Source organism: Pan paniscus, chromosome 3, assembly GCF_029289425.2.
Source record: "Pan paniscus chromosome 3, NHGRI_mPanPan1-v2.0_pri, whole genome shotgun sequence".
NCBI classification, from domain to species: domain Eukaryota; kingdom Metazoa; phylum Chordata; class Mammalia; order Primates; family Hominidae; genus Pan; species Pan paniscus.
The window spans coordinates 60746921-60819009 of record NC_073252.2 but is presented as its reverse complement, the minus strand read 5'-3'; the positions used below and the strand labels follow the sequence as shown (position 1 = coordinate 60819009).

Genomic DNA, 72089 nt, shown 5'->3' with positions numbered 1-72089 from the left:
GATATTGTAAGAAAAATTGAGTGTTGGTGTAATATTGTAAAACATGTATTTGGCCTTCCACCCACTTTTCCAGCATAAAACTACTAAAATCAGTAGAATCTCCAAAATGATGTGTTTTTGTAAGCTAACTAATTGACTGATGGCTGGCAATTCCTATGTAACTTCGAAATGAAGGACAGTCATTGGAAAGACCCAAGCAGGAGTAGAGAGTTGCGACTTTCATCTCCATCCCCCAACCTCCAGGGAGGATAGAGAAATTAAAAGTTTAGGTTGATCGCCAATGGCCAATGTTTTAATCAATCATGCGTACATAATGAAGGCTTAAAAAAAAAAAAAACAACCTCAAAAGGACAGCATTCATAGAGTTTCCAGATACCTAAACCCACGGAGGTTCCTGGAGAAAGACACATCTCAGGAGAGCACACAAGCTACACACCCCTTCCACTGTACCTGTATCACATGTAATAATTTTTATAATAAACTGATAAATGTATTTCATTGAATTCTGTGAAATGCAATAGCAAATTGATCAAAACCAAGGAAGGAGTTGGGGGAATGCTGATTTGTAGCTAGTTGGTCAAAGCATAGGTAAAACATACTGGGGCTACTAATTGGCATTGAGGAGTGTCTTGTTTGTCTGAACCCCTAACCTGTGGAATCTGATGCTATCTCCCGAGCATTGTCAGAATTGAGTTGGAGGACACCCAGTTGCTGTCTACTGGAGAACTGATTCCTTATTTGATGTGTGGGGAACACCCTTTATACATTAACACTTGGTCACAGAAGTCTTCTGTATTGATCATTGTTTAGTAAGTGAATAGAAACACTTTGAGATTAGCTTTTTGCACACAGTACAGACACACTGTACAGCCATCATGTTCAGGAGTTGGCAGAGATATTACCTCAATTAAAATACCATGTTGCATATCATTCTCAGAGTAATGGTTTAGTACATAATTTAAAGTTAAAACATTTGCTTTCTATTATGGTTGGAATGTGTGCTTGCCCTCCAAAATTTATGCTGAAGTGTAAGCTGCAACACAAGAGTATTAAGAGATGGAGCCCTTAGGAGATAATTAGGTCATGGAGGTTTTACACTCATAAATAGAGTAGTGTTTTATATAAAAGCTTGAAGGTGAGTTTGTCCCATAAGTCTCTCCTACCATCTGAGGACAAAGGGACAAGGCCCTATCTTGGAAGCGAGAGGAGCCCTCACTAGACACTGGACCTGCTTGGTCCTTGATCTTAGACCCCTAACCTCTACAACTGTGAAAAAAAAATTCATCCTTTATTAATTACCCAGCTTCAGGTATTTTGTAAAGCAGCATAAATGATATAAGATACTATCTAAATCAGAAGGATATACAGACATGAAGGATGGGCCTACATGCCTTCATAAGTGTGTGCTCAATTCAACATGAAGGGGGATTCCTACTAACAAAGGATGTCTACTCCATACATACCCCTACTTTTCTGGAGTCTCTGGGAAAGAGGGAATGAGGAGGATTCTGGTGCAACTATACATTTCTCCCTCAGATGATCTCAACTTTTTTTTCCTGCACTTCTCACAGTGGTCGCAAGACCAGGGATGCAAGTGTTCATGCCACAAGCAAGGATAATCCCTAAGCCAGAATTTGCAACTATAACTTTAAACCTTTGCGTCAGAATTTTTAAGGACCTTATAAAGTTGACTGTGCATTCACCGTATCTGGCAAGGTTGGAACTAACAGTAAATACTACTATGTTGAATTGTGGTCAGGATAGCCCATTAGTTCTGTATTTATATAACCATATACTATATAAATGGTAGACTGGAAGGAAAGAACTTTCTAGACTAAGATTGCTGCCAGCAATCAGGGCTAGCCCAGTGGGTGGACCTCACAACACTTCTGGTGGTAGAAAATTTGGGGTAAAAATAAGTTACAGATGGAGGGAAAGAGAAATCATCGCTGAAGTTAAAGGAATGAATAAGTGTGTTATGCAATGAAGGTAATCCAACAATATATTATTATCTCCAGAAAGGCTCAGAGCAAGAGCATAATATGATCTCTTAGCACAATTATACTAGATGTCTGGAATTGTGAAGCTATATGTTTGCCAAGATCAGCTGCACTTTTGGAACCTGACAAAGTCAAACAGCAGCCTGTAAAATTGCATGACATTAATCTGGGAGACACTCTGGTTGTACCATATGTTAATGAACTGGATCAACTGTTAATAACTAAAAGGAACTCTAATAAATAGCCAGTTTTTTGACTCCTATTTTTCAGGCTCTCTCTGCTAAAGAAGATATCATTTTTTTTTTGTTTATTTCCTGGAAGAAAATGTAGGGACTTGCTGTCTACTAGAATTTTAAATGGTGTTTTTTTATGACTCTCGGAAGACAGTTCACTGCGTAAGTGTACATTTTGATCACAAAATGCTTAGAAGCTTTATAATGGACAGTGACAGCCCACACAGCAAGGCACAGTGCACTAATCACAAACACATCACCTTTGATTTATGGGTAGAAAGTTATCCACAAATGTGAGTTTAAAAACCAATGGGTTTCTGGCAGAATTAAGCAGTGGACATTTTATGCTGAATCTGAGTTCCCCTGGGAAACAGCTCCACCCTAAAATAAGGAAGGATATGGGAGGCCTTTTGGCATACAAATGAAATTACATTTTTCTATGACTACCCCTTATCTATACTTACTATGGGGCATCTAACATTTTGGGGTGCAAAACATGTATTCTAACTTTACTCAGGTTATTAATATACAGAGGAAACAATGTGCTTGGTGGATTGACCAATACTGGTTCATGAAATGGAAAAGTGTCTTAGGAGAGACGAGTGCCATCTTATCTATCCTGGGAATGCCTGAATTTGTTTTTAGTGAGGAGCAGCATTCAGGGAAAATATAATTATAGGAAATTTTCTTCCAGGAAATAAACCAAAAATGAGAGTCAGTCTGGAAAGATAGTGAGGCTTTAGCGAACTGTGTCAGGCAGTCTAAGCAATATTGGATAATGCTAGAGCCCAGCCCCTGGAAAGATCCTGTGGGTCACTCTAGTAAATTATTCACCCTGAGAATGGGGTCATAATTTGTAGCCAAGCCAGTCAGTAGTTAATGGATAGCCTGGAGACTCACTACTTGCAACTGGCGTCTGGATTGAAGACCAGTGAGATTAAGCCCTTTACTTGTGGCATCTCACGCTATTGTCATGTATCTAGCGCCTTACTTGAATTACATTGTGGGAAAAACAGTTGTTGTCAGCTGAGAATTAAATTGAACCATTGTGAAGGTAAAACATCCACATATTGGTGGCTGGAAGTTCTGTGTTGTGAGTGAATATATAGAAAATCAGTTTTTTTCCCCTAATCATTTTCTAATGTAGGGGTTTATAGGTATAAGTTTTCCTCTGAGCATTGCTTTCACTGCATCTCCAAAGTTTTGACATGTTGTGTTTTTATTGATTTTAAAGTATTTTATAATTACCTTTGTGATTTCTTTTCTGACTTATTGGTTGTTAACATTAACAGAATAAAAACTCGACTGCTATATACTTCCATCACTCTTCTTTTTCTGTTACTGAGGTGACAAATTATATCTCTATATATTGTGTGCTTAATAACATGGATTACTAATTGTCTTTTAAGCAATTGTCTTCTAAATTATAAAAAAAATAAAAAGTAGAATCACAACCAAAATTACAAAAATATTATATTTTATAATTGTTATGAATTTACCTTCACTACACATCTTTATTCCTTTACATGTGTTCACATTGCTGCCCAGCAGCCTTCTATTTAGAACTAAAATATTTTCTTTAGCATATTTTGCATGGCAGGTATGGTAATAGTAAATTTTCTCTGCATTTTAAAAATCTGAAAATGTCCTAATTTCTATCTAATTTTTGAAGGACAGTTTTTCAGGATGTACAATTAACATTTTTTTTCAGTACTTCAATTATGTCAATCCACTGCTTTTTGGCTCCAATGTTTCAGATAAGAAATTGGCTGATAATCTTACCAAGAATGACGTATTTATGATGAGTCACTTCTCTGTTTTCAAGTTTCTCTTACTGTTTTGACTATGAGCGTCTTGATTATAATGTGTCTTAGTGTGGGTTTTTTTGAGGTAATCCTACTTGGGGTTTGTTGAGCTTCTTGAATTTCTAGATTTATGTACTTTATTACATTTTTGTTATTCTCTGTAAGTAGTTTTTCAAATATTCTTTGCATCTTTTCTTTCCTTCTTCTCATTCTCAGACTTCCACAGTGTATATTTTGGTTTATTTGATAATACCCTACAATTTTCTTAGGTTCTGTTTATTTCTTTTCCTTTTTTTTTTAACTGACTCAATAATTTCAATGACTCTTTCTTCAGGTTTGCCAATTCTTTCTTCTATCTGCTAATATCTGCTTTTGAAACCTTCCAGTAAATTTTTCACTTCCATTATTGTACTTTTCAGCTCCAGAGTTTCCTTTTGGTTTCCTCTTTAATTTCTCTTTCTTGATTGATATCATTTTGTTCATTCATTGTTTTCTTGTCTTGGTCTATTGATTCCTTTAGTTATTTAGACACATTTAAGACAGTTATTTTAAAATCATTTGTGTAGCAATTTCAGTGTCTATGCTTTCTCAGAAATTGTTTTTGTAAGTTTATTTTGTTACTTTGAATGGGCAATACTTTCATGTTTCTTTATATACTTCATAATTTCTTTTGAAAACCAGACATTGATTTTTTAATGGACTATGAAATCAGATTATCTTTCTTGTTTAGGGTATTTTTAAAAATTTTTTAATGATTTCTCCAGCCTCTATACAAAAGACATGTTGTCTCTCAGTCCTGATGTGCTGCCAGATACATATGAAGAAGGATTAGGAAGCCCAGCATTGACTATCATGAATAACACTGCACACAACATGGGTGTGTCAATATATTTTCAAGATCCTAATTTTAATTATTTTTGGAAAAATACCCCGAAGTGACACTGTTGGACAATATGCTAATTCTGTTTTAATTTATTTCAAGAAGCTTCATACTCTTCTCCATAGAGACTTCACCATTTTTTATTCCTATAGATAAGGCACAAGGCTTACTATTTGTCTATATTCTCTTTAACATTCATTATTTTCTGTTTTATGGAAGTTACCTTTCTTATGCTCACTTTAGACTTAGTTTTCCTTTTCTTAGTTCCTTGATGTGTAAAGGTAGGTTGCTTATTTGAGATGTTTCATCATTTGTAATATGGTTATTTTTTGCTATAACATTTTCTCATACTACAAGTTTTTGCTGTATGCATAATTTTTGATTCCTTCTTCACATCCTTTTTTGTATCTTTTATGTGTATTCTTTGTGTTTAGAATGAGGATTACATGAACCATTTTAAAATTATAACAAACTATTTTAAATGAAATGAAAAAAACTTTAAAATTTTACTTCAATCACATGTAAAACTTTGTCCCTTTACATCACCCATCCCCACTTAATATTCTTAATATCACTGAAGATATCTTCTTATATTGTTATTAATTTATATACACTTATAGCTATTTTATGCTTTTGTTTTTTAAGTTGCATATCAGAACTAAAAGTAATTTATGCACCAACATTAACTACAGAACTCCATATTTGATAATATATTTTACTTTCCTAGTGAAATATTTATTTTTGTGTGCTTTTGCTTAGCATACTTTTTTTTTTTGATATAGAATTTCACTCTTTTTGCCCAGGCTAGGGTGCAATGGTGCAATCTTGGCTCACTGTAACCTCCACCTCCCAGGTTGAAGTGATTCCCCTGCCTCAGCATCCCAGGTAGCTGGGATTAAAGGTGCTTGCCACCATGCCCAGCTAATTTTGTATTTTTAGTAGAGACAGGGTTTCACCATGTTGGCCAGGATTGTCTCGAACTCCTGACCTCAGGTGATCTGCCCACCTCAGCCTTTAAAAGTGCTGGGATTACACGCATGAGACACGGCGCCTGACCTGCCCAGCATACTTTCATTTCAATCTGAAGGACTCCTTTTAATATTTCTTCTAAGTCTAGCGTTGATTATATCCCTCGTCATTTTTTTTTTCTAAATCTGGGAAAGTTTCACTCCTCTATGATTTTTGAAGGACAAGTTTGCCAGATGTTATTCTCATTTGAAAAACTTTTTTTAAAATTTCCTTGCAGCACTTTGAATATATTATCTCACTTACTTTTGGTTTGCATGATTTTTGCTGAGAATCTTATTGATAATCTTATGGGAGTTTCTTTACATGTGGTAAGTCCCTTTTTTCTTGCTGCTTTCAAGATTTTCTTTTTGCTTATGACTTCTGAAACATTACCTTGTGCATTGTTGCAGACTTCTTTGGATTATTCCCATTTGAACTTCACTGAGTTGTTCTTGAATTTGTATGTCTATTATGCTCTGCAAAATTGGTAATTCTTTGTTCACAATTTCTCTCAAATATAATCTCTGCCCCAATATTTTACTCTTTTTTTTACTAGGACTCTTATAATGCTTTATTGGTTAGCTTGATGGTGTATTTTAAGTTGCTTAGGCTGACTTCACTTTTTTATTGTGAATTTTTTCTTTAAATTTTTGCTCCCCTTCCTGAATAATTTCAAACAACCTATGTTCTTAAGTGTGTATTTTTTTTTATCTGTTTGATAAAGTCTTCTTGTGTTCTCCTCTAGTGAATGCTAAAAGTTCAGTTATTGTATTCTTCAGCTCCAGAATTTTTGCTTGGTTCTTTTTTTATAGAGTTTCACCTTTTCGTTAATGTTTTCATTTTTATAGGCACTATTTTTATTATTTTATATAGTTGTGTTCTCTCTTTGCTAATTGAGTATTTTAAAATGATAATTATGAATAATTTGACAAATAATTCATATATCTTCATTTCCTTGAGGTTATTTTCTAGAAGTTTATTTTGTTCCCTTCATTGGGCCATGGTTTAGTGGTGTGTGTGTTTGTGTGTGTGTGTGTGTGTGGGTGTGGGTGTGTATGTATGCCTTGCTGCCTTGTGTTCTTTTGCTGCAATTTGGATATTTGAAAAAATAGCTGCATCTCCCATTATTTACTACTTAGCTTGATACAAAAGACTGTCTTCACCAGTCAGCCCAGCTAGAGATTCTGCAGGTCTCTCAAACCTTTTCTGGGACTGTGTCTTCTCTCAGCTTCTGTATGTAATTACCCAGATAAACTTTTTTTTTAATTTTATCGTTAGGAGTTTGTAGTCTTTTGCTCCCTCTGCTGTCATTCTGTGGTAGGGCAGCCTTTTTAACACTGCCACTCGTGGTTTTGTTCTCAGTAGATCACAGGCATCCGAATTCTGCTAGTTCCTGTGATTTCTTTGAGTTAGGTGTTAGAAAATAGCTCCTTGTGCAGCCCCTCCAAAAACTAGACCATTAAAACACACTTTACTCTTCTCTTTCTTTCCTGTGGGAGAAGGTATGGCTAGGGAATTTTCTCCTAAGTGTGCCATGCTGTACTGGCTGTACTCTACAGTGAGCCAATTCTGTGAAATTTCTTAGCAATTTTAATGAAGTTCTTCTTGGCTTTGCTCTTGCCTGGGGTGCTGAAATCTTTGAAATTGTTTCTGGAGTATTTTCATAAAGGCAATTTGGTCTATATATATATATATATATATATATATATATATATATATATATATAATTTGTTAAGTCCATTTCTCTGTGAAGAGGAAAGGAACATGGCTTTCCTATTGTGCCAACATCAGTCTCCCTCCACCTACACACCACATATCACTTTCAAAGGATATGTACTGACAACAAGGCAATACACTCTTATGTTCTATATTAGGTAATGAGACTGTAGGCACTTATTTAAGTACTTTATACGATTTTGTCAGTTTGTAATATTTCATGTAATTTAAAAAGACTAGAAGATATCCCAAGAAATTCTTGCAATTAGAAAAAATAAAAATGGCATAGTTTTGGTGATGATATAATAATCCATTTGGCCGTTATTTGATTTTAATTATAATAATTTATATAGAAATTTATATTTGTATTAATAAATGGGGCTATAATTTGATTTACATGTCTTCAGACCATGCTCAACCTAATGTGAACATGCTCCAAAGGTTTACTTATAGCTGAGTAGTCTGGAATTTAAAATTTCTCTTTTTTTTATAGAAACATCTTATATAAATGTATGGCTAACTGGCAAGATTCCAAAATACTAATATGTAAGTACTGACTAACTATAAAAACAACAGAGCTGAAATATTAGTAGATAAAATGTATACATAAAATCATTAAATATATAGTAGTCTTTAAAATCCTTTAGAGGAAATCAGATGAGAAATTGATGAAGAAGTAGCAATAAGTAATATGGAAAATCTGCTTGTGGTGTTCAGGTCTATGATCGCAACCATTCCTGTGTAATTTATTTTGTTTCTTACATTGAGAAGTTGACTAAAGGCCTATAATGGCATGTGTCAAAGAGAGTTGAGCCCATTAATATACAGTTCAATAATAATACTTGTCCCATGAATCTATTAAGTATTAAATTAATGTATGAAAGTCATATAACATGATTTCTGGTAAATTCACTGTAAGAAATCATATATAATAGTACACTAATGTAGCCTTATTAGAACATTTGTACATAAAAAAACAAATAATAACGATAATTTAAAACTTATTTCCCTTTGAGGAAAGCAAAACTTGAAGATAAAGCAAAATAGATTTTAAGGAGATAATAGCTGCTTATAAATAGAATGGATAGAACACACAGAACAAAATATGAAGTGGAAGAAAAGAGCAAGACACTCATAATGCAAAAATACTTCCCTCCACAAGTTGTTTATGAAAAGAGATACCACGTATACTCATTCGCAGATGGTGAATAGGTGACACTGTTGAGATAGATTAAAATAATATGAAAAGAGATTGTGACTAAATTCATGTACACCTGTCATGGAAACAAGAAGTGTCACCATTTTGTAAAGTATTAACACATTGGAATAACTCTATTTTTTTTTTTTTTTTAGTTTTCCACTACTTTGATGGAAACTGTATGTAGATTTGATATACACAGACAGCTTGTATTTAATTTAGATAATAACTAATGGAATGACTGATAATTAATTAAATATCAATGAAAATAATAACTGTGTTCACTCTTTATCTAGACCTTAACCTAGTGTTTCCAATGTACTGCACATTGGAATCTGCTGGAGATCTTTATAAAACATAAAATCTGGCTCTTAATTCCAAAATCTGTTTTCATTGGTATGCAAAATGGGCAACATTCTTGTCAAAAGCTCCCAAGACTGTTTCAATACACAGCAAAATTTGGAACAGCTGCCTTTATTTGATATGCAAAAAACACATATTGTCTATATATATAGGAGAAATGCAAGTTTTTCTGCCTTCCCTTCTGATAACATATGGAAACATGACCCTTTCATTAAAAATATTCTTTCTCTCGCCTCCTTTCAATGATTCCCATGGGTTTTAGAACTCTATCCTTTGAGTTCCCTATTAAAAAAACAGCGTATCCCTGGACAATGTTGTTAGGGCAGCATAGGTGGTCAGGAGAAAACATACCAAAGGCCAATGAGATTCTGATTCCAGTTATCTCAAAAGACAATGCCAAATTGAAGGCCAAGGAAAGTCTTATGAGAAACCATTACTGAGTAGCCTAAAGTCTTCTATGCTACAGGTGGTCAGCTTCAGAGACCAAAGGGAGCCTCACAGTGTATGCAGGCTCAGCTCTCTGGATGGCCTCCCACCTTCACAACATCTTAGCCAATCACTGCATTTAATTAAAGAGAATAGACAGCCTTAGAACAAATACAAACAGTTCTCTCTAGATTACAATAAAATGACAAGAATCATAGTACAAATCAGTATTAATTATTAAAAAAATTTTAAAGACATACCAAATAAATTATTGTGCATTCTAAATATATACACATAATGGGGCCAGGTACGGTGGCTCATGCCTGTAATCCCAGCACTTTGGGAGGCCAAGGCGGGCGAATCACGAGGTCAGGAGTTCGAGACCAGCCTGACTAACGTGATGAAACCCTGTCTCTACTGAAAAAATTAGCCAGGCATGGTGGCATGCACCTGTAATCTCAGCTACTCAGAAGGCTGAGGCGGGAGAATCGCTTGAACCTGGAAGATAGAGGTTGCCATGAGCCGAGATCTCATCACTGCACTCCAGCCTGGATGACAGAGCGGGACTCTGACTTAAAAAAAAAAAAAAAAAAAAAAATTATATACACATAATGGCAATAATACTTAATTTTTCCTTTATATACTTGTTTTAAAACTGCAATTAATTTATAAATATACCCTTTTAAAATTTGTAAGGATTTCAAAAATTTTAGTCAGGCAATTGAGATCATTAATATCTTTAACAAATCAAGCACAAAAATTAAAACTTCAACTAGATATGCCACTAAGAATGTAAGAGATTGAACAGAATAAAAAATGTAATAGAGAGGCATACCTCATTTTACTGTTCTTTGCTTTTTTTGAGCTTTGCAGTTATTGTTTTTAAAAAAATTTGAAGGTTTCTGACAACCCTGCATCCAGCAAGATTTTTAGTGTTATTTTTTCAGTATGTGCTTTCTTTGTGTTTTTGTGTCATATTTGGGTAATTTTCACAACATTTTAACTTTATTTATTATTATTATATCTCTGATGACAATCTGCAATCAATGATTTCTGATGTTACTATTATAATTTGGCAGAGGGCTGGGGGGTACCACAATCCACGCCCATATAAGACTGCAAACATAATTGGTAAGTGTGTATATTCTGACTGTTCCACCAAATGGCCATTCTCATCTTTTTTCCCTCTCCTTGAGCCTTCCTATTTTTTGAGACATAACAATACGATATTAGACCAATTAATAACTCTGCAATGGCCTTTACTTTTCCAAGTGAAAGGAAGAGTTGCACATCACTCACGTAAAATCAAAAGCTAGAAATGAAACTTAGTAAGGAGGGCAGGTCAAAACCTGTATAGGCAGAAAGCTAGACTGCTTGCCAGTTAGCCAAGTTAAAAACGCAAAAGAAAAAAAATTTAAAGCAATTAACAGTGCTATTCCAGTGAACACATAAAAGATAAGAAAGGGAAATTGCCATATTGCTGATACGGAGAAAATTTTAGTGGTCTGGATAGAAGATCAAATTAATCTCAACATTCCCTGAAACTAAAGCCTAATCCAAAGCAAGGCCCTAACTCTCTTTAATTCTATGAAGACTGAGAGATGAGGATTCTGCAGATCAAAGTTTGACACTAGTAGAGGTTGATTCGTGAGTTTAAGAAGCCACCTTCATAAAATAAACGTGTAAGGTGAAGCAGCAAGTATTGATAAATAAATTGCAAGTTATTAGAACAAAGGGGCTACAGGCCCCAGGCAACTCCAAAACCCAGCAGGACACTCATTAAATCTTAAAGCTTCAAAGTAGTTTCCTTTGACTCCATGTCTCCCATCCAGGGCACATGGATGTAATGGGAGGGCTCTCAAGGCTTTGGGCAGCTCTGGCCCTGTGGATCTGCCTGTCTTTTTCTCATCTTCCTGTCTTTTTCTGAGCCCTCCAAACTGTTCCAACCTCTGCCCATTACCCAGCTCCAAAGTTGCTTCCACATTTTCAGGTATCTTAATAGCAACGCCCCACCTCTCTAGTTTCCTGTATTCCTTTGTTCTCACATTGTCCTCACATCTTCTGTATTACTTTGTTCTCACATTTGTTCCATATTGCTGTAAAGAACTACCTGAGACTGGGTAATTTATGAAGAAAAGAGGTTTAAATTACTCACAGTTTCCCAGGTTTTATAGGTACCGTGGCTGAGGAGGCCTCAGAAAACTTATAATTCTGAGAAGGTGAATGGGAAGCCAATATGTCCTACCTGACCAGAGTAGGAGGAAGGTGGAAGGGAGCTGCTACACACTTTTAAACAACCAGATCTTCTGAAAACTCCATGACAAGACAGCACTTGGGGGGTTGTCCTAAACCATTAGACGTGGAATGCCCTCAAACTTCTCCATTTTACACAAACACTTGCAAATGGAAGCCCCATGAAACCAAAAAATTGCCCCAATAGAGTTTTTCTCCTTGTCTTTCCTCATTCTTAAATTTTTTCCCACTTACTTTCTTAAAAGGAGGAACCAAGCTGTGGCCTAGGGTTTTTTGTGTGGTGCATCAATGTGTGATGATTGTAAGTGAGACCCCACATGTTTTAATGTTGAGTTGTTTCTGCCTTCTTACATGTATTAGTGAATCTTTGAAATGCTTGTTCTTCAGTGCCATAAAGAAATAGCACTTGAAAATAAATTTAATTTCTTCAGCAAGGCCATTTTTTTTTAACTTTCTGCAGAAAGAGTAAACGCACCAGCAGTTTTGCCACAAGATTACACCAAACAAAGGAGACAGGGTCATTTATAACTTGATGCGTCCATCTTACTGCTGTGTCCAGTTTCTATTGGCAGGAATAGGACCTCACATTCTGTATTTGTCCTGATTGGCTAACAACTTAGAACTTTATAAAAGAGCAAAGTCAAAGGAGAACAAAGGAAGAAGGATGTAACTTGTTGAATGTTGAGAAAGGTTAAAAATATCTTCAAATAACTCTCAACAAACCAGGTATTGATGAGATGTATCTCAAAATAAGAGCTATTTATGACAAACCCACAGCCAATATCGTACTGAATGGGAGAAAACTGGAAGCATTCCCTTTGAAAACTGGCACAAGACAGGGATGCCCTCTCTCACCACTCCTGTTCAACGTTGTGTTGGAAGTTCTGGCCAGGGCAATCAGGCAGGAGGAAGAAATAAAGGGTATTCTATTAAGAAAAGGGAAAGTCAGATTGTCCCTTTTGCAGATGACATGATTGCAAAGTTAGAAAACCACATCATTTCAGCCCAAAATCTCCTTAAGCTGATAAACAACTTCAGCAAAGTCTCAGGATACAAAATCAATGGCAAAAATCACAAGCATTCATATACACAAAGAACAGACAAACAGAGAGTCAAATCATGAGTGAACTCCCATTCACAATTGCTTCAAAGAAAATAAAATACCTAGGAATCCAACTTACAAGGGATGTGAAGGACCTCTTCAAGGAGAACTACAAACCACTGCTCAACGAAATAACAGAGGACACAAATGGAAGAACATTCCGTGCTCATGAATACGAAGAATCAATATTGTGAAAATGGCCATACTGTCCAAAGTAATTTATAGATTCAATGCCATCCCCATCAAGCTACCAATTACTTTCTTCACAGAATTGGAAAAAACTACTTTAAAGTTCACATGGAAGCAAAAAAGAGCCGGCATTGCCAAGACAATCCTAAGCCAAAAGAACAAAGCTGGAGGCATCACACTACCTGACTTCAAACTATACTACAAGGCTACAGTAACCAAAACAACATGGTACTGGTACCAAAACAGAGATAAAGACCAGTGGAACAGAACAAAACCCCAGAAGTAATACCACACATCTACAACCATGTGATCTTCAGCAAGCCTGACAAAAATAAGAAATGGGGAAATGATTCCCTATTTAATAAATGGTGCTGGGAAAACTGGCTAGCCATACGTAGAAAGCTGAAACTGGATCCCTTCCTTACATCTTATACAAAAATTAACTCAAGGTGGATTAAAGACTTAAATGTTAGAACTAAAACCATAAAAACCCTAGAAGAAAACCTAGGCAATACCAATCAGGACATAGGCATGGGCAAGGACTTCATGACTAAAACACCAAAGCAATGGCAACAAAAGCCAAAATTGACAAATGGGATCTAATTAAACTAAAGAGCTTCTGCACAGCAAAAGAAACTACCATCAGAGTGAACAGGCAACTGAAAGAATGGGAGAAAATTTTTACAATCTACCCAACTGCCAAAGGGCTAATATCCAGAATCTACAAAGAACTTAAACAAATTTACAAGAAGAAATCAAACCACCCCATCAAAAAGTGGGCAGAGGACACTTGAACAGACACTTCTCAAAAGAAGACATTTATGCAGCCAAAAGACACATGAAAAAATGTTCATCATCACTGGCCATCAGAGAAATGCAAATCAAAAACCACAATGAGATACCATCTCACAACAGTTAGAAAGGCAATCATTAAAGTCAGGAAACAACAGGTGCTGGAGAGGATGTGGAGAAATAGGAAAGCTTTCACACTATTGGTGGGACTGTAAACTGGTTCAACCATTGTGGAAGACAGTGTGGCAATTCCTTAAGGATCTACAACTAGAAATACCATTTGACCCAGCCATCCCATTACTGGGTATATACCCAAACGATTATAAATCACGCTGCTTTAAAGACACATGCAAACTTATGTTTATTGTGGCACTATTCACAATAGCAAAGACTTGGAACCAACTCAAATGTTCATCAACGATAGAGTGGGTTAAGAAAATGTGGCACATATACACCAGGGAATACTATGCAGCCATAAAAAAATGAGTTCATGTCATTTGCAGGGACATGGATGAAGCTGGAAAACACCATTCTGAGCAAACTATCGCAAGAACAGAAAACCGAACAATGCATGTTCTCACACATAGGTGGGAATTGAACAAGGAGAACACTTGGAAACAGGGAACATCACACACTGGAGCCTGTAGTTAGTGGAGTGGGGGGAGGTGGGAGTGGTAGCATTAGGAGATATACCTAATGTAAATGTGGAGTTAACGGGTGCAGCTAACAGGTGCAGCACACCAACATGGCACATATATACATATGTAACAAACCTGCACGTTGTGCACATGTACCCTAGAACTTAAAGTATAATAAAAAAATTAAAAAACAAAATAAAAATATAAAAATATAAAAGAAAAAAGTAAATGACCTATCCCTCACCCCCCCAAAAAAATACCTTCAAATAAGGAAGAGGAACAGACTATATCCTAATGCTTGCTTTGACCAGTATAAGCATGCCAGAGTAAATATTTGGGCTACATTGTAGGAGCTAAGAACATAAAGTACATAGATTTCTTTATTATGGCTAGCAGATACTTAAAAATGTCAGCACTGGTCTTTGAATAAATTTTGCTTCTAAGAGAACTTACTATTTATTCTTAATTAGATGGGGAGGAAAGTCTTTGAAGAGGAACTTCTACTTTAGTTTTTACAGTGAAGCAGCCTAGGGTCACTGGAGCAGTCTTGTTGTTTGAAGTATCACCAGGAGTTCTTTGTCTCAAGACCCAAAAAATTAAGGATCATGAACACCAACGGTAATGTTGGAAGAGAAGTTTAATAAGCAAAAGAGAAAAGCTGTCTACTATGAAGAGGAAGCCCGAGAGGGTTTTCATTTCACAGTTGAATGTAGACTTTTATATACAAAAATAAAAGCTAATGAGGCAGAGTGTTTCGTGTGCACAAGGCATGAAAAACCGGTTAGGAATGGATGTCTTATTTGCATACATACCAATTCTTGTTAGCTCCACCTCTTCCCTCTAGTGTGCATGCAGGTCCTTAGCCTGAGTTACTGCATGTTGTTTTATTTTGCTTATTGACTCTGTGTCACTGCGGACGTGTCTGGTTCTGTGTAACTTTCCTTATCTATACAGCTACAGGTCTGTCTTAGGAAAGCACCCTGTGCAAGTTCCTTTATCTGAGTATGTCCGAAAAGAAAAGGAATGTGCTCACTGAAGACCATCGTGAATAGACAGAGCTCACTGGTTGCACAGAAGACAAAGGCTTTGGACTTTTCTTCCTTACCTGCGCTTGCAGCTTGATTTCCTCCAGACTGTTATTTTTGGGGGAGGGCTTCTACCAAGAACCTTGTCCTAACTATTTGCCTAACTGGTTCCTTATTTTCTATTCTCATTAGTTCTCTCTCCAGACGTCTATCACCTCCATGAGGTCTCAAAACACTGAGTGATCAGCTCTTACATACATTTGCTAGATGAGCTTTTTAAACTCATTGTGTTGGGCGGGTTCTCTGTTTGGCCACTATACATCGTGAAGGTTTAACACCCCAGACATTCCAAATAGGCCCCTTTCGCTTGGAGAAGCAAAATGTCCTTTCTCCTCAGTGCTGAGGAGCTCAGTCTCTCATCTCTCACTGATCTACAAAAATAATAGTTCGGCTCCTGATGCAAATGTGCAGACAAGCCATTTGAGCTTATCTTTGGGAGAAAAGGCAATGGAGAGGACCCTTTAGAATGTACTCCTGAACTATAATTAGGATTCTAAAAGACAACCTCCAAGGAGAAAAAAAAAATTCAGAAAAAAACAAGGACTATCAACCAAAGGGAGGTCCAGGGCTCAAGAAGACTTACCAGTCCCACCGGAGAAGAAGCTCAAAATTGGAGAGGCTTTCAGTGGGCCTCTGTTGCTACCTTAGCTTCAAGTTCAGGCATGTTTTACGGAGTCCTGAGTTTTCCCTGAGGCTCCATATATTCAAATGTCAAGTTGTTATTGATGAAAAGAGTCAAACATTTTAAAATATTTAAAGAGTTTTATTCTGAGCCAAATATGAGTCAATGATGGCCTGTGACATAACACTCAGGAGATCCTAAGAACATTTCCACGTAGCGCTCAGGCTACAGCTTAGTTTTATGCAATTTAGAGAGACATTAGTCATCAATCAATACATGTAACTTATACATTGACATGGTCTGAATAGGCAGGACAACTGGGAGCAGGGGCTTCCAGGTCATAGGCTAATTCAAGGATTTTCTATTGGCAATTGGTTGAGTTATATTGTTGTCTAAAGATATAGAATTAATAGACAAGAATGTCTAGGTTAAGATAAGGGGCTATGAATACCAAGGTTTTATCATGCAGATAAAGCGGTCAGGCAACAGGCTTGAGAGAATATAGATTGTAAATGTTTCTTATCAAATGTAATGAGTCTGTTCTATTGTCTTTAAGGTCTGTGTTGATGGTAGTGCTTTTAAGATTTTCCTGAATTCAAAAAGGGAGAAGGGTATAATGAGGCATGTCCTATCCCACCACCCCACTTCCCATCATTGTCTGAACCAGTTTTTCAGATTAAGTTTGAAATGCTCTTTGCTGAGAGTAAGGGTCCATTTAGGTGGTTGGGGATGCTTAAAATTTTATTTTTGGTTTACATCTACATAGAGTTGTTGAATAATTATAACATAACGATAATATTTTACCTAATGTCATTATTAGCCTTCTGCTTATTAACACAGAAACCAAAACCATGTCTTTTCTCCTATACATTTTTTCCTGTCTCAGATATTATCAGTAAATGCAAATTTCAAATTAATTTCTCACATTTACTATTAACAATTTATGTTTTATTCCATTAGGTTGACATGTCTCAGTAACTAATATACAATTTTTATCATTTTCCCTGTTTCTAAACTCTTATCTTTACATATCACTCTATGTTGAGATGCAAGAATTTCTTGCTAAGGAAAAGCTCGATCTTGTGACTGTCCTTTAAAACTTGGGTAAGTAATTATTTGCCTATAAATTATCATTCAAACTAATAATTGTTTATTTAAAACTAATTTCTCCTGTTTCAAACTAACTTTGTTCTGTAACGTCCTGCCCTGAACTTTCTCTGTGGTCATTACTCACTGGAATGACTTTTAAATATCCTATACTTTCGTCATGCTTCTATTGATTGTGAAATGCTTCCTTTGGCAACAATAAATCCTAATGAAGCTTTCATCTCACCTCCTAAGTCAAATGTCTTACTAAAGCTTTTATTAATTATCAGATATTAAAGCAATTGTGCATTTTTCTCCTCTGAAATACTGAACACTTTGCACTTATTATATAGAATTAATAAAAATAGTTACCCAAAGTCTCCAAGTGCATTCCCAGTAATTCTTTGTATTGTCCTTGTGAGCAAAGGATGTGAAACATGAGTTCTTCTAAACCATCTGGCACCTTGGATTTAGTGTGGAATGAATGTAAATGTGGTTGTGTGCATATGTTTCTGCACATGAATTATTAAATCTAAAGAATTTTAAAAAATTTCTTTATCATCAATCCAGATAATAAAAGTATCTTTATGTGTTTTATTTCTAAGCTCTAGAAGGTTGGAACAAATTTTCCCTGATACATTGCAACATTGCATTTCTTTTTGATATCTTCAATAAACGTGAAGCTGGCAACCAACCAATGAACTTTATTTACTCTTAAAATATTAATTTTTAACTTCTGTGCTTACATTGTCATTTCAATTTCATGCTTAGTAACTACAAAACTATTGCAGATCAGTGTGAGGGAAATGTCATCATGAGGCCCGAGAAGTCAGCTTTGGTATTTCTGCTCCTACAACTCTTCTGTGCTAGTTGTGGATTCTGTGAGAAGGTCCTGGTGTGGCCCTGTGACATGAGCCATTGGCTTAATGTCAAGGTCATTCTAGAGGAGATCATAGTGAGGGGCCATGAGGTAACAATATTGACTCACTCAAAGTCTTTGTTAATTGGCTACAGGAAGCCTTCTGCACTGAAATTTGAGGTGGTCCATATGCCACAGGTTAAAACAGAAGAAAATGAAATATTTGTTGACCTAGCTCTGAATGTCTTGCCAGGCTTACCAACCTGGCAATCAGTCATAAAATTAAATTTTTTTTGTTGAAATAAGAGGAACTTTAAAAATAATGTGTCAGAGCATTATCTACAATCAAACACTTATGAAGAAGCTACAGGAAACCAACTACGATGTAACGCTTATAGACCCTGTGATTCCCCGTGGAGACCTGATGGCTGAGTTGCTTCCAGTCCCTTTTGTGCTCACACCTAGAACTTCTCTAAGAGGCAATATGGAGCGAAGCTGTGGGAAACTTCCAGCTCCACTTTCCTATGTACCTGTGCCTATGACAGGACTAACAGACAGAATGACCTTTCAGGAAAGATTAAAAATCCAATGCTTTCAGTTTTCTTCCACTTCTGGATTCAGGATTATGACCATCATTTTTGGGAAGAGTGTTAGAGTAAGGCATTAGGTAAGAGATTCTTATTTTATTTTTAATTTAATTATCAAAATAAATATTTTTAAAAATTGCCATACATCGTCTATGACACATATATGCAAGTTAATGAGTTTTTATTATAGAAAATGTTATAGCTGTTCTTCATAAAGAAGGTAGATTTGTTTTAAGTGTAAGGTAACCTACTTCCTTAATACCAGTAATAAACTTACAAATGATCATCATTAACAAGGAGATTATATTTTGTATTTCCTCCAAATAGCCCAAATCTACATCGCATATTTTTGAGAATCATTGATTGTTATTTTGACTGTTATACAATTTCTATTGAAACAAGATGCTAATCATTCTTTTCTCTCTCATCAAAAATTTCAAAAAAAAATCTTCAGAAAGTCCTCTTTGATTTATTTTCACAGAGGTGGTTAAATTGAAACATTTTCTAGAATTCTCTAATTTCTTAGTTGATTACTTCACAAAAACTTGAAAAAATATTACAAAAAGTTAAATGACTTATGGTCTTGTGGCGCATGAGATACAATTTTTACTTTACTGATATATATCTATTTGACTTATTTTTATTTATTTGCTTTACTGATAAAAATTGTTTTACTTTGCAGTTTTCATACACAGTTGTGATCAGAGCTGGTAAATGCAAGACATGATTTTAATCCAAATATGTTTGAGAAATATGTAGAAACATGAACAAAGGAACAGTCATAATAGACACTAAATTATTGTTTAAAGTATTCCACTGAATTCTAATACATAGATTGTTTCACAGAACTAATATTCAGAGGATCCCACTTCAAATGTCCTTAGCCTTAGACATGTTTTGAAATTACATGTATTGATTTCCTCTAATTAATTTTGTATTCAGTAAGCTCTGCCTAGCTTAACATTTTATTTCCATAACTTCTTATGCATTGGCATATTTCATTTTATTACCCTTTGCTTTATTGTGCATCACAGAAATTGCAATTTACAAATTAAAGTTTTTTTATTATACTTTAAGTTTTAGGGTACATGTGCAAAACGTGCAGGTTAGTTACATATGTATACATGTGCCATGTTGGTGTGCTGCACCCATTAACTTGTCATTTAACATTAGGTATATCTCCTAATGCTATCTCACCCCTCTCCCCCACCCCACAACAGGCACCGCTGTGTGATGTTCCCCTTCCTGTTTCCATGTGTTTTCACTGTTCATTTCCCACCTGTGAGTGAGAACATGCGGTGTTTGGTTTTTTGTCCTTGCAATAGTTTGCTGAGAATGATGGTTTCCAGGTTTATCCATGTCCCTACAAAGGACATGAACTCATCATTTTTTATGGCTGCGTAGTATTCCATGGTGTATATGTGCCTCATTTTCTTAATCCAGTCTATCATTGTTGGACATTTGGTTTGGTTCCAAGTCTTTGCTATTGTGAATAGTGCTGCAATAAACATACGTGTGCATGTGTCTTTATAGCAGCATGATGTATAATCCTTTGGGTATATACCCAGTAATGGGATTGCTGGGTCAAATGGTATCTCTAGTTCTAGATCCCTGAGGAATCACCACACTGACTTCCACAATGGTTGAACTAGTTTACAGTCCCACCAACAGTGTAAAAGTGTTCCTGTTTCTCCACATCCTCTCCAGCACCTGTTGTTTCCTGACTTTTTAATGAACGCCATTCTAACTGGTGTGAGATGGTATCTCATTGTGGTTTTGATTTGCATTCTCTGATGGCCAGTGATGATGAGCATTTTTTCATGTGTCTTTTGGCTGCATAAAAGTCTTCTTTTGAGAAGTGTCTGTTCAGATCCTTTGCCCACTTTTTGATGAGGTTTTTGTTTTTTTCTTGTAAATTTGTTTGACTTCATTGTAGATTCTGGATATTAGCCCTTTGTCAGATGAGTAGATTGCAAAAACTTTCTCCCATTCTGTAGGTTGCCTGTTTACTCTGATGTTAGCTTCTTTTGCTGTGCAGAAGCTGTTTAGTTTAATTAGATCCCATTTGTCAATTTTGGCTTTTGTTGCCATTGCTTTTGGTGTTTTAGACATGAAGTCCTTGCCCATGCCTATGTCCTGAATGGTATTGCCCAGTTTTCTTCTAGGGTTTTGATGGTTTTAGTTCTAACATTTAAGTCTTTAATCCATCTTGAATTAATTTTTGTATAAGGTGTAAGGAAGGGATCCAGTTTCAGCTTTCTACATATGGCTAGCCAGTTTTCCCAGCACCATTTGTTAAATAGGGAATCATTTCCCCATTTCTTGTTTTTGTCAGGTTTGTCAAAGATTAGATGGTTGTAGATGTGTGGTATTACTTCTGAGGGTTCTGTTCTGTTCCTTTGGTCTATATCTCTGTTTTGGTACCAGTACCATGCTATTTTGGTTACTGTAGCCTTGTAGTATAGTTTGAAGTCAGGTAGCATGATGCCTCCAGCTTTGTTCTTTTGGCTTAGGATTGACTTTGCAATGCGGGCTCTTTTCTGGTTCCATATGAACTTTAAAGTAGTTTTTTCCAATTCTGTGAAGAAAGTCATTAGTAGCTTGATGGGGATGGCATTGAATCTATAAATAATCTTGGGCAGTATGGCCATTTTCACAATATTGATTCTTCCTATCCATGAGCATGGAATGTTCTTCCATTTGTTGGTATCCTCTTTTATTTCATTGAGCAGTGCTGTGTAGCTCTCCTTGAAAAGGTCCTTCACAGCTCTTGTAAGTTGGATTCCTAGGTATTTTATTCTCTTTGAAGCAATTGTGAATCAGAGTTCACTCAAGATTTGGCTCTCTGTTTGTCTGTTATTGGTGTATAAAAATTCTTGTGATTTTTGCACATGGATTTTGTATCCTGAGACTTTGCTGAAGTTGCCTATCAGCTTAAGGAGATTTGGGGCTGAGATGATGGGGTTTTCTAGACATACAATCATGTCATCTGCAAACAGGGACAATTTGACTTCCTCTTTTCCTCATTGAATACCCTTTATTTCCTTCTCCTGCCTCATTGCCCTGGCCAGGGCTTCCAACACTATGTTGAGTAGGAGTGGAGATAGAGGGCCTCCCTGTCTTGTGCCGGTTTTGAAAGGGAATGCTTCCAGTTTTTGCCCATTCAGTATGATATTGGCTGTGGGTTTGTCATAGTTAGCTCTTATTATTTTGAGATACATCCCATCAATACCTGATTTATTGAGACTTTTTTAGCATGAAGCATTGTTGAATTTTGTCCAAGACCTTTTCTGCATCTATTGAGATAATCATATAGTTTTTGTCATTGGTTCTGTTTATATGCTGTATTATGTTTATTGATTTGAGTATGTTGAACCAGCCTTGCATCCCAGGAATGAAACCCATTTGATCATGGTGGATAAGCTTTTTGATGTGCTCCTGGATTCGGTTTGCCAGTATTTTATTGAGGATTTTTGCATCGATGTTCATCAGGGATATTGGTCTAAAATTCTCTTTCCTTGTTGTGTCTCTGTCAGGCTTTGGTATCAGGATTATGATGACCTCATAAAATGAGTTAGGGATGATTCCCTTTTTCTATTGATTGGAATAGTTTCAGAAGGAATGCTATCAGCTCCTCCTTGTACCTCTGGTAGAATTTGGCTGTGAATCCATCTGGTCCTGGATTTTTTTGGTTGGTAAGCTATTGATTATTGCCTCAATTTCAGAGCCTGTTATTGATCTATTCAGAGATTCAGCTTCTTGCTGGTTTAGTCTTGGGAGATGTATGTGTCGAGGAATTTATCCATTTCTTCTAGATTTTCTAGTTTATTTGCGTAGAGGTGTTTATAGTATTCTCTGATGGTACTTTGTATTTCTGTGGGATCAGTGGTGATATCCCCTTTATCATTTTTTATTGTGTCTATTTGATTCTTCTCTCTTTTCTTATTTATTAGTCTTGCTATCAATTTTGTTGATCTTTTCAAAAAACCAACTTCTGGATTCATTGATTTTTTTGAAGGGTTTTTTTGTGTCTCTATATTCTTCAGTTCTGCTCTGATCTTAGTTATTTCTTGCCTTCTGCTAGCTTTTCAATGTGTTTGCTCTTGCTTCTCTAGTTCTTTTAATTGTGGGGTTAGTGTGTCAATTTTAGATCTTTCCTGCTTTCTGTTGTGGGCATTTAGTGCTATAAATTTCCTTCTACAAACTGCTTTGAATGTGTCCCAGAGATTCTGGTATGTTGTGTCTTGGTTCTCGTTGGTTTCAAAGAACATCTTTATTTCTGCTTTCATTTCGTTATGTACCCAGTAGTCATTCAGGAGCAGGTTGTTCAGTTTCCATGTAGTCGAGCGGTTTTGAGTGAGTTTCTTAATCCTGAGTTCTGCTTTGATTGCACTATGTTCTGAGAGACAGTGCAATTTGTTATAATTTCTGTTCTTTTACATTTGCTGAGGAGTGCTTTACTTCCAACTATGTGGTCAATTTTGGAATAGGTGTGGTATGGTGCTGAGAAGAATGTATATTCTGTTGATTTGAGGTGGAGAGGTCTGTAGATGTCTATTAGGTCTGCTTGGTGCAGAGCTGAGTACAATTCCTGGATATCCTTGTTAACTTTCTGTCTCGTTGATCAGTCTAATGTTGACAGTGGGGTGTTAAAGTCTCCCATTATTATTGTGTGGGAGTCTAAGTCTCTTTCTAGGTCTCTAAGGACTTGCTTTATGAATCTGGGTACTCCTGTATGGCGTGCATATATATTTAGAATAGTTAGCTCTTCATGTTGAATTGATCCCTTTACCATTATGGCCTTCTTTGTCTGTTTTAATCTTTGTTGGTTTAAAGTCTCTTTTCATCAGAGACTAGGATTGCAACCGCTGCATTAAAAAAAAATATTACCCAATAGGCTGTACAACGATGCCAATACATAATGTCAAGTTGCAAGGCATGGATAATGGGAGAATGTGAGATGATGCTCTAATGGGTATAAAGCTTCCTTTTGAAGTGAAAAAAATTAATTTGGATCTAGATAGTGGTGGTAGTGGCACAACATTTCAAATGTGTTACATGCCAATGAATCATACAGATTAAATGCTTAAAGTGTATAATTTTGTGGTGTGAAATTCGTATATCAGTTATTTTTTTTTAAAAACAATTAGCTGACCAGATGTGATCGACCAAGAGGCCATAGTTTGTCAGCCCTTGGTTTATGCTCCAAGTTTAATTCCCACATGCTTGAAATAGTAAATGTGGGCATTTTTATCATTTGCATTAGAAACATAGCATGTTTTGAAACTATAATGTATTATGCAATTATGTGAACACTAAAATTATTATTGTGGAAATTTTTTGACTTGTTTAATGATAGTACAAATTTTATTTTGCTGTACACACAATTGTTAGTGCTTTGCAATATTAATGAATTTGTTCTTTAAATAACACATGATATTGATAATGTGATGACAACTATTTCCATTCCATTAGTGAGGTAGCTGAGGCAAATAAAGTTCAAGTAACTTATCCAGTCCCACATCATTATATAGTCGTTCCCAAGACTTGAATCAAGGCCATCTGGATCCAGAGCGCCAGCTCTTAACCACCATGTTATATTGACTCTCCTATTTGGGGTACAGATATTTTCCAAGTGTAGTATCACAGTTTCCCACTATGTAGATATATATTAATTGTAATTTTATTACAAATGTATAATTTAAAATATGTAGAATTATTATTCCAGGTGTGTATCACTGCATAACAAATAGTTTTCAAATGTAGGGCCTTTAAACAACTGTAGTCATTTTATTATCATGTCTCAGAATCTGTGTGTTAGGTGGGCTCAGTTATGTGTTCCTTCACAGAGTTTCTTAGGTAGCTACATTTCTGTGGTGCCCGGGTCAATAATTATCTGAAGATCATTCACTTAAATACTTAGAGATTCATGTTGAAAGGCTCCAAGTGCTAGTGGGCTACCAGGATTCCTTAGGCATATATTAGTGTCTCTCTACAAATTGTCATTTATTATGGGGACTATAGGTTGAGTTATTTAGTAATAGTGAGCGAAAAAAAAAAGACATGAAAAGAAGAAACAGAAAGAGTGAAAGAGAAACAGAGAGAGAATATGCTGTGTTTCCAGCAGTGCTTTGAAAGTTTAGCTGCATTATTTTCATTACATTCTTTTTGTTGAGATAGTTACAAAGTTTGCCAAACTTCAAAGGGAGGGGATATTAATTGATAGGAAAATTGTCAGTGTATTTATAGTCATGTCTCAAAATAACAACAATTATAACCCTTTGAACAAGTCAGCAGAAGTTATTAAACTATTGTAAAATTCATAAAATATTAAAAATTGTACAAGAAAAAATATTAAAATTACATGAATTTAGGTTTCTACAATTATTGCCATTTTTAAACATTGTGTTATATTTATTCATACATATTTTCAAAAATAGAACAAATGTCCTAAAAACAAGCTGCAAGTGGATAAAATAATATATGAGAAACATTGTCAAGTTTTTTGAATGACACTAGCGAATTAATAATGTGATGCCACATTTTGAAACTTCCTGTCTTAAATGGATGTGTTTATTTCACAAATTAAACTTTAAATATCATAATTAACACATGAAAACTTTCTGGAAAGTTAAACATTGCAGAATTATATAGAATAAAAATTTAAATTCTCATCCTTGTAATTACATGTGTTTTTCGAGATTCTTTCTTCTTTCTACCAGTTTGCATATATTTTATTTCATTCCAAAAAATACTTTTTTGTTTTTCTGGAAACTACTTTTTCTGTTTAGCAATGTGATAGTCAGCCTGTTTTCTGCAATGGCTCCACTCATGCATTTGTTGGAGGTACATGTGTTCAGTGGCTGAAAGCCATTTAAGTGCTGGAGGAATCATTCTGTTCATACATGTGCTGATGTGCATGGATTTTTCATGACAGATTCCTAAATGTAGAACTTCAGTTTCAAACGGCATATTTACATTTTATTATAAGGGTTATTTCAAATTATACTCCCTCAAAATAGATTTCTCAGGTTTTTATAGGGTGCAAATCTTCTCTATGACATCAATTTGTTGGCATTACTTCTATTTTACTGAGCATCAGTAACTTTTTAATCTTTTATATCTTATGGGCCATTTTTACTTTGAATTGCTTCTTCATATTTTAATCACTTTTTAATTAGATTGTCTGTCAGTTTTGGTTAGTGATTTGTAGTTCTCACTGAACAATGGATACCAATCTTTTGTTATGTGTGTTATAGGATAGGTTTTATGTGAATTAATTCAGATTTATAAGCATGATAAAACAACATTATTAATCTTTGGCACTATATAAGTTCTGTGTCTCTTTATATCTGTATTAATTCCTAGATGATTTGTATAAAATTTTCTATAATCTCTCTATCTCATCAATGTTTTCAAGTGTGTGTGTATATGTATATTACATGATTTATCTATGTCTATATAATTATAAAAATACATATATGTATATATATATGTTTTTAATCAGACCTTATGCTGTAGAATATTTTTGTGAGAAGTGATTAATGGCAAGACTTTTTAGTGACAAAGACAACTAGGTTTCTGTTAATCTGGACTAGTTTGATCATAAAGCGCTTCCCTGATGTGTAGATTAAAGGATATTTATGGCTTGATTTAGCTATTTTCCATGAAATTTATAAACTTTTTGTATCCTTTGTATATATTTTTTGACTCACTAAAAATTTATGTTTCCATATTACATTTTTAGGAGGGATGAATCAAAAATCTCTGTGGAAAATAAAAAAATAGATATGATCATTTAAAGTACAGTTATGTATAATAATAATAATTATTTCAAGCTGTCTTCAAAATACACATTGAATTTCACCACACATCTATTAGCTAGTTAATTCATGCTGTGTCTTGTTTTAAAAGAAATGGACATATATGTGTACCTGTGTATTTAGCAAGATTGGAAAGTCACTAAGTCCCTTTAGAGTATAATTTCTATATTATCACAACCTAAAATAAAGGACTTACATTTGTTATTAAAAGTCAAATATGATAATAAAACCCATATGAAATTTAGGATTGTTTTTTCTAGTTCTCTTAAGCATGATGATGGTGTTTTGATGAGAATTGGATTGGATTTATAGATTTCTTTTGGCAATATGCTCATTTTCACAAAATTGATTCTACCCATCCATGAGCATGGGATGTATTTCCATTTGTTTGTGTCATCTATGACTTTTTTCAGCAGTGTTTAGCAGTTTTCTTTGTAGAGGTCTTTCACCTTCTTGGTTAGGTATATTCCTTAGTAATTTGTTTTTTCTTTTTTTTTTGCAACTATTTTCAAAATGGATGAGTTTTTTATTTGATTCTCAGCTTTGAAACCTGCATAGCCAAAGAAAGACTAAGAAAAAGAACAAACCTACAGGCATCACATTACCCAACATATTACAAGGCATATTGCAAGTTACCAAAACAACATGGTATCAGTATAAAAACAGGCATATCAATCAATGGAACAGAAGAGAGATTCCAGAAATAAAGACAAATACTTACAGCCCAATGAACTTTGACAAAGCAAACAGAAACATAAAGTGGGGAAATGACATCCTATTCAACAAATGGGGCTAGAATGATTGGCAGTCCCCATGTAGAAGAATGAAACTGCATCTTTGTCTCTCCCTTATAAAAAGTCAACTCAAGATGGATCAAATAATGAAATCTAAGACCTGAAACAATAAAAAATTCTAGAATGTAACATTGGAAAAACTCTTCTAGACATTAGGTTAGGTAAAAACCTCATGACCAAAAATCCAAAAGCAAATGCAACTAAAACAAAGATAAATAGTTGTGATTTAATTAAACTAAAAACTTCTGCCAGCAAAAGAAATAATCAGCTGTGTAAACAGACAACTCACAGAATAGTGGAAAATATTCATGAACTATGCATCTGACAAAGGGCTAATGTTCAGAATCTTCAAATGGCAAAAAAAGAAAAGAAAAAAAAGAAAATCCACAAGAGAAAAATAACCCCCAAAAATTAGGCTAAGGTAATAAATAGACAATTCTTAAAAGAAGATATATAAATGGCCAACATATATGAAAAAATGCTCAACTTCACTAATTATCAGGAAAATGCAAATCAAAACCACAATGCAATACCAGTATACTCCTGCAAGAATGGATATAATTTAAAAATCCAAAAATAATGAAATACTGTCATGAATGTGGTAAAGAGGGGACACTTTTATGCTGCTATGGGAATGTAAACTAGTACAACTACTATGGAAAACCATATGAAGATTTCCATAAGAAATTACAGTAGAAGTACAATTTGATACACCTATCACTCTACTATGTATCTTCCCAGAGGAAAGAAAATTTTTATATGAAAAAGACCCCCACACATACATGTTTGCAACAGCACTATTTGCAATTAAAAAAAAAAAAAGAATGGAACAAGCATAAATGCCCATCAACCAACCAATAAGTGGATAAAGAAAATGTGGTATACATACATACACACACACACAGATGTTGCAGAAGTCAGGGACCAAATGGAGGGACTGGCTGAAGCTGAGGCAGAGGAACATAAATTGTGAAGATTTCATTTTAATATGGACCCGTTCTCTGCTCTCGAACCCTGTTTTCTGTTGTTTAAAATGTTTATCAAGACAATACATGCACCACTGAACATAGACCCTTATCAGTAGTTCTGCTTTTGCCCTTTGCCTTGTGATCTCTGTTGGACCCTTATCAGTAGTTCTGCTTTGCCCTTTGTCCTGTTCCCTCAGAAGCATGTGATCTTTGTTCTGCCTTTTGCCCTTTGAAGCATGTGATCTTTGTACTTACTCCCTGTTCATATACCCCCTCCCCTTTTGAAACCTTTAAACAAAAACTTACTGGTGTGTGGGCATCATGGTCCTACCAATATGTGATATCACCCCCGGCAGCCCAGCTGTAAAATTCCTCTCTTCGTACTCTTTCTCTTTATTTCTCAGCCATCCAACACTTATGGAAAATAGAAAGAACCTACATTGAAATATTGGGGGTGGGTTCCCCCAATATTTGGCACACCAACATGGTTTTCTTTTTCCTAACTGCATGTGGGAACCCGATTCCCTTTGGTAAATGAGGAGAAACGTTCATCTCTCTGGTCCACAGAAATGCTTGTTCGGCTCCCTGACAATTGGTGAGTTGTCTGAGTATTGTCTGGGGTAACTATGGGTCACATGGAGTCTAAACATTATGCTTATTTCTGCTATATTAAACTCTTGTTAAAACAGGGAGGAGTTTGAGTGCCCATGGAAAATATGGTCACCATATTCAGGGCAGTGGAGGAATACAGTCCTTGTTTTCCTGAAAAGCGAACGTTAGATGTGGAACTATGGGATCATGTTGGTGCAAAATTCCAGGAACTGGTCCTGACAGGAAATCATGTTCCCATCACTGTTTGGGGTGATTGGACCTTGGTACGTGCTGTCCTAATGACATACCAATCCTGTGACCCCCTGCAGTTACCACAGTTTTCTGAATCTGGTGACCCTCTACCTCTTCCTCAGCTTTTCTCTCCCACTTGGCATTCGTTATCTGCTCAGCCTCTTCCCTTGCCTACTTTTCCTCCACCTGATGATGTTGAGGATTCAATATCTAACTCCGGTGACTTTGGCTTAACGTTCCCCCTGCTGATCTTATTTCTTTTCATGAAGAGCCAGTATATGTAGCTCCCACAGCCCCGACTTGGACAGCCTGGGACCATATCTACACTAACTCTTCCCTCTCCAACTCTTTGCAGTCTTAGCCTCCAGAGCCATCTAATCACTTTATGACCAAACCACAATTTACCTGTAATTCTGCAAGTCCTCCCCCATCCACTGCAGCCCCTCACCCTCCTGTAATTTTGGTCCCTCAACCGGTCACTTTGCCATCCACTCAACCTGCTTCTCTGTACCCTTCTTCACACGTGGATGCCCCTGCCACTCTGGTTGCACAGGATTGGGCCAATAATCACCAGTATGTTTCTGCCTCTTCTGCTCCCCCAATGCCTCTTTCTCACACTCTTATACCAGTCCGACCTCCTCAACCTCAGTTTGCCTTATCTACACATAATTTTCCTGTCACTTATATGCCAACTCCATCTCATGTGCCTGTTCTTGAAACTTTCATGCAATGCTTATTACTCCAGAATAAAGAAACAAGTGGATTAGAGGCGTGGGCTTATCCAGTTGTGCTGGAATCTCCTAACACTCAAGGGGTACAAGTGTGTCGATATGTGCCACTCAATCTTACCTTTTTAAAAGAATTCAAGGATGCTTGTACTCAGTATGCTCCTACTTCTCCATATGTTAAAATGGTATTACAGACTCTTTGTACTGAGGTCATTTTGCTTCCTTTAGACTGGGACTTCTTGGCAAAAGCTGTTCTAACTCCATCTCAGCATTTACAATTCCATACCTGGTGGTCAGAGGAGGCCTGTCTACAGGCTCAGCTAAATCAGGCTGATGGCATTCTAATTACTCAGGCTCATTTCACAGGCTCCAATAATTACTCTGACACTACCACCCAATTAGGCTTTGATGCTCTCACCATGGAACAAGTAACAAAGGTTTGTATGAGAGCTTGGGATAAATTTCACACCCTAAGCCAAGCTCCTGTTTCTTTTACTACTGTTAAACAGGGTCACAATGAATTTCATCCTGATTTTTTGGCTAAATAACAAGACGCTGTTCAAAAATCTGTCTCTGATGAGCACGCTCGAGGTATTCTCCTTCAAATGTTAGCTTTTGAGAATGTGAACCATGAGTGTATAATGGCCATGCGTTCCATCCAATGAGAAAATTTACCTGATCATGAGGTGTTGCCTGCATATATTAAAGCTTGTGAAGGCATTGGATCAGAGACCCACAAAGCTATTCTGTGGGCACGGGCCATGAAGGACGGCAACTAAACTGGCTTGACTGATTCTTTTCTTGGAGCCTGCTATAATCGTGGTCAACTTGTTCATACTCAAAAAATTTGCAGTGTTTAAAACTTAAAAGCGACCATGCCAGCTCAACAAACATGGCCAAATGCTCCTGCTACTGTTTGCCCTCATTGTCATAAAGGTAAACATTGGGCAAGTACTTGCCACTCTAAGTCTGATACAGATGGAAATCCCTTGCCACAGAATCAGGGAAATGGGAAGCAGGGCTAGTCCTAGGCCCCAATATCAAATGGCACACCTCAGACGCAGACCAATGTTGCATTTCTGATTGAAGCGGTCCTAACGCAGCCCCCAGTACAAACAAATTTACCTACAGCAAACCCAGATGGGTCCCAGCCTCTTCTTCTGTCACAGTACACTGCTTGTCTACCTCCACAGTAGGGGGCAGGGTGGTTGATCTCCATAGTACCATTCCTCTAAATTTACTACCTAATTCTTTTCTTTTAATTGTCCCCACAGGGGTCACTGGCCCTTTACCTCAAGGTTCCATGGGCCTGGTGTTAGGTAGGACATCCACCTCTGCTAAAGGTATCATAGTTCCTACTGGTCTCATTAATTCTGATTCCTCTGATGAGATTAAACTTATGGTGTCTGCCAAAGTTCCTGTTTCCATTCCCATTGGTGAGTCAATTGCTCAATTACTTTTATTACCTAATATTGTTTTAAACAAAGGAGATAAGACAGGGGGCTCTGGGATGGGCTCCCACAGTGAAAAAGCCGCTTATTGGATTAATGTAATTTCTAAACAATGGCCCACCTTCACCATACACATTCAAGGAAAAAGGTTTGAGGGCATAGTAGATACTGGGGCTGATGTTTCTATTATTTCCTCTAATGTATGGCCTTCCTTCTGGCTTAAACATCCCACTAACATGGGATAAGTAGGGGTTGGAAAAGCTGATGAAGTTCACCAGAGCACATTTATCTTGCCTTGCACTGGCCCTGATGGTCAAAAGGTACAATTCAGCCTTATATCACACCAATCCCCATTAATCTTTGAGGCAGAGATTAGCTGGCACAATGGGGGGCTGCAATTAATATTCCACATAACTCTTATACTGTTCCCAGTCAATATATAATGGAAAACATGACGTTTGTTCCTGGAATCGGTCTCGGTCCAAAACATGAAGGAATTACTAAACCTCTTCAAGTCACTATAAAAAAAGACAAGGCTGGTTTAAAATCATAATTCAACCACTCCTCATGCTCAATTACATTTAGCATTGTTTACTTTAAACTTTCTAAATGTTCCTAAAGACAATACCCTGACTATAGCTGAACACCATTATACAGGCAAAAAATTCTCCCTAAATGAAAGCAAGCCAGTGTTATGGAAAAACTCCCAGATCAATACCTGGGAATCTGGAACAATTATAACATGGGGAAGAGGATATGCTTTTGTTTCACCAGGAGATCATCAGTCACAGGTCTGATTGCCCACTAGAAGACTTTAACTTCGTGTGAATACTGACAAAACCACAGGGAAGAGACGTCTGCGTCAGAGACCACCCTCCTACCTGGTGAGATCTGTGCCGACTTCTCAAAAACTGGCATGCCAAATCAAAATGGGTCTGGTTCAATCCTCCCTAATGGCAACGGAGATCCCTCTAACTAATCCCACTTCTCCTAATTCCCTTTCTTTTTCTCCTTATGAACCTAAAAATCTCACCATTTCTATTAGCCTGAAAATAACGTCCCTCTGTTCTTCTCTTCCTCCTTCAGCACTGGATCTCGCTTCCAATAGGTTTCATTTAATAATTCTCTTCTTTATACTTTCTGTGTCACCAGTTTCCCCTCAAACTGAATGATCTGCTTCAGAATTATTCCTACTGGGCTTAAGTGCCTTTTCCTCCACTTATTCAACCTCTCACCTAAATGGATGCTCCTGTGGAAATCTAAAGTAATGATATACGTGTGTATGTATGTGTGTGTACATGTATCGGGGGAACCCACCTGCAATATTTCAGTGTAAGTTCTTTTTATTTTCCATAAGTGTTGGCCGGCTGAGAAATAAAGAGAAAGAGTAAAAAGAGAGGAATTTTACATCTGGGTCATGGGGGGTGACGTCACATATCAGTAGGACTGTGATGCCCCATAGCTACAGATGACTGTTGTCCCACTCAACCAGGAGAAGAAAGCACTGCATTTAATGTTACTATGGGTTATAAGTACCCTCCCCTGTGCCTCACACATGCACCTGGTAGTATCCATTTAGAAACTCAAGTCTGGGCTGCTTATCTTCCGGAGATATTAGCTACAGGGGAATGGGGACATTTGGTCTCCGGCACCTCCCTTTCTTCTTTAAGACAAATGAAAAGGGGAGTAATAGGAGATACCCCATACCATCAATATAAACCTGTAGGAAAACAATGTCCTAAAAATTTTGAGTGCCCATCTAAAACTTTAAATTGGGAAGATTGTGTTCACTCACATGCAGTATTATTAAAAAATGACTCATGGTTTAGTAATAGAGTGGGCACCAAAGGGCTGTTTAAAAAACAATTGCTCCTCTGGTGGAAGGGAATGCCTGGAGGCTACTTATTTTATTTCTTATTGGAAGGAAAAGGATCTTCATCCTACTTTGCATAGGAGGTTCAGCTCATTCTTTCCCTTAAAATGGGAAGATAAGGGCATTACTCACCTGAGGCCTCATATGATATTCCCCTTTCTGAGCCCAGAACACTCAGAACTTTGGAAACTGGATATTGCCATGTCCAGACTGCGAGTATGGGAAGGAGAAAATTTTCTGTCTGTTGTCCCAATTACTGCCCCTCACATCCATGATTATGAACCCCATGATAAATCCCGTTTGAACCCTTTTCCTCTGTTTGATGCCGATCCCCCTTTATGGGACTCCAATTGGCAACATGATGATTCTTCTCAACCCAGGCATGCTCCTCTACCTCTTCAGCATCCCCAGGCACCTTGGATTGCTTCTTTATGGCAGAGAACACTGGGCGTGGCCACAGCCACTCCTTTCCCTCAGTATCAGTGTAGATTCAAACATTCTGCTTTTTTTTACCTCCAAGTTGTATTTTTCTATACAGTGTTGTGTTAAGCTTCCTTACATGCTGTTAGTGGGAAATATCAAAATTTGGACAAACAATCAAACTGTCCAATGCACTAATTGTCATTTATACACTTGTGTTAACTTGTGTTTTGACTCCAGGAAAAGTAAAATGTTAGTTTGAGCTCGAGAAGGAATCTGGATACTGGTAACTTTACCCAGACCTTGGGAATCTTCCCCCTCAGTACATTTAATTAATGAAGTGTTACAATGAATTCTCAAAAGATCTAAGAGATTTGTTTTCACTTCATTTGCTGTGATCATGGGCCTAATTAGAGTCACTGCACTGGCAACCACTGCTGGAGTGGCATTATACCAATCTATTCAAACAGCTCATTTTGTCAATGATTGGCAAGTCAATTCCACCCAAATGTGGAATTCTCAACAAGGCATTGATCAAAAATTAGCTAATCAAATTAATGATTTAAGACAGTCTGTTATTTGGCTTGGAAATCGGCTGATGAGTCTCGAACATCACGTGCAAATGCAGTGTGATTTGAATACTTCTGATTTCTGTATCACACCATATTCCTACAATGAGACTGATCATTCATGGGAAGTGGTCAAAGGACACCTTCTGGGTAGGGAAGATAATTTATTCTTGGACATAACTAAATTAAAGAAACAAATTTCTGAAGCCTCTCAAGCTCATTTATCCATTGTGTCTGGAGCTGAGGCGTTAGATCAGGTGGCAGAAAGTATTTCTGGACTAAACCCCACGACTTGGATTAAGTCTACTGGGGGCTCCATGGTAGTAAATTTTGGAATAATATTTCTCTGTTTAATCGACTTGTTTTTAGTGTGCCGGACCAGTCAAAGATTCCCGTGTCAAAACCTAGAGAACAAACAAGCCTTCGCACCATGGCACATTTATATAAAAAGAAAGGGAGGGATGTTGTGGGAAGTCAGGGACCCCGAATGGAGGGACTGGCCGGAGCTGTGGCAGAGGAACATAAATTGTGAAGATTTCATTTTAATATGGACCTTTGTCAGTTCCCAAATAATACTTTTCTAATTTCTTATGCCTGTCTTACTTTAATCTCTTAATCCTGTTATCTTCATAACCTGAGGATGTATGTCACCTCAGGATCACTGTGATAATTGTGTTAACTGTACAAATTGCTTGTAAAACATGTGTGTTTGAACAATATGAAATCAGTGCACCTTGAAAAAGAACCGAATAACAGCAATTTTGAGGGAACAAGGGAAGACAACCGTAAGGTGTGACTGCCTGTGGGATCACACAAAAACAGCCATATTTTCCTTCTTTCAGAGAGCCTATAAATGGACGTGCAAGTAGGGAAGATATCGCTAAATTCTTAGCCTAGCAAGAAATATTAATATTAGTACTCTGGGAAAGGAATGCATTCCTGGGGGGAGGTCTATAAACAGCCACTGTGGGAATGTCTGTCTTATGTGGTTGAGATAAGGACTGAGGTATGCCCTGGTCTCCTGCAGTACCCTCAGGCTTATTAGGGTGGGGAAAATCTCCACCCTGGTAAATTTGTGGTCAGACTAGTTCTCTGCTCTCGAACCCTGTTTTCTGTTGTTTAAGATGTTTATCAATATGTGCACCACTGAATATAGACCCTTATCAGTAGTTCTGCTTTGCCCTTTGTCCTGTTCCCTCAGAAGCATGTGATCTTTGTTCTGCCTTTTGCCCTTTGAAGCATGTGATCTTTGTACCTACTCCCTGTTCTTACACTCCCCCACCCCACCTTTTGAAACTCTTAATAGAAAACTTGCTAGTTTGAGGCTATGCTGGGCATCACGGTCCTAACAATAGGTAATGTCACCCCCGGTAGCCCAGCTGTAAAATTCCTCTCTTTATACTCTTTCTCTATTTCTCAGCTGGCCAACACTTATGGAAAATGGAAAGAACCTACATTGAAATATTGAACGTGGGTTCCCCTGATACACACACACACACACACACACACACACACACACACACATATATACACATGCATATACATACTACGTATATATATACACCATGGAATACTACTAAGGTGTAAAAAGAAACAAACTAATGGCATTAATAGCAACTTACATGAAGTGGGAGAGCATTATTCTAAGTGAAGAAATTCAGGAATAGAAAACTGAACATCGTCAATTGTCACTTCTAAGTCGGATCTAAGCTATTAGGATGCAAAGGCATAAGGATGATGTAATGGGATCTAAGGATTCAGATGGGAGACCGGGAGGGGGTGAGAGATACAAGACTATACATTCAGTGCAAGGTACACTTTTCACTTGATATGTGCAACAAAACGTCAGAAATTACCACTAAAAAAAGTATGCATCTAATCAAATACCACCTGTTCCCAAATAACTATTGAAGTAATTAAAAATATCAGAATAAAATCAACCAGACAAATATTTTTACATATCTGGAAAAAATAGAATTTGCTCATGAAACCAAACATGTGGCAAAACAGTTCAATTTTACAGTGGGAAGCAGGTAAGAGTGGCTATATTTCTAATTCCACATAATTTCCACTGAGAAATGACATGAGCTCTTAAAACAGTAAACATTTGGCCATCAATTTTAGCAAAAAATGTGACAATGAAGCTGCATGCAGTGTAAAAGTAAAGGAATACTACTTATCTCAAAATATCAAAAGGAAGAGACAGACTTTTTATACAATTTAACTATATAATAGTTTCTTTAGCAACAGTTAAAACAACAGAATCCTGTTCAAAATGAAGCCAAATTATTCTGAGGATGTGACTACTGATACTGTCAGTAGACTTCTTAATGTTCTTGTGTTTATGTAAAATGTGTGAAATATAGTTAAGCTGAGTAAATTTTTTCATGTAACTTGTGAATTCAAACAACAAATCTCAATATAAGTGCAACAAATTTCAATATGAGCTCAAATGGCTTTATATTATTTTTTAATTTCCCTAGTATTTTCTTCATTGCCACAAAATATTTCTAACCATTACCTGGGTGGTAAATCTCTGAAAAACAAATTTTTACTTGACAAGGTAGATTTGAAAATTTTTTTTTTTTTTTTTGTCACAGGAAGAAAGAAATCTTGCATAACAATCTTTTCTTTCTTGCTGGAATAAACTGAAGTTGTCCTATCTATCTGGTTTTCCAGCTTCAAATGTCAGACATAACTAATCTCTTTTTCCCTTCTTCCCTTTTCTAGCAAACCTCCAGAAACAAAACAGACAACACTTTGTGATGATAAATATCACAGTTGCCACACAAGCCAGGAGAAACCCAATCACATCCAAAGAGTGGTACTGGAACCAGGTGAGGTCACGGGCTGCAACTCGAAGGTGTTTGGCTCCTTTGTGGCGCATGACAAATTCAATCCAGAAGACTGCTCGATCCAGGGGCTTTACTGGTTGATCATGTTGAATTCTTGATAATTTCATAATATTCTCTTTATATCTGAAGGATAAAAATAAAGATACCAACACTGAAAGTAAGTTAATTTGCCTGTACATATCAAGTCTATGAAAGGCTTTTAAAGCATCAAATAATTCAAAATAAATGTCAAAGAATTGACAGAGAATTTGTGTATTTTAATTTGAGTTATCATAGATAGTTTGGCTTTTAAATTGGACTTTTCTCATTGACAAACATTTTTAAAGCAGAAATGGAAGGTCAGGTGAGAAAGTTAATTTTTTTCAAGCGGAGAAAATATAAGGCCTTTTAATTGGTTTTTAATTGTTTAATGTTAAGTTTTTGTGGGTCCATATTAAGTGTATATATTTATGGGGTACATGAGATGTTTTGATACAATGTGAAATAATCACATCATGAAAAAAGGGATATTCATCCTTTAAGCATTTATTCTTTGTATTATGAACAATCCAATTACATTCTTAGTTCTCAAACAGGCGTATGAGTACATGCTCAACATCATGAGCCATTTTAAGTGCTGTAAGAAAGACTATGAAAATGCAATGTGAGAATTGTCATCTGTAAGTTCCTAAAAAGGAATTTTATCAGGGTGAGTGACATACCCTCATAGCTCATCACTTTTCTTCTACATTACTCTTTTGTCTCCTACTGTTTCCCACCCTGTAGCCAGAATGATTTTTTGAAACTAATGTCAGACTATGGCACTCTTCTGATTAAGATTTTTGGCTGGCTTCTCATTATTTTAATCATAAAATTCAACTCTGTTATTTGGTCTACAGAACCCTACATCGTAAGACACTGGCAAGCTTTTTTCTAACACTTTTCCTCTGCACACTGTCTTCTAGATTGGCCTTCTAATTTTCTTTAAGCTTCCAAAGGTGTTCTCATCTTAGAACTTTACACGTTTTGTCCCTTCTCTCCTGCTCTTGGAGTATTCTTTCTTGCTACAACCCAAGGCATGTGTCTGTCCCTTTTTGTGGCTCTAAGTGTTACCTCTAAGAGAGGCTTTTACTGGACAATGATGGAGCCTCCAGGATTTTCTCTGTTTTCTGTGCTTATTTTCTATTTGATTCCTAGAATTTTGTAAATGATTTATATATCTCATAAAATATACATTTAAATATAAAACACAAAAGATAAATATACATACACTAAGTGAATAGTTCAAAAATGGAAGATCATCTTGAACATTATCTTGAGGTGAAGATACCAATTTACCTACTGTTCAGGTCCTGGTATAAGCTATCACAACCTGCCTACAATAATTCTCTTTTTCTGAACCATTTAGCGACTACTTTTGTCCTCCAACTAAGGATTAGCCTGACTTCAAATAACAACATTAGTTTTGCTTGTTTATGTAATTGAATTACATAATATGTACTCAAAAGTGTCTTTTTCTTTAATGTAGCAGTTCTTGGGTAATTCCATTACTATGTAGTATTCCATTGATTGATAAACCACAGATTATGTCTTCATTTTATGATGAATAGATATTTGGGTTGCTAACAATTTTTGGACACTGTTGATAATTCTGTCACGAACACTCTGCTATACAGCATAAGATTTATATATTTATGTATATCTGTTGTGTATATAATTGAGAGTAGAATTGCTGAGATAAAAGTGCATGCAAACTTATGATTTACTTCTTGACTTTAAATTTTTTTGAAGTGTATTTTGTTAATTTCCAAAATTTAAAGATATTTTAGTAATCGTATTTTTAACCTCCTTTATTTCCAATATGGCTGGATCATATGGTCTTCACGATATTGAATCTTTCATATTTCATAAGTCTTGATTTATTGCCCACTACACATCACTTCAAGGAAAGATTAAATATTTGACGTACTCTAGGAAAATGTGTCTTCAAGTTGATATATACAATACATACATGTGTATTGTTTATGTATATATGTGTGTATATCATTTTAGATTGTAAGACTCCATTTGTTAATTGTGTTCTTCAAATGTTTTATGTCCTCACTCATTATTTGCTCCTTTATTAAAAGGCTGTTTAGATTGAGTGAAAGTATTTGTATAATCACATTTAAATCTACCACATTGTTTTATGTTTCTTTTCTATTTGTCCAAGCTGGTTTGTGTTTCTTTTCAATTATTTCCCATCTTCTTTAAAGGTACATTGATCATTCGTTATCCTTCCATTTTCTTTGGGATAAAGTATTTTTAAAGTATTCCTTTAGATGATACCCTCCTTACACAAAAACTTTATTGAGAGTAGTTATAAATGCTGAATTGATGGTAGCTGGACTCTGCAAGTAATTTTTCACATTGTTATCTTTGGGGCATGAACAAAATCAATTATTAAAAATTTAACTTAAAATTATATTTTTTGTGCTTCAAAGACCATCATCAAAAGGTAAAAAGTTAGTGCACCCAGAATGGGACAAAATATTTAAAAATTATATATCTGATTTGTACCATAATATATAAATAGTTCTTAAAACTTAATAATAAGACAAATAGAAAAGTTAAAAATGTTCCAAGCATTGGAATAGACATGTTTTCTAAGAAGATATATGAATGATCAACAATCACATATAAAGATTCTCAACATCTTCAGCAGTAATGAAAATGCAATCCAAGACCAGGATGAGAGATCATTTTAAACCCTCTAAGAAGGTTGTAACAAAAAGAAAATAAGAGGTCTGGCAACAATGTGGAGGAATTGGAACCATGTTGTACTGCTGATGGTAGTGATGAATGCAACAAGTACTTTGGAAAACAGTTTAGCAGTTCTTCATAAACATACAGTTCTCACATGAGGCAGCAATTCCACTTATAGTATCAACTCAAAAGAAAGTAAAACATGTTTATGCAAAAACAAGCATAGCAATATTCCTAGTACCCACAATTGGAAACAATCAAAAGGCCAATGAACTGACAAATGAACAACTAAATTATGACATATCCATACTATAAAATATTACACAAGTGTAAAGGAAATGAAGTATTATAACACAAAACAATATGAAGTAAAATAAAAACCATAAGAAAACAACAAAAAATTAGGCTATGTGAAATGTCATTTACACAGCACCTGAGACTGTATGATTCCATTTATATGAAATATCTAGAGAGAATAACTTATAGAGAGAGAAAACAAATTGGTGTTAGACTAGGACTAAGCAGTTATGAGAAGTGATTTTGGTGTCATTGCAGTTTCTTTTGTGTTGATAAAAATGTTCTAAAATTATATAATGGTGATACTTTAATGACTGTAAACATAGTAAAAATATTTGGATTTTATGGCATAAATAGGTGGATTTTAAGCTATCGAAATTAAATCTCATTTTCAAGTCTGTTAAAATAATGATGATAAAAATTAATTTTTCAGCAAGAAAATAGTTATATTCTGAGTCATTTTAGATATTTAATTAAAACATTTTATTATATTATTTCAAGTTTATTCTTCCTTTCTTCTATGGATTCATTATGTTAAAATTTTAAGAAATGTATTTTTTATATTATCTATATCATTTTAAAATTATTTTTGTTTAGAAAATTGCTTCACTAACTGGTTACTCATTAGATGTATGGGATTCAAACACAATTTTTAAATAACAGATGATAAAAACAAAGCAGATTTCAGATTGGTTAAATCATTTAAATTCTTTCAAGATTACTCTCTTATAAAAAGGATGAAACTCATGCTCACTATTGACAAGAGAAGCTGTCTACAAATACCACCTAGTGAAAAACATTGTTCTACTCACAAAGGATCATTAATTACTGTCTTCAGTGCATTCAGCAGGTCTGTACTCGACATTGTGTTGAAGTCCAGTCTAACAGCTGCTCCCTTGGCCTTCATGTGAGCAATGTTATCAGGTTGATCCCAAAACAATGGAATGCCCACCATAGGGATCCCATGGTAGATTGCCTCATAGATGCCATTGGCTCCACCATGAGTTATAAAAGCTCTGGTTTTTGGATGACCTAGGATTGGATGAATTTTAGCAAAATTATTCATAGGAATACAATGAGATGCACAATGAAAGGCTCTGAAAGTGACAGTGTTTTCTAGATAACACATTGAACTAATTTGCTATTACTTTTCAGACTTCAGATGAAAAAGCACGTACTTGTTTAGGAGATGTAACTGAAAGCTATGTGGTGTGTGTGACTTCAGACTGCAAAACTTAATACAAGATTTTCAGTTGGACTAATGAAAAGTGCATTCTAGATTTTTTAAATGTGCACAAAAGAAAAAGTTTTATTTTAAGTACAGTCACAGAGTGTGATATGCGGGGTATGCAAGGCAGCAGGCAGTGGGTTGGTGGTGGTGCTAGGATTGAGGAAAGACAGGTCACACTTCATCATGAAATGTGTCATTACTTTAAGATTAAGATTAGGAATTTAGTTCTCCAGAAAATACAGAGTCACTGGTGATAGAAGAGCTATTATATTTACTGGCATTTGAAATAATCCTGCAGGAGAGGAGAAAACAGGTGTAAAGTTGTAGAAACAGGAGACGGAGAGACAGCCCAGGAAGATATTGAAAAATTCTGTGAGATATAATAGCACCTGAAATAAAGATTCTCTCTGATTCTGACCATAAAGAATGTGAGTATATATCATAAAATGCCAACAATTCTACCATATTCTTTTCCCCTAGGACTGGAAAATAAATACAAAGAAGTTCTTTTTTGTTTTCCTGTAACAAATATTCAATAAGCATGTTTCATTAACCCTCTAATGTGCAGTTACTAATATATCCAGTATTTGTTCGCCAGAGTGTTACCTAGAAGGTCATTCTGGGGTATCCACTTGTACAGCCGAGTATTGAGACCTAAGGCATCTGGTTTATTCCCGTCAAATCTCCACAGAACCTGTTACAGTAAAGAGAATATCTTATTCCATGAGTGGAACTCAAAAATTATAGAATGTTAGAACTGTAAAAAGGGTAGGAATGAGATCAAGGGATGTTAGTAAATAAATCTACTCAAAGATTGATGTAAAAAGAATACTCACATTTTATTTTCTTAACTTTTATAATGATTTAGATATATAAGAAACCATGATTTTCCAAAACAGTACCATAGAAAAATAAGACTATCAATGAAAAGTTCAAATATTCAAAAAATTGTTACACTTTTTAAAAGAAGACCTACCTGCGACCAACCATCATATGAAGAAAAATAACATCACAGATCATTAGAGAAATTCAAATCAAAACCATAATGAGATAGCATCTCACACCAGTCAGAATGGCCATTATTAAAAATTCAAAAAATATCATGATGTTGGCGAGGTTGTATAGAAAAGGAATGCTTATACTCTGTTGGTTGGAATGTAAGTTAGTTCAACCATTGTGGAAGACAGTGTGGCCATTCCTCAGAAACCTAGAGGCAAAAATACCATGAAACCCAGCAATCCCATTACTGGGTATATAACGAAAGGACTATAACTTGTTCTTTTATAAAGATCCATGAGCATATATGTTAGTTGCAGTACTATTCACAATAGCAAGGACATGCAGTCAACCTAAATGACCATCAATTATGGAATGAATAAAGAAAATATGGCATATATACACTACGGAATATTATGCAACCATAAAAAAATATGTATTTTGCAGGGATAAGGATGGAGCTGGAGGCCGTTAGCCTTAGGAAACTAACATAGGAATTGAAATCCAAATGTGACATGTCCTCACTTATGAGTGGAAGCTAAAAGATGAGAACACGTGGACACATAGATGGCAACAACATACACTGAGATGTATTGGAGGGTGGAGGGTGGGAGGAAAGAGAGGATCAGGAAAAATAATAAACGAATATTAGTCTTAATACCTGAGTGATGACACAATCAGTACAACAAACCCCCATGACACAAGTTTACCTATCTAAAAAACCTGCACATGTACTCCTGAACTTAAAAGTTAAAAATAAAAGTTAAATTAATTTAATTTAAAAAATAAAAATATTCTAAACAAAGTGTAAAAAATTATATGGAGTATTGTAATTCTAGTGTAATAAAACAGTAACTATTTAGTAATGACCTGTATGTTTGTTTTATGTATTTTATATTAGTTTTCATCTCCAAATTTAATTGTAATGTATTCGTTTGTTTTTGAATAATAAGAGAAGTAGTTTAAATGTATCTACTTGTCGGTAGGTTATTATATTAGAGCCTGTTGTCCTTTGATTGACAAAATAGCAAGTCTATAAAATAAGCTACTTATAAGAACTAAATAAATGCTGCCAAGATTTTATGTATAACTTCATTGGAATTACAAATTATCAAGCACTATTTCCCAGAAAAATTTCAAGCGACAATTTTTGACACAAATTCAGAATATTACCATTATTGTTAATTTTGGATTTTTTTTTGGCCTAGAAATGAGGAACCTTTTGGTATCATGAATAAAAATAAAGCTAATGAATAAACTCAAAATTGTACTTTGCTAAATTTGGTCAACTGATTATTAACACTTAGATAACGTGCTACAAAGCTTTGACAACAGTGATTAATATGTTCTGCTATAGCCAAGACATTCTTATTTTAATTTACTAATTTTGAAACTCCAAAGCAATCCTCATAAAGTGAACAATAATTTACAGTGTTTAACTTTTATTTGCTACATCAGTGTTAAAGTAACTCAGGTTTCAGCAAAAAGTTAGAGGTCATTACAAGAAAGCTTTATCAGATAGGAAATTAAAAAGTCATTCACAAATACACAAAAGTTGCTGGTTTACTCTATACAGAAGAAAATATATTCCTACTATGTTCTATGGAGGGGACATCTGAACCTGTTCCCCTGCCTCTCTTCCTTCTGTTTGACTCCTTCCTACATTTCCTTCTGCTGCCTCCATTGGGAGGAGTTGTTAATCTGGTAGTTAGTGCTGAGTCCTTGTGGGGCCACATTTTATACTGGACAGGATCCACCTTCAGGTCAGGATCCATCTCCATCCTTTCTCTTTCATCTTCCTGCTTCAGGCAGTGTTCTCTATTTGTTGTCACATATTTCACATAAGCATTTGACTTAAAGTACAAACAGAAATAGTACATTCCTTAATTGTAAACATTCACCAAGAGCTTCCAGAGTACAATAAGTAATAGAGGTGACCCAAGAGTAAGTCAAATCTTCTTCACTCATTGGATACTGCTGAGATTAGCAAAACAGCTTTGAAGAAAATGATCATAAGTCTTCCTTGTATTTCTACAAAGATGCAGTTCTGGATATATATTTTTAGTTGAAAACACTTGAAAGTCATTCTAAAGACTACATTAGGCACCATTTTCACTTACCTGAAATATATTCAGTTAATTTCAGCAGTATGTATGACTCTTAATATCAGAAATTAAAAATAACCATGAGTCTCGAGTTCCCTGTTGTGGATACCTATGGAGTACTGAGTTCCCACTGATACTAATAGGAGCCACTCATGAATACCAAGGGTAGTAACTCCCCCAGGGCCACATGTAACCACTAAGTCTGAGGCACAACTATTACTTGTGTTGGTGGAAGCTACATAAGCATATTTAAGGATGTATTTGGCTGTAAAGAGTTCAATCTACTCTTAATATTCTTTCTATGTAGATCACAAACATTAACAGCCTCTTTCGGCAGTTTTCCACACCAGTAAGGCCCTTTATCTTACCTTTTGTGGGATCTTGGCAAGGGCTGTTGCAATTACATTGGCCCTTTCTGCTGTCATGTTACTTATCACTGACCCCAGAGAAAACACCACAACACCATTTTCTCCAGAGCTCTGTACAAACTCCTCCATTTCCTGTGGAAAAAAAAAATTGTTTCATCACAAAAGAGTATCACCACAGCAGGCACTACTGAAAGAATTGGTACCAAATATTAAAGAGAGAAAATGCAGTATTTTGAGGAATTATTGGAGTTAATAATATTTTTTAACTGAATCATTCAGTTTCTTTGCAAGAAGATGTTTGAGATAGTTGGCCTCTGTTAAGGATATTTGTGTAAATATGTGTGTATATGTATGTATGTGTCTGCATGTGTGTAATGGAGGAAAGAAATGGAGCTATTACATTGTAGTCAGAGAGACAATGTTAAAAAATATACCCAGACCCTTCACTTATAATACTATAATTACTAATATATGTTCTTGGAAGAGTGGCACCACTAGGCTTTAATCCTATGTTTTTGTTCTACTAAATCACTTGTGTTTATTTCAGGCAGGTTTTCTGTAGAATTCTTTTAGTTTGAAGCCATTAGTGGTCTACTTCCCTAAATATGAGCACTGAGGAAAAGATATTCACAGTTGGGATAATTTTATATCTACATTTATGTTCCTCTACAATGCTTTATGCTTCACTTAAAGTTTGTCAGAGTTTTCCAGTAGTTTTTCAAAAAATAAAAAATGAAAATAAAAGCTGGTGGTTAAGAATCACTGACATTCCTGAGTCTAGTATTGTGATTTGGAATTTTTATGAATCAGTCTTGGGAGTCTCATTTATCATATGGAATTGTAGAGTTTATAGTTAGTTGTTGAATAATTGTACCTTTTGGGTTTTTGTTTAGGTGGAGCACCTATTGCCCTGAAATCACACTGTTAAATTGATGTGCTATTTATATCTGCATGTGAGGAACTCTCATCATCACTTTGTTGTGTCTCAGAGGCAGCACTGGCACCAGAATAGGAGAGGCCACCAGGCCTTTCTTCAGGGGAGATCTTGTCTCTCTTTTGAGTAGCTCACGCACACCACATTACACTCCTGGTGAAGATGTGCTTGGCTGCAATTGATTGAGAATTATTCTGACTTGAGTTCCCCAATGTATACCAATATTTAAATTTAAGTATTTTCAGATTTAATTATTGGGGTAAAAGTTTTCCAAATGGTTTTTAACAAAACAAAGAAAAAAACGTCTAAATGTAAACAGTGCATCACATATGGCAGAGTGTTTTCTTAAAATATGATTTTTAATCTTACGTTAATGTGAGAGTCCTTGTACTACTATTCCACGTAATACCTGGGGCTTCTAGGTGTTGTGTGTGATTGCAGTTACCTGTAGCCACATTTAATGTAACTCGTTTTCAGTGTTTCATCTCACTGGCTTGATATCAGAGCCTTGTTTTTCTACCAGGTGTTGAAGGAATCTAATCTCTGTTTAGAGATTCATCACTGATATTGACTGGTTGTTTCTCCTTTTGTGATAATATTATAAAAATAATACAAAATTAATGTAAGAAATTGTATAAAAGTATGAAAAGTTTTTTAAAAAATAATTTTTCTAAAATTTCTACCTAGAGATATTATTTATAGAAAATATGTATTTTTTTATTATGGATTTTGTCCTATTTATATAGGTCAACGTATACATGTGACACTTATTTAGAAAATTTTAATCTTATTGTATATACATTTTATCCTGCAAAAATTTCCATCTTGTTATATTTATCATTTTCCAACTCACTTTATTTGTACTATGGCTGATGGTGTAATTGAACATTTCATTGATAAAATTATTTTAATGCTATTGTATGCACATACATTTTAATCATTCTTTCATATAAGATGTTGGATTACTTCTAATGTTAATTTTGTGAATATTTTCCCATAATGTTTAATAGGTACACCTTGATTTTTTTTTTATGATTTCATGTGAATATATTACAAAATTAATAACAATATGCATTTTTAAAACACTTGATACATTTTGTGAAGTGTCTTATTCTCTTAAAATATATAGAAATTATCTGAGAATGTAATATATAATTGAAAAGAAAGCAACCTGGGTTAGCAATTATTTTACATAATAAACAGTTAAATAGCTGGTTTCACAACCGTTGACTTGCATTCAAAGCTTTCTGCAAGTTAATAACAAGACCTAGTATTAGTAATGACCACTATTGTACTACTAGTCAACCTTTTTTCTTGTCCTTTTACACCTCCTACTCTCTTCCTCCTCCTATTTGCACTGTCAGTTTCCCTTAATGTGAATGGGGAAATCTTTCAAGAGTAATGTAGAGTGACATAGATTTTTCATTAGTCTTACTTCAGCTTTTGTCTCTTGAGAAGGTGACTATATAAAGCCCATACAATTTGCATTAAACATAGATACTGAGTTTTAACAATGGAATAAAATCTCAGTTTTATGTAAGCAAAAATGTTCTTTTAAGAGGTTGAGTAATAATGCATTGAAGAAGGCTTACTTTGTATATATGTCTTAAAATGTGATATTAATTTAAAATATATGAGGTTCTTGTGTTCCTTCAAAAAGAATATAATCTTATATGCTGACAGAAGTTTCTTCATATTGAAACTAAGGGCACTATTCACATGCAAGTGGTAGAAATTATTTCATCTTTATTATGCATGCATTGTTCACTATCTCTGTGCTTCTCTGTCAGACACCTATGATGTTGAGACAAGTTCATCCAGAAAGCTTTACTGAGTTGCTTGTCATAAGGCATACATCATCTGCTCTAATAGGTATGTTTATGCTCTAAAATGTAAAATTCTGGGATCTCAATGCAGAAATGATTCAAATGCTTTATTAAAGTCAAGTGAACCCTGGGTTTGTCTGCACATATTTAAGGCACACATTTATATTGTTGAGGAAGGGTTTTAAGCTGGAATACTGGTGAAGATCCTTGTTACTTATGGTAGAATTTTAGAATTTCAACTAGCTCATCTTACTGTCACAATTGATATGTCTAATTTTAATCAAGTCCACAGGGTATCTGTCATCTATGACTTTGCAAGAGAATATAACCTTGATGTGCTGAATAATCTGGTTCTCTTAAATGAGGAATGATATCTCAAGTGACTTGCACATGTTAAGTAGTTAGTAGTATTAGTAACAATCACAAAATAACCATAATTGCAAAATTAATAACATTTCTGAGTCACTGACGATATGCCAGAGACATTTTAAGTGTTTTGTCTGTTTTAATATTTTTTCCACACAACACAATATGAAGTTGGCACTATTTCTGTAAATGTGGGCCTAATGATTTCTATCAACATTCTAGTCCACTTTTCCATCATCTGTTACCTGAATCCATGGAAAATTTCCTGAATGGTTGGCTCATTACAGTGTGGCCCTTCTGTAATTTAATCCATTGAATATCTTGGAGGCTTTTCTTAAAAAAGAGAATCGTTTCATATATATTTATTTCTTAACTCTTTTTAGTAGTTTTTCAATATTCTTAATAAATATTTCCTCTCTTAATATGTATCTGGCTCTAATTTACCTCTTAGTATCATCTGATTCTTAGTCATTCCCTGAAAACAAAACCTGAGGACTTGAGGACTGTCCTGACCACTTTATCTGCTTTCCCTTTTTGTCTGCCTCTCCCCGTCATTCTTTGACCTATTCCCGCATATTTTTTAGCCCTCATCTTACTAATCAGTGACTCCAGGATACTTTCTATTATCTCCACTGATGCTTTCTTGACATTGGGTTTTTCTTTGAGATAATAGTTTTTTATAACATTTTCATTAATTACTTTTCTATATTTCAAAGTAGAATGTAAGGTATGTGGGGACGGAAACTGTGTCTATTTTTTTTCTCTGAAATTTCTGCACTTACTTGTGTTTTGTGCTAATCCCTTTATAAGTATTCTTTGAATGAATGACCAATACCTTCTTAGGTGTTGCATAATCAAGACTTTACTTTAATCAACCCTATTTTCAAAGTCTCCTTACTATTCCTCTCTATTTGTAATATGCATAAAACTCACATACGTGTGATGGTATTAACATATACATGAGTTTCTATTTGGTATCTGCTTTACACCACCTACTTCCCATCTTTCTTTCAGTGTAAGTCAAACATTTTGAATGAAAACTATAGACTCATTTCTACTGAAACTTCGAAGCCAACAAAATAAAACCAACAAAAGTATGTTTACCTTAGGTAGGGGTTTGGCAGGTTTGCAGTGGAGTCCTCCAACAAAATCAACGTTTGGTAAGAATGGATGAGGAAATTGAAAACTCCAGGAGTTTCGCATAAGCCATATGTCAGCTTTTCCCATTGTCTCAAATAAGGTAGTGGGTCTTCCTGACAGGAATAAAGAAAAGAAAAAGTGGATGATGTAAGATAATTACTTTACATAACTTTCCGAAAGGGGTTAGAACAATGTAGGCAAAGATGTAGGTAAAGTTTATGTGCTTTGAAAAATATATACATATATATGAATAATATATTTTTTATGTATTATATATTTTGCCCATGTTTATTTATAAGAAAGGCAAAGTGGTGGGAGAATTATGAAGTTAAGCGACATCTCTAATGTCATGTCAGTATACTCACAATTATTAAAATAAGTCATAGATAATTAAACATCAATTTATTTTCTCTTTAAAGCTTCAGTAGTTGCATATAGATATTTAAACAACTCTTTGAGCTCCATAATCAATTAATTCTACTGTACCCATAAAACCAATTTTCTAACAGTCTAGTTTACACAACTCCTTAAGCTAATCCTTTTATCTTTGGTTCTTCAAGTGAACTCTGGACTATTTTGAGAGTATGGCAGAAATCCTTGTACCAACTACTCATTTGGATTTGAGCTAAGATCTTAATAATATTATCATTTAAGTAAATATATTTGTAAATTATAGCTAGAAATTTTGAGAAATTATTGAAATAGAGATCTGTACTCAACCTTAATCTGTCTCATATTTTTAAATAAAGAGACATAGTTTCAAATAAACTATATAGATATAACAACCTTCACACTTCAACAAGATAATTGGACTTTAAATGCATGTTTTCCAATTCTTTAGTTAGGGAGTATAGAAACATTAGAAACTTCAAATTACCCTTATTGACTTTTGCATCTGAGATGTAGACATTATCTCTCTCTACTGTGAAGGAAACCTTCTGGAAACATGGGAATATCTTTCAATATCTAAATAAGAAAACTGAGATTTACAAGGAAAACTTTCTGCAGTTATATAGATAGTTGTAGAAAAATGTGTAATTACTCATTCTAAATCTATGCATTCAGTAAGATGTTACTTGATGGATTTTACTGATTTTAAGATCTAAAACATTATATAGTAAAACAGATGTGTAATTGCTTAAAGTCTTAGGTGTACTAATATATAGGTTTATGATTTCCTGGGGTGTTCTGTATGAGTGATGGCCACAGGGTTTTAACAGACCCTATAATTTAAGCTTTTCTATAATATCTGTGAGATTGATAGATCATCCTGTATTTTCATTTCATAAATTCACTTACCAAAAACTCCACTCCCCTGACTTTATGGCTTTATACAAGCTCTGCTTCAAAGACACAAATAAGTTAGATCTTCACATTCCCGATTAAACAAATTCTTACCTAAAACTTCACTGTAAAACTGATCCCACTTCTTCATATCACACATTTGGAACCGAAAGTCAAAATAAAGCACATAGATCATATTTTTTACCCTCTCCATGAAAGTCATTTGATCACTTAATTTTGACATAACAATAGGTATGTAGGAAGGAGGGAAAATCAGTCCTCCACTGTGCCTTTCAATTGTGTAGCCAGGTGTAAAGCGGAGACTGTACACAAAGGGTATGTTAAATAGCTCAGCCAGCAGCTCACCACAGGGAAAAACAGCATCTGCAAAAACGATGTCAAATCTTGACTCTTGTAGTTTTTTCATAAGTTTCTTATTTGAAACTACATCTTTACAGAAGTTTCTAAATATGTCATGAAATTCCCACAGGATTTCTTGTTCTTGTGAAAAATATAACCAAAAGCTATCTTTTCGAATGTCTGACCATCTCTTAACCTGTTGCATGATGATATTCTCAAATTCAGTTTTAGTTACAGATGTAGGATAAACTTCAAATTTAAGAGTGGATGCATCATTGGGATCAAAAAGAATGGAAGCTGAGGATGCCAGTACAGTCACCTCATGACCTCTCTGAACAAGCTCTTTCAGGATTGTCTTCATATTCATCCAATGGCTGTATTCTGCGGCCCACACCAGCACCTTTCCACAACTCCCAGAGCTAAAGTAACAACTGAGATGTATCAGCAGAAGAACTGAAGTCCATTTCAGAGTCATCCTGGGGAAATGCGATCATTCTTTTCAAGTCACTGCTTCTTTCTCATACTTATATACAGAGAAAAATCAATCAAGTTAAAACATAACTCCTCCAATCCAAAGTAAATATATTATAGGAGCATCCTGAGTACATGGATGGCAAGGAGACAAACAAAGTTCGATTACTTCATATTTACTCAAGGATGTTTTATGTTTCTTTTATGTTTATATTCACTGTCATCCACCTAAGATTAATGACCTTGCAAGTACCCTGTTTTATGTAACCTATTTTATAATAGTGTAAAGAACAGTGGCAAGTGAGAGAGTCCTGCACGGCCCTTGACACAGAATAAGAGATGAAGTGATTGTACAATGCAAATAGCATTTTTGAATATTGTGGTTCAATGAATATCTTGTAAATCTTTGTTGGAGTATAACTCAAATACCATATGATTCATCAATTATTATTTAAAATTATTTCCTAATAAATTCACAGACTTGTGCATCCAACATAACAATCAGTTTTACCTAAAAAAACAAAAAAATCCTGTGTATTAGCTCTCATCTCCCCACCAAATTTCTGCATCCACCCTGCACTGGGCAACCAGTAATCTAATTTCTGCCTCTGGAAATACACCTATTCAGGATCTTTTTAAAAGTAAATGGAACAATATAATATGTGGTCTTTTGTGGCTGCCTTCTTTTATTTAGTTTAATGTTTTTAAAGGACCATCCATAGAATAGTGTAAATAAGGACTTCATTTTTATTGCCAAATGGTATCAGATGCTATTTATAAACACACTTTATTTATTCATTTATCAGTTGATGGATATTGGTTTTCTTCCACTTTTGGCCATTATGAATAGCATTGATTAACATTGATGTGCATGAATTCAGTGGACATGTTTTTATTTTTCTTGGATATATGCCTAGAAAGGCAATTACTGAATTATGAGGTAAATGTAAATATAACCTTTTGAGGAATTGCTAGACTTTTTCAGAGTGAGTGAATAATTTTCTATTCTCACCAACAATGTATGAGGGTTTCAATGTCTCCACAACCTTGCCCACCCTTTTCTTTCACACAACCAAAAAGGTTATTTTTTATTTTAATTTATAAACACACTCTAACAGACCCAAAAAAGGAAGGTTTCCTTCCACATATTTGAGGGAAAAGTGAATAAATTAAATAATAACATACCTAATACTTCACTGTAAAACTGATCCCACTTCTTTTTGTTAAAAATCTCAAATGCAAAGTCAAAATGAAGAAAATGCAACAGATTTTTCACCTTTCTACAAATGTATTTTGGTACTAAGTTCTGATATCACAACAGTTACATCAGAAGGAGGTAATCTAAGTCCTCCACAGAGTTCTTGGTACATACTGCCAGTTGTAAATTGATGATTGTAGACCAAACGTATAACAAATGTTTAACAGTTGTTCAGATAGCAGCTCACTTCTGAGAACTGACATCTGCAAGAATGACATAAATTCTGGAATCTTGTTGTTCCTCATAATTTTCCTCTTCAAAACAGCATACTCACAGAGCTTTTGAACAGTATCAGAACATTCATGATATGCAGTTTTTGCATCTTTGAATCATATGCCAACACTGTACTCTTTGGAAACTTATATGTCCACATCTTGATCAACTTCATAAAAATGAAATCAAGCTCCTTCTGAGTAAAAGATGTGGGATAAACCTCAAATTTAACAGCAAATTGTTGGAATCAATGAGGATGGAAGCTGAAGGTGACAAGCACAGTTACCTCATGGTGTTCTGAGCAAGTTCATCAAGTATCAACATTAAATTGATACAAAGACTGTATTTCATTGGCCACACCAGCACATTCTCACAGGATTCAGGGCTAAAATACAACTGTCAGCATAAGAAACAAAAAAGCCCATTTCTTAGACAACTTGTTAAAATGCTATCTTTCTTTGTAACTTTCTCTAACTGGGTACTTATCAATATCAATCAATGTCACAATGATTTGAGTATTGACAATAGAGGTTTTGGAAAGCAAGTGAATAAAGAAAAGGATGAATGATTTTGTGTTTGTATGTGTGAATAATCAATTTCATTCTTATTGTAAATGTGGCTGTCTCCAGAACAAGAGATAATTTAATTGTATATGAAGAGTTTCTAGTATAAGAAAGCAGCATTGTGTCAACAATGAGGCAGGGGTGTTATCTATTCTTATTTATCTTAACATTCTCAAATAGACCGTCTTCATTTTCTCTATGTATTTTCACAATTATGATATTAACATCATTTCATGTTTCCTGACATTATTTTTCTGACCATAGAAATTCATTTTCTTTTTATCCAAACAGATATGTTTAAGTACAATTACAGTTACTTTGCTTCATTGGCAAATATTTTGTCTAAATTACAGTATTTTCTTTTTCTGAATATTTGCAGCATTCCTTATGTTTCTCACTCTTAGAAAGTATTTATCTTCTAAATGCCTACTCCTGAACTTGTTTCACAGATTGCCTTGTAATTCAGGTAATTTGTACTTTTAAAAAGTCTCACCAGAAATTTACATCAAAGTAGAATTAGGAAGGAAAAGATGCATGTCACAAAATAGACAAGTTTGTTTTTATTCTATTAATAATCTGTTAACCTGAAATGAGATAAGTCTTTCTCAAAAGGATGTTGGAACACAGTTTCTGAGCAAATATTGCCCGCAGAGTGGCAATATTGGTCAATATTTTTAATGTCCTTGAGTGCATGCATTATGTGTCACCCAGATTTTCCTTTTGGGAATATACAAATTACCTTCCAGCTGATGAAGTGATTAACAACTGACATACCTCACCTATAAGCTCTCTGTCTCAGAACAGCACTGCTGAAAGCTACCTAGTATAAAGTGACCTTTCCAAGACAGCCCATATCCAATGCCTGGTCATATATAAGATTTTGAAGGCTCATTCTCCTCATTTCAATGTGGACCAACTCTGAAGGGCTAACTTAGCTTCAAACTCCCAGTGGGTGAGATGAAACCTATGCTGAGACTGCATGTCTTAGCATGCTCAGGGTGCTATATAGAAAAATACCATACATTGCCTAGCATATAGACAAAAAACATTTATTTGCCACAGTTCTTGAGGCCGAAATTTTCACAATCAAGATGGTGGTATTGGGCATTCCTCCAAGATGGCAGCCCATCACCATGTCTTAATGGGGAAAAGAGATGAATGAGTTCTTGTGAGCAAATTTTGGAATGGAATTGATTTCACTAATGAGGACTCTGCCTTCGTGACCTAAACACCTCCTAAAAGGTTCTGTCTGCTAATACAGTCATTTTGGTTATAAGAATTTTAACATATTAATCTTTGGAGCACTCAAACATTCAAACCATTGCACTGAATTATATCTTAATTTGTTCCACCGTCCAATCTTGCTTCCTACTTTTTCACAGGTGTTATTTTCAATAAAACTCCCAAATTATCTGCCTCAAAAGCATATTCAGCTTAGAGTCTACCTCTTGGAAGCATCCAGCATTTGATAATATGTACCAAGAGAGGTCAGAAAAAAAGAACAGACAACAAAATGAGATTTGAGAGTTGGATCATTCACTACCAGCTGTAATGAGAATCCTATCACTATTGGTAGGGAGAACACAAATAGACCCTGGAATGTGATAATTTAAATTTTTCATACTTTCAGTAATGGCAAATTATGTTGGTAATCTTTTGAAAGGGAAAATGTTACTTATTAGGATATATCACAAATTTATCAATATGGGAAAAGTAGAAATTATGACCACAATAGAGGCGAATGTTTTTTTCTTCAGAGTTAATGCTTGGGAGAAAATAATAGAAGAGTGAGGACTAATAACCATCAAATTAAGGCAAACGGTGAAAGCCAGAAAAGTCTCCTTGGAAGTGTTCCCAGATAAAGCGGCCTTGACTCAGACACCGAGAGAAGGTTCTCGGATTCCACACAGGAAGGAATTCAAGGTGAGTCACAGAGTGCAGTGAGAAAAGATAGTTCATTGAAAGCTATGACATTACAGAGTAGGGCATCCTCTGAAGGGAAGGAGTTGAATGCAACACCTTTGTTTCAAGTTTTTCTTATATAGGAGTTGTCTCTCTAAAGGACCTATTCACAAAGGTCCCTGGATTTTGTCTGCAGCTCCATCTCTGTGCAATATCTGGGAGACCCCTCTGCCAGTCCACATGTCCTTGAAGGTATGAAGCCCCATCTAGCCAGAATTCCAGATGTCTACAATGAGAGGGAGCTGTCTACTACTCCTTTGACTCACCCTTCCCTAGAAACAGCTCAGGGTAGAGAACCAGCTGTAGTATTCAGGCACCCCATTCAGCGTCCTCAGCCTTCTTTCTCTTCAGCCTCAGTGACTACTTCTTTCCTCCATCCACATTCAGTATTTTCTCTCTAAAGATCTGTTCAAATTATGTTGGTATGAAAATAAAAACCTGGTGTTCCCCTGGTGGCAGTGGCACTTCCTGACTGCATCTAGTTGATCATCTTGAGCACATTCCTGTGTATATATTCTTTTGAGAATTCTTTCTTGATGTCCCTTCCCCATTTTTAAATGGAGTTATTTGTGTATGTTTTGTTAATTTGTTTAAGTTCCTTATAGATTTTTGATATTAGGCCTTTATCAGATACATAGTTAACAATTATATTCGCCCATTCTGTAAGTCATCTGTTTATTCTCTTGATAGTTACTTTTGTTGCACAGAGGCTTTTTAGTTCAGTTATGTTCTATTCTCCTGATTTTGTTCTAGGGTTTTATAGTTTTAGGATACTGTACTAGCCTCTTCTCATGTTGTTACTAAAGACATACCTGAGCCTGGGTAATTTAAAAGGAAAGAGGTTTAGTAGACTCACAGTTACGCATGGCTTGGGAGGCCTCGCAATGATGAGAAAAGGCAAATGAGAAGCAATGTTATGTAATACATGGAGGCAGGCAAGAAGGCTTGTGTAGGGAAACTCTCCTTTATAAAACTATAAGATCTCAAGACACTTATTCACTATCATGGGAATAGCATGGGAAAGATGCACTACGATGATTCAATTACCTCTCACCAAGTTCCTCCCACAACAGGTGGGAATTATAGGAGCTACAATTCCAGATGAAATTTCGGTGAGGACACAGCCAAATCATATCATTCTTCCCTTGGCCCCTTCCAAATATCAGGTCCTCACATTTCAAAACCAATCATGCACTCCCATCAGTTCCCCAAAGTCTTAACTAATTTCAGCATTAACGCAAAAGTCCACAGTCCAAAGTCTCATCTGAGATAAGGCAAGTCCTTTTTGCCTATGAGCCTAAAAAACAAAAGCAAGTTAGTTACTTTCTAGATACAATGAAGAAACAGGCATTGGATAAATACACTCCTTCTAAATGGCAGAAATTGGCCAAAACAAAGGGGCTACAGGCTCCATGCGAGTCTGAAATCCAGATAAGGCAATAAAATCCAGGGGACAGTCATTGCCAAAATGATCTTCTTTGACTCCATGTCTCAAATACAGGTCACACTGATATAAGCGGTGGGATTCCATGGTCTTGGGCAGTTCAACTCCTTTGGTTTGCAGGGTACAGCCCTCTTCTTGGCTGCTTTCATGGGCTGGCATTGAATGTCTGTGGTTTTTCCAGTTGCATGGTCTAAACTGTTTGTGGATGTATCATACTGCGGTCTGGAGGATGGTGGCCCACTTCTCACAGCTCCACTGGGTAGTGCTCTGGTGGTGACTCTCTGTGTGAGTGTGTTGGGGATGGCGGGGGGGCCTCACACCACACATTTTCCATTCACACTGCACTAGCAGAGTTTCTTCATGATTGTCTCACCCCTGCAGCAAACTTCTGCTTGAACATCCAGGCATTTCCATAAATCTGAAATCTAGACAGAGGTTCGCAAGCCTCAGTTATTGACTTCTGTGTACCCACAGACTCAACACCACATCAAAGCTGGCAATCTGCTAAGGCTTGGGGGTAGCCCCACTGAAGCCATGGCTTGAGCTGTACCTTGGTCCCTTTTAGCCACAGCTGAGACACAGGGGACCGAGTTCTGACACTGCACAAAGCAACAAGATGCTGGGCCTAGCTCACAAAACCATTTTTTTCCTTCTTGGCCTCCCAGCCTGTAATGGGACAGGCTGCAGCCAGAAATACCTCTGACATGCCCTGGAGACACTTTCTCCATTGTCTTGACTATTGACAATTGGTTTCTAATTACTTATGCAAGTTTCTGCAGTTAGCTCAAATTTCTCCTCTGAAAATGGGATTTTTCTTTTATACCACATCATCAGGCTACGGGTTTTCCAAACTTTTATGCTCTACTTCCCTTTTCAACATAAGTTCCAATTCCAAACCATATCTTTGTAAATACATAAAATGGAATACTTTTGACTGTACCCAAGTCACCTCTTGAACACTTTGCTGCTTAGAAATTTCTTCCATCAGATGCTCTACATCAGCTCTCTCATGTTACAAGATTCACAAATCTCTAGGCCAGGAGGAAAATGCCACAGGTCTTTGCTAAAACATAGCAGAGTCACATTTGCTCTGTTACCAACAAGTTCCTTATCTCCATCTGAGACCACCTCTGCCTGGACTTTATTGTCCCTATCACTATTGGCATTTTGCTGAAAGCCATTCAACAAGTCTCTAGGAGGTTTCAAACTTTCCCACATCTTTCTGTTTTCTTCTGAGTCTTCCAAACTATTTCAAACTCTGCCTGTTACCCAGTTCCAAAGTTGCTTCCATATTTCCTGATATCTATACAGCAGTACCCCACTACCTAGTACCAATTTACTGTATTAATCTATTCTTATGCTGTTAAAAAAACATACCCAAAGCTAATTTATAAAGGAAAGAGTTTTAATGGACTCACAGTTTCACATAACCAGGGAGACCTCACAATTATGGCAGAAGGTGAATGAGGAGCAAAGTCACATCTTACACGGCAGCAGGTAAGAGAGCTTGTGTAGGGAAATTCCCCTTTATAGAACAATTATACCTCATGAGACTTATTTACTATCAAAAAAAAAATATGGGAAAGACCCACCCCTATGATTAAATTACCTCTTGCTGGATCCTTCCCACAACAGGTGGAAATTATGGGAGCTACAATTCAAGATGAGATTTGGGTGGGGACACAGCCAAGCCATATTAGTTAAACATTTACATCTTTAACCCATCTTCAGTTGGTTTTTGCACATGGTAAAAAGAAGATATCTATTTCAGTGTTCTGCATATGGCTAGCCAGTTATTTAGCACCATTTATTGAAGAGTGAGTTGTTTCCACATTGTTTGTTCTTATTGACTTTGTTTAAATCAGATGACTGTAGGTGTAAGGCTTTATTTCTGGGTGCTTTAACTGGTTCCATTGGTCTATGTGTCTGTTTTTGTACCAGTACCATGCTGTTTCAGTTACTGTAGCCTTGTATTAAAGTGTGAAGTTGGGTATTGTGATGCCTCTGGCTTTGTTTTTGTGCTTAGATCTGTTTTGACTTTGGGGCTATTTTTGGTTTCATAGGAATTTTAGAATTTTTTTTTCCAATTGCATTGAAAATATTCATGGTAGTTTGATAGAAATAGCATTGAATCAGTAAATTACTTTGGGTAGTATGGTCATTTTAACAATATTAATTCTTTCTATTATTGAGCATGAAACACATTTCTTTTCTTTGGTGTTGTTTCCAATTTTTTCAGCAGCATTTTGTAATGTTTGGGGTAGAGATTTCTCACCTCCCTGGTTAGCTGTATTTCTAAGTATTTTACTTGTGGCTGTTGTAAATGGTAGTGCATTCTTGATTTGGCTCTCAGCTTGGATGTTGTTGGTATAGACAAATGTTACTGATATTTGTGTAATGCCAAAGGTTTTTGCCTTAGCCACACCAAAGATTTGGTGTGGCCGCAGCCTTCGGTGAGAGAGAGACAGGGATCAACTGATAGAAAAAAAAGCTGTAGGCTTTATTAAGCAGAGTGATAGTACAAAGCTTCCACAGCGTGGAAAGTGTCCCGAGAGGGTAGCCAGTGTTAGACTTTTTGATCACCTATTAAACTCTTCTAAGGTGAGAAACACATGTGGTGGAAAGATGTTTCCAGAGAGAGAAACAAAGACAATTAACACGTCTTAGGTCTTGAGGAAAACCGGGATTGTAACTTAAGTTTTATCTACTTTATAACCTTGCAGTGGCATGGCAAAGGGGACAGAATCTCACAGGATTTTACAAATTGTGTTTACAAGGAATTGGAATTGGGAGCATAGATAAGGTCTGCTGGTCACAGAAAAACTGGCCTTTAACATTCCTTTTAGTTTCAGGGGAGGGGGAAGGGAGAGAGGGAGCACAAACACAGGTAGGCTTACAGCAAAAGTTTCGCCGTTTATAGCTTTCTTGGGGGAAGAAAACACATGCACAAATTCTGATGTTAGGAATATTTTAAGTATATATCTTCAATATTATTCATCCAGGACCAAAGTAAGTCTTGATGTGGAAATGTGTGAGTTTCACAGCTTTCTGAGCCCCTACCCGACCCAGGAATCCCAGCTGGAACCTCCTCTCAGTCCCCAGTCTTGACAGGACATACCAATTGATGTTGGGAACTGGGCGGCAGTCATTCTGGCTACTTCCTGCTGGTTAGGGGCAAAGAAGGGGCCCTGCACAGAGGGGCCTCTGTGTTACCCTCCAGAGGGGAACTTTTTACGCCAGTGAGGGACCAGTGAGTGGATCCAGGTTTACTCGGTAGAAGCGTGAGTTAAGCTCATTTGAGGTTTCATTTGTAAGACTATTTGTAGCTTGATGGCCTCGATCCTGAAGAAAACAAATTTGACAAGGAGGTTAAAAATGCAAGGCCCAAAAGCGAGTAATAGTAGGATGGCTGTCACAGGCCTACAAAAGGGAGGAGCCAAGGTATCCATTGGTTAAACATATTTCAGGGACCTAAGTGTTCAAGCTCCTTTTTTCTACTTTCTATTCATTCTCTTATTTCTTTGACCTTTTCAGTAATGATTCCTGACTGGTTAATGAAATGGCAACATTCTTCTCCTAAGAAGAGGCAGGTTCCTCCTCTTTCAACTGTTAATAAGTCTAGGGCTCTCTGATTTTGAAGGACTACCACAGTTAGAGAATTATGCTGGCTTTGTAGGGTCACTAGAGAGTCGGTAGCTAATTCCATGTCATCATTGAATTCTCATGATAATTTATAACAGAATTGGGTGGAGGAGGCTATGCCTCCAATTCCAGTCCCAAGCCTGCCTAGTATTCTGGCTCCTACAATAAAAGGGACAATAAGGGTTCACGTGTGGCAAGATTGGGGTATAAAGAGACTTTGTAACTCTTGTTCAGTATATATGGACATGGGAGGTGCTAGAAAGGAGAGAAAGCACAGTTCTTTCGGAGTGCCATTTAGGCGTCGATAGGCTGTGATATCACAGATGAAAAAAATGCCTGAAGGTAGACAGGTGAAACCTGAGGTCTTGCACTAGTCTCCACTATTTGGTTTTGTATTCCTAGAATTGGGGTGTTCCAAGGACTGCTACATATTTTTACTAAACCTTGAGCTTTTAAATTTCTAACAATATCCTGTAATCCTCTGAGAGCTTCAGGCCTTAAGGGATATTGCCTTTGATAAGGAAAAATGGTGGGGTCTTTTAGCTTGGTTTGGACTGGATGAGCATTCTTTGCCCTTCCAAATTATCCTTCTAAGGCCCAGACCTCGAAGTTGATTCCTTCTTCAAGTAGGGGACAACAAATGGGTAATTTGTTCCCCATATTCATGTAGATAATGGCCCCAGCTTTGGCTAATATGTCCCTCCCTAATAAGGGTATGGGACTTTCAGGCATTACAAGAAAGGCATGTGAAAAGAGCAAAGTCTCCCAATTGCAGCTGAGGAGGCGAGAGAAATACCTGGTTACAGGCTGTCCTAAGATTCCTCGGATAGTAACGGACTTTGAGGACAGTCGTCTGGGGCAAGAGGTTAAAACTGAGAAGGCCGTGCCAGCGCCCAGGAGGAAATCCACTTCCTGGCCCTCAATGGTCAAACTTACCCAGGGCTCTGTGAGGGTGATGGCATGAGCTGGCGCTTGCCCCAGGCACCCTCAGTCCTGTTGCTGAATCATCTGGTTGGGTGCTTCTGGTCCAGAGGGCCTTCATCCTCTGGGGCAGTGCACCAATTGGACATGGGTGAGGGGGTGGTTTGTTTTTTGTTGAACATTCTTTCTTAAAGTGTCCTTGCAAACTGCACTGATAACAAGTCCTACTAGGCAATTGGCCTCTCCTCTCTTGATTCCCTCTGAGCCACCAAGGTCTGCCTGCCTGAGGGCCATGACTAAGGCTGCAGCCTTTCTCTTATCTCACTTTTCCCTTTCGGCCTGTTCCTCTTGGTCCCTGTTATAGAACACCGAGGTTGCCAGGTTTAGTAGTGTCTCTAAATTTTGTTCTGGGCCAAAAGCAGACTTTTGGAGTTTTCTCCTAATGTCAGCCACTGATTGGGTGATAAATTTATCCTTTAAAATAAGTTGGCCTTCAACGGAATCTGGAGTTAGGGAGGTGTGCTTTCTTAGGGCCTTCCTTAGCCTTTCTAGAAGAGCAGAGGGGTTTTCCTCCTTTCCCTTTGTAATTGTGGATAGCATTGAGTAGTTCACAGGCTTTTTCCTGGTCTTCCTCAACCCATCTAAAATGCAAGTTTGCAAATGCCTGCAGCTCCAATCTCCATGATCTGAGTAAGTATCCCAATGAGGGTCTACACTGAGGACTGCCTGTTGCCCTGTGGGGAATTTTTCCTTCTCCTCCAGGGTCATTCAATCATTTAGCTGGCTAAAGTACCATAGATCCCCAAATTACCAGGCTGCTGCTAAAGCTGCTTCTTTTTCAGCAGGACTTAAGGTCTGATCAAGAAGCAACTGATAACTGTCCATGTTAGATCAAAGGACTGCCCCAATCCTTGCAGGACATCTATACAGTCATCAGGATCATCTGAGAATTTCCCTAAATTTGCCTTTATTTGTTTCAAATCTGAGAGTGAGAAGGGGGCATGCACATGAATGGGCCCAAATTCTCCTCCTACTGCTTATAAGGGACATAGTTTGGTTGCCTTATAAGCACCCAAGTTTAAGTTCTCTTTCCGGTACACCTTTGACACTTCAGTGGGGCTGGATGGAGGAGAGTCAGGGCAGGAGGAGAGTAGGGCTGAGGGAAAAGGCCCTGAGTGTGGAGGCAATTGTGGCCCTCTGTCCTTTGGGCAAAGCTTGCAGGCTTGGCACAGGTCAGTATTTTCACAAAGGGCAAAGAAAGCCTGTACATAAGGGACTTCACTCCATTTATCTTCCTGTTTACAGAAAAGATCTAGTTGTAGAAATGTGTTATAATTAATACTTCCCTCAGGGGACCACGTTTCTCCATTTTGTAAGGAATACTGTGGCCAGGCAGTGGTACAGAAGACAATCAGCCGCGTCTTTTTTAAGGTTTCAGGGTTGAATTTGTTTCAGTTATTCAGGATATATCTTAAGGGAGTGTCCGGTTTGGTGCCCATCTGGAATTTTAAACACAGGGGTGCCCGCACCGCTGGTTATTCCTGGGACTCGTCTTCTCTTAGGGCATCCCCCACAGGTCAGGCCCAATTGTGCTCAAAGCTCATGGCCACTTTTCCTGAGCCCTCCATCTACTGGATTTAACCATGCTTACCCACAGGATGGAAACTTCCGTTGTCCCTGCTGTGCACCCACTGACCACTAAATGGAGCACAAGAACTGTTGGATTTATTGTAGTCCTTCTGCCAATGCGTCCTACCTGTTCCATGGCGGCAAGGCCTGGGTCTGAGGCACCACTGATGCCTGCATGCTAAGGCCCAATTTACGTGGGCCTGGCCATAAAATTGTCCTTCAAGGAGAAATCTCTGAATTAGCAACAGGAGGCTTACTAAGCTTAAAGGGGGTGGTGGATGTTCTCTAGGCCAGGGCTGAGAGAACAGCTGCTGTACTCTAGCCTTCTGTCCCCACTTCCCATCAAAGGAGTAAGCCCCTCTCTTACGGTGGTCCAGTAATCTGTGTCCCAACTGACTATATTTCCTTCCTTCCAATACCAACTATTGAATGGTTCAAATAGCAATTCAATGGCTCTAAGAGCTGTACCCATGCACAACAGATTGTACTTGAGAGGTCCCAACAAGGGGGAAAGTCTATCTGGGGAGCAATGGAGGAAATGCCCTAAGGCTTCTACTATCCATATGATAATTACAGACCTATCTTTAAATTGTCTTGATGTGGGGAACCATACACTATGGTGGGGAACTGGCCCTTCAAAATGGCCATGGAACGGAAACACATGCCTGATCCCCGGAGGGCACCATGAACAGGGATCTTCCGGGCACCATCCCAAGAATTTAAGACTTTTAAATAGAGAATCTTCATCCTGCCTAGTGGGAATAACCTTGCTTGTGAGGTGAGGAAAGAAGTCTAGCCGGCGGACATTAGGACCCAGGAGGAAGGGGTCAGAAGATGTGGTGGTCTCACACTCAGTAACCCTTGCGGGGAGAGCCTTTTGAGGGGCCATGGTTTCAACCAGGAAATCTGGGTGACTAGAATGTCTGCTGGTAACTCCCAGGTGTATTTCCGGACCACCATGAAAAGTGAAAGAGTATGAACCGGATCCAGACTTACCAACATTCCCAGACCCAGAGGGTCAGGGTTGTTAGAGAGCCTTTTTCCAGAGAGCCTGACACCGGTGTCTTTAGTCTCATGGCCGCGCTAATCACCTTTAAGTGGCCCAGAGGTGCCCGGTTTAGCCTCTGAATTCTAAGGAAGGACAGGACAGAATAGCAAGCCAAAGAGGTCTGATCATACTCACCACGTGACGATGTAAATGCCTTTCCTGGAGATCCTCCTGGCTGGCACACCAAAAATGTAATGCCAAAGGTTTTTGCCTTAGCCACGCCAAAGATTTGGTGTGGCAGCAAGCCCTTCCTTGGTGAGGGTGAGAGAGAGACAGGGATCAACCGAGAGAAAAAAAGCTGTAGGCTTTATCGAGCAGAGTGACAGTACAAAGCTTCCACAGCGTGGAAGGGGTCCCAAGCGGGTAGCTAGTGTTAGATTTTTCGCTCACCTTTTAAACTCTTTAAGGCGGGAAATACATGTGTGAGAAGATGTTACCAGAGCCAGAAACAAAGACAATTAACATGTCTTAGATCTTGAGGAAAACCAGAATTGTAACTTAAGTTTTATCTACTTTATAACCTGGCAGCACCATGGCAAAGGAGACAGAATCTCACAAGATTTTACAAATTGTGTTTACAAGGAAGTGGAATTGGGAGCACAGACAAGGGCCGCTGGTCATAGAAAAACTGGCTTTTAACATTCCTTTTAGTTTCAGGGGAGGGGGAAGGGAGAGAGGGAGCAAAGACACTGGGAAGCTTACAGCTAAAGTTTCGCCGTGTATAGCTTTCTTGGGGAAGAAAACACATGCACAAATTCTGATGTTAGGAATATTTTAAGCATATATCTTCAATATGATTCATCCAGGACCAAAGTAAGTTCTAATGCAGGAAATGAGTGAGTTTCACAGTTTTCGGAGCCCCTACGTGACCCAGGAAACCGAGCTGGAACCTCCTCTCATTTGTACATACATTTTTTCTTCTGAAACTTTGCTGAAGTTGTTTTTCAGAAGTAGGAGCTTTTGGACAGAGGCTTCGGGGTTTTGTGTGTATAAAATAATACCATCTGAGAAGACAGAGAGTTTGTCTTTCCCTCTTTCTATTTGGATGCCTTTTATTTTTCTCTCTTGCTCTGGCTAGGACTTCCAATACCCTACTGAATAGCAATGGTTAGAATGGACATCATTGCCTTGTTCCAGCTCTCAAGAGGAATCCTTTGAGCTTTTGCCCATTCAGTATGCTGTTGACTGTGAGTTTTCACAGATGGCTCATATTATTTTGGAGTATTTTCCTTTAATACATAATTTGCTCAGGGTTTTTTAGAGTAAAATTGAGACCAAACAATCAGAAAACATCAACAATACTGAAAGTTTTTTATTTGAAAGAATAAATAAGATTGATTAATTAGTAGATAGACTACAAATGAATAAAAGAGAGATGATCCAAATAAACACACTCAAAAATGACAATCAAGAGATCATCATCAACCTCAGGAAAAACAAACTACCTGCAAAGACCATTATGACCATCTCTATGCATACAAACTTAAAAACCTAGAAGAAGCAGATAAATTTCTGGACACCTACATCCTCTCAAAGTTGAACCAGGTAGAAATAGAAACCCTGAACTGACCCAAAATGAGTTCCAAAACTGAATCAGTAATATAAAGTCCAGCAAACAAAAAAGACCTGATTCAGATAGATTCACAGCCCAATTATTTTATACATATAAAAATAAATACTAGACAGCCTACTGAAACGATTTCAACAAATTGAGGAGGAGGGACTCCTCCTTAACTCATTCTATGAGGCCAAGATTGCTCTGATACCAAAACCTGGCAGAGACACAGGAAGAAAAGAAAACATCAGGCCAATATCTATCATGAATATACACACAAGAATCCTCAACAAAGTACTAATTAATCGAATTCAGCAGCACATCAAAACCTAACTACCACAATCCTGTGTCCATGTGTTTTCATTGTTCAATTCCCACCTATGAGTGAGAACATGTGGTGTTTGGTTTACCTTCCTTGCGATAGTTTGCTGAGAATGACAGTTTCCAATTTCATCCATGTCCCTACAAAGGACATGAACTCATCCTTTTTTATGGCTGCATAGTATTCCATGGTGTATATGTGCTACATTTTCTTAATCCAGTCTATCGTTGTTGGACATAGACATCTTATACAGTGCTGGAAATCTATCAAATATTTGCTAGTTGTAATGAATGTTCAACATGTCTATCCTTTGATAGGTCTTTTTTGACTTACCAATCTCACTGATACGATTTATGATCAGATATTGAAATAATAGAGACCTTCAGAAGGGAGATGGTCATAATACACATGAGCACTAAGACTGGGGTATTATCCAGAAAGACCTAATTTAGAAAGCTGTGTACATAGTAATAGAGAAGATAGCACTAGGGACAAAACAGATAGGTGACCAAGGGAATTTCTCAATCTATAATACCAGAAGAGTTCAAGAATGGATACTAAAAAGTTGAGGGTAGCTGTCCTCACTAGAAATCACAGTAAACTGTCAAGGGTCTGGACCTAAGTTTGTTTTCAGACCTGAAATTTATTTACGGACAAAGACACCAGGCCCTTCAGGGAAAAAAATTCTGTAAAGCCAAATAAACTCCCATGATACTGATTCCATATTTTTTTTTCCTGAAAGGGACAGTGACATCCCTAGGATAACTGGTGATTTCCTCAATTTCCAAAATGCATAATTGTGTAGATACACTTTCTCTTTAGAAAAACCGTGAATTATATCATTGGTGCCTGGATACAAGTCATTTTAGTGGGAAAGGCCAAGTGGATTATCTTTGCATTAGTTTCTTGGGCTGCTTAAAATAGAAATTATTCTCTGATAGCTATCTAAGCCAGAAAGTCAAAATCTGTGTTCTCAGGGTTCATTTGTTCTGGAGGCTCTAAGAGAAAAACAGTTCAATGCCTGTCTCTTGGCCTTTATTGGTTGCTGACAATTCTTGGAGTCCAATGGCTTATGGCTTCTCACCAACTTCTCTTTCCTCAGCATCATCTTTTCTTTTCTTTCTTCCCAATTTTCTCCTGCCTTTATTCTTTTCAAAAAAATTTGTTTGTTTTTAATTTTTTGTAGAAGCGATGTCTTGCTATGTTGACTTGGCTGGTCTTGGATTCCTGGCCTCAAGGGATCCTCCTACCTTTCTCCTTATAAAGATATCTGTCATTGGATTTAGAGCACATCATAAATCCAGAATAAATTTGTCTTGATTTTCTTTTTTTACATACATCTGCAAAGATCTTCTCTCCAATAAAGTCACTTTAATAGATTCTGGAGGTTACTCACTGGACATATTTTTGGGGAAGACAACTCTTCAATTCACTAGATACATGAAGCTTCTTCATTCCTCCATTACCACAGATGTCAGGTGGCCCAGAAAATGGAAAATAAAATTGCATTACATACCTGGGGATTGTGAAAATTAAAGAGCTTGAAGGTATAAAGGATGCAGGATGATGGGCTCCATTACATCTTTGATTAAAAGTCTGACCATTGCAAAATCCAATAGATCCTAGAGTCTGGTAGTGGACTCCTGCAATTTCCACCAATATTTGCTCCACTGGCATCCCGTGTGTCAGGTGGAGTATCTTTGCTAGACCAGATGAACATTCATATTATTAAAATGGCTGTACTTCTGACAGTGATTAATGGATTTATTGCATTCTCTATTAAATTCCTATGGTATTTCTTATAGAATTGAAAAAAATCTTTAAATTTGTATGAAAACACAAAAGACTGTTAACATTCAAACCTGATTTTTAAAAAAAGCACAAGATGATCTTATATATTACTTTTAAAAAAGCAACTATAAGACTTTATAGAAAAAAGACTTTCTTTTTTTATAGATTAAAACTGAATCTAGTCAGTTTTATTCAAGATTAAATCTGGCTACTTCTTCTTCACCTCAGAATGTTAAAGTTTTTATAGGGTTATTCAAAAATAGCTTAATTATGCCCTGTTCTCCATGTACAAGCCAGGAGACATTAAGTTCTGAAACTTATGTCCCAACTTTTTGGGACTGACTTTTGTTCCAATTGTGGGAATTGACTTTTGGTCTTTCCTTTCTTCTACAGTCAAAATGTCAGTGGACTCATTTTGATCCGTGCCATCTCTCTCTAAAGAAATATGCTGTTTCCAAACTTTAAACTGTACTTAGCTTGGAAAAGAAGGACTAGTAACAGAGATAGGAGTTATCATTATATATCTAGCTATCATTACATAATGGAAGCCAGACCTTGTCAACTCAATCCTTTACCAAAATTTTAAAATCATTAATAGATTATTGAAATGATAACATGATTTCCTCTAGTGCTGCTCACAGGCTTCCCACTTTATTTAAGAAAATCCACTATTATAGAACTTGGGTGATGGAAAAAGTAAGGCATTCACTTGTTTTTTTTATGTTATAGACAGAAGCTGGATTTCGGTCCATAAGATCAAAATGTCCTCTGTTATTTATATTGATACAACTTTCTGAAAACAGTGCAAGTCAAAATTTGCAGTGTTAAAGGAAACCTGGATTTTGAAATTTTATCTCTTTTTGTGGGAAGTAATTTTAAGAATCAGATATAGAGTTTAAAATTTAAATAAATTTCTGTCTGATCTAGGAAACATTATCTCGCTATATTTGTGTTTTTTTCTGTGAAATGTTTGATCATCAGTTCAAATAAAAACCACAATACTATTTTCCCAGACATCTCAGTGAATTATTTGATTTCTTGTAGAGAAATAATTTGTACATGAATTTAAGAAATGCATCATATAAATTTCAAAAATAGATGCATATAATTTTAATAGCTTTATTGAAGTACAATTGATATAAAAAACCTGCAAGTATTTTATGTATATATATATGGTTGAGTTTGGACATATACATGCACCCGTGATGCTGTCATTATAACAGTGAAGGTAATAAACATATCCATCACCTACAAAAGCTCTCTTTGTCACTCTTTGATTTTGATGGTAATAATGCTTGCGATTTACCCTCTTAGCACATTATTAAGTGCACAATACCACGTTGTTAACCATAGGCATTATATTGCAGAGGTAATCACTATGCTTATGCATAAGCATTAGTGAAACTTTATACCCACTGAGCAACAACTCCCAATTTCTCTCTCTCCCAAACCCCTGGAAAACACTATTTTATTGTCTGCTTCAATTAGTTTGCCTATTTTACTTAACTAATATAAGTGGAATCATAAAATATTTGTCCTTCTTGAACTTGCTTAATTTACTTGGCATAATATCTTCTAGGTTCATCCATTTTGTCAAAAATGGTATCTTTTGTCAAACCTTGGCAACTGAATTAACATTTCCATTGCTTCCATGTACAGAGAAACAATTCTAACTGAACTTGTGAAAATAATTATATTGATATTAAATTAAAATGCTTATGAATAATTTTTGTATTTTTGCAAGATCAGATATGGAGAAAAATCACAAATTTATCTTTATTTTAATGAATAAAAATATTTAGGATCTTGAAATAATTAGCTATGTGAAATTAATTTGGAGATTTTCAGATTATTCTACTGTGTTTTATTATTGACATAACATGATATATCATAGTTATATTTCTATATTTACTTTAAAATACGTTTATATATACATATATACATATATAAATATATATAGACACTGTGAGTAAGTTAGTGTGTATGTCTTTGTGGGTATGTGTTTTTTTAATGGATTCTATAGTAGCAGTTATCTAGTGTATGTCATGTCCTAATTAATATTACATCCCAGAAGCAACTCCTAAAACTCCTTTGAATTTTTATATTTTCTGTACCTTCTTTCTAATAAATGCATGTATGATTGGAACAATACTGTCTGAATTGTTTCATTTTTGCATACTATGTAATAGTATGGTGAAGGGGTGTGAGGACAGGCAGACAGAGATGGGAATAACAGAGAGACAGAGAGAGAAAGAAAGAAAGAAAGAGAGAAAGAAAGAAAGAGAGAAAGGAAGAAAGAGAAGTTATTATAGTGCAACCTTATTTATCTTTGTATTAGGAGAGGCTAGCTCAGGACCTGGCATGAATGGAGCTCATAAAGTGTATATTAAAAGAAATAGGCCACTTATGACAAGGATTAGGTCATTCATATTCCAAATTCAATGTAAGACTTTCATTCTAGTCTAAATATATATCTTAGGCTTACAATATATATATATATCTTAGGCTTTACAATATAGTAAAATATTGTTACTTTTATACATATGATAGAGGTTTAATTTTGAGAACACCCACAATATTTATTTTAAAATGCTCCTTAAGTAAACTTAAAAATATACTTCTACATAAATATAATGTGATGTTAATGATTTTATTATTGAGCCTCCCTTTTTTTCTTGTAAAAGGAACTTACAATGATAATACATAAGTAAAACTGTCATAATTATACCTACTAGAGACATAAAAGCTTGGAATTGAAGAATAATTTTATAATAATCTGGGTTAGGTTATAATTTAAATTTAGAATTATGGCATTCTAAATTCTCAAACAGATATCATGACTATTTCTTAGTGATGGTACTGAATTCAATAGAATTTTAAATGTGCATCATTTCTGTGAGCTGACATAGAGGAATCATGATTAAGTAAATCAAAATAGTATTAATGCTCAATGATATGTGGTAGAGAGAAACATTTAGTTTTAAGTTAAAATTCAGGCATTCAAAAACAGGAATCACAGCAATAACAAAAGAACATAACTCTGAACTATGCACACCAGATAAACATGAAATTTATTTTGCAAATGTTTTTGCAGTTTAGTCCTTTGCATCAGTTTATATTGTGGGAAAGTAAGGGATCAAGAAGAGCTGAAATGATATAACATACAGAAATAGAAGAGAATTTTTATTATAAACAGATATAAGCTGAACTTGAAAACACCATTGATAAGAAATTAAAGGGGAATATATTTCCCACTTCTTCCTTCTGTATATAAGACCAAAGCCTAAAATTATGATTCTTTATGGAAATATCTCTCCACTTTTCAGTCATTTGTCAAAAGAAGATGAAAATCAATATTTATTTTTAGGACTACATTACTGCATCATGAACCTAAACTTAATTCTGACTCTAGAAACCAAGTGAAACCATTAAGAAATGTAAACAGTGTGCAAATGAGAATAAATGCAATAAAATCACAACTGATATAAAAGGCACAGAGATACTACAAAGAGTAAGATACATCAGAAAGGGTTTAGGTGAAAATATAACAAATATTCCTTTTCTAAAATGCTGTGGTAGCAATAGTTTACTACATAGGCTAGAAAAAAAAATTATCAGCATTTCCATACTTACCAAAATGAGTATGAAACCTCAAGCTCACTAAAACAGTATTTTTTTAAACTATTACTATACTACGGTATCATTCAACAATGTTAAAGATTTAATCACAATTTAAATATTAAGTATTAATAATTAGGATAATAAGCCTTTACTGTGACCTATACTATTCATCCCATTCTGGAAATATACAAGACTAGCAGATCACAAGTTAAATAGACCAAAACCCTCTCAAAACCAAGAACAAACAAACGAAAAATACAGACAAAAACATTCAGCTCTGCATTTAAGGGATGTTTTTCATTAATACTTACTCACAGTGTCTATATTTATATATATATATGTATATATGTATATATAAACATATTTTAAAGTAAATATAGAAATATAACTATGATATATCATGTTATGTCAATAATAAAACACAGTAGAATAATCTGAAAATCTCCAAATTAATTTCACATAGCTAATTATTTCAAGATCCTAAATATTTTTATTCATTAAAATAAAGATAAATTTGTGATTTTTCTCCATATCTGATCTTGCAAAAATACAAAAATTATTCATAAGCATTTTAATTTAATATCAATGTGCTGCCAGGAATATACAAAGAAGTGGTGAGACACCTGGCATTCCCATGGGAAACCAGAAACAAATATATAAATGAAATGTTGAGAAGCCCAGCCATCAACTGTCCGTAGTAAGCTAAAGGGTCAGCAAAACAAATAAACTTGGCCGCCTACGGCCTGCTCAGTAACTCCTCATTTATTACATACTGTCATACATACTTTCGGATATGTACAGTTTTATTTTTATATTCTATTTCTGACAATTTTATTTGCCTGCCACACCACG

The 72089-nt window shown here is 36.1% G+C and overlaps 1 protein-coding gene and 1 long non-coding RNA gene across 6 annotated transcripts; one reads left to right on the top strand and one right to left on the bottom strand.

Annotated features, from left to right (window-relative positions):
* Positions 1-18649: 18649 nt before the first annotated feature.
* Positions 18650-53307, top strand: LOC130540466 (uncharacterized). The gene is made up of 6 exons (XR_008955494.2): positions 18650-18922; positions 32224-32333; positions 37042-37148; positions 37742-37854; positions 47612-47693; positions 51023-53307. It is a non-coding gene; the product is annotated as an uncharacterized LOC130540466 (long non-coding RNA).
* Positions 36526-51298, bottom strand: LOC100977043 (UDP-glucuronosyltransferase 2B11). 5 transcript variants are annotated; one of them, XM_055111465.2, is made up of 7 exons: positions 50957-51272; positions 50552-50605; positions 49118-49266; positions 44888-45019; positions 42025-42112; positions 41000-41219; positions 36795-37289 (listed from the first exon to the last, which is right to left on the bottom strand). In XM_055111465.2, exons 1-7 carry the CDS (start codon positions 51270-51272, stop codon positions 37010-37012), a joined length of 1239 nt encoding a protein of 412 aa, XP_054967440.2. In that variant the 3' UTR covers positions 36795-37009. The 5 variants fall into 5 exon arrangements, with proteins under 5 accessions (XP_008970588.3, XP_057158073.2, XP_054967440.2 ...); XM_008972340.6 differs by having other exon boundaries at positions 36526-37289; positions 50552-51298; XM_034958701.3 differs by lacking the exon at positions 50552-50605 and having other exon boundaries at positions 50804-51272.
* Positions 53308-72089: the final 18782 nt, after the last annotated feature.

Excerpts from the sequence above, each read along its gene's own strand:
- LOC100977043 (XM_008972340.6), bottom strand. The coding sequence starts at position 51,272 with ATGACTCTGAAATGGACTTCAGTTCTTCTGCTGATACATCTCAGTTGT. Across the intron at positions 45,020-49,117 it reads CTGCCAAACCCCTACCTAAG|GAAATGGAGGAGTTTGTACA; the intron begins GTAAACATACTT and ends TTTTTTCCACAG. Across the intron at positions 42,113-44,887 it reads TTGCCAAGATCCCACAAAAG|GTTCTGTGGAGATTTGACGG; the intron begins GTAAGATAAAGG and ends TTACTGTAACAG.